The 72089-nt window shown below is 39.7% G+C and overlaps 1 protein-coding gene across 4 annotated transcripts; it reads left to right on the top strand.

Moving 5' to 3' along the window:
• Positions 1-34756: 34756 nt before the first annotated feature.
• Positions 34757-62143, top strand: CTH (cystathionine gamma-lyase). 4 transcript variants are annotated; one of them, XM_045368865.2, is made up of 12 exons: positions 34757-35049; positions 39422-39503; positions 41414-41509; positions 44227-44336; positions 46927-47058; positions 52157-52214; positions 52687-52764; positions 54453-54605; positions 56291-56412; positions 57589-57641; positions 61146-61284; positions 61568-62143. In XM_045368865.2, exons 1-12 carry the CDS (start codon positions 34882-34884, stop codon positions 61592-61594), a joined length of 1218 nt encoding a protein of 405 aa, XP_045224800.1. In that variant the 5' UTR covers positions 34757-34881; the 3' UTR covers positions 61595-62143. The 4 variants fall into 4 exon arrangements, 3 of the variants coding, with proteins under 3 accessions (XP_045224800.1, XP_045224806.1, XP_045224809.1); XM_045368871.3 differs by having other exon boundaries at positions 34757-35122; XM_045368874.2 differs by lacking the exon at positions 39422-39503.
• The last annotated feature ends 9946 nt before the right edge of the window (positions 62144-72089 follow it).

Below are 72089 nucleotides of genomic sequence, written 5' to 3'. Positions count from 1 at the left end.
TACCTTTACAGGGGCAGAAAAAGCCCTACTCTTCCTTATTGCCTCTTCAGAACCCTTTAGAAAGTATAAAATACTGCCTCCAACTTGCTGAAAAAGAGTATCTGTACATAAGCATCAGAGAAGTCCCTCAAGCAGTCAATAGGTGTGTTCTATTTAGAAAGTTTAAAGTTCTCTTAGCATCAGACAACTTGATTCCTAAGGTTTCCAATGTGTCACCAACAAAAGGTGCATTGATAGGGACCTTGTCTCTTCCTCCCTCTGATTAACTGCCCAGCATCATGGTTTACTAGATTACCAAGTGTTACATCATATTAAACAAAATGTAGCAGAACCATCTACATCAATATATTGCTGTTTAGATTTTTGCAGGAGAGTAGTTACTTAAAAGGATCTGGTCCTTGTATGATATAAATGGCCCACCCCAATTTTGTAACATGATGCAAGTGTCTGGCACTAAGGGAAGCAAGAGTAGGATTGTAGAAAGATCAAGCTGATGGGGAGGGACTTGTTTACGGAAATTTTCTTAGTTTTCCTTTTTCCTTTTTGAAGGAAAACATAAAAATCCCTTAGGAATTTGGTATTCATAGCTCAGAGAACTACAACACGAAAGTGCAGACTTATATTTGAGAATTAATGTCAACCCTTTGTGTCTAGTTTGAAGCTTCTTGTATTTGTCTAAAACTACAAGCCAGAATTTTCTCCTTTGATAAAAAGTGTGTATAATGTAAAGCAGTTTTGCATATTCTTGTGCTGCACATGGGCTGAATTAAAAAAAAAAAAAAACACTTGAAGCAGAACCCTGTAATTTGTGTAAATGACAAGTGTAAAATCCTACCATAAAATGCTAAAAATATGCACTGTTTTGAATACAACCAAGAAATGCCGCATTAAAAAAATAAATAAATAAAAGAAAAAACAAAAATGAAAACCACCTTCTAAAGAGAGAATCTGGAGACCACCCTTTCCAAGTTTGAATGGGAACATGGGCTAATTTTCTCATTCTTGCAGTTATTTTTATAATTGCCTTTCTATTGTCATTGATTTCCAGGCAGCAATTAGTTAGATTGAACTTTCTACATATTCTTCTTTCCTGGGCTAGGAGGTAGTCTAAAGCTAATCTATTCTGATAGATAGCATTCCTCATTTTTCTGGCTTGCTGGGCCAGTAAATCCAATGCATTTGCTGTTTCATTAGTGATGATTTTAAGTACTACCTGCAACTTTAGGATGGGGTTAAGCATGCAAATAGGAGTGCAGTATCTCCATGACTTATCTTGTGCCCAGGTAGCTGGCTTATAGTATTGAATTATTCTTTCAGGGGGCTAATTTGTGTATTTCCAACCTCTTATTTTTATCTTTCTTTACATCTAAATCTTTTTTGTTTCTTTTTCTAACTTCATCATAGACGGGATATCCTGAAGTTTCTCCTTGTTGCAGTGGGAGTAGGAAGAAAGACGGTCTAATTGTTCTAAGCACATAGGCCTCTGTCTATTTGGTGGGCAATTGTCAGTAGGCCTGTGGTCCGCAGATCCAATAGAGACCAGAGGATGCTTGCCAGGTATTTGGAGCTTTAAGCTGATACCAGGTGGGGTTTAGAGAAGAGAAATGGGAAAACGGATTTGGATAAGGTGATTTGGAGTCATCTCTGCCTTGCCACAAAGTTTTTTTTAGTGTTTCATTGTAACATTGCTGTCTCAAGCAAGTTAGTTCTCTTACTAGGTCTGTAAAGACTTTTCCCTAGTAAGCAACATAGTATCTCTTGATAACAGACGTTTTTAGGAGCCAGACCCTTGAATTTAGGTAGCTTCTGGGAAAGAGTCAGTCAGCATAAAATTACATTGTGGCATTAACTCTTTTGCTTCCTAAGGCTGTTGGTCTCTTATGTTAGCTCCTCTACAAACATAACATAAGGAAACTGCCTAGGCTGCTGGCAACGTTTTCAGCCAGCTGAGCAAACAGGTTTTCAGCTAAAGGAGGAGGCTCTGGTAACTTCTGGTCTACATGCTTATAGAATGACTTAAAGACTTGGAATTGTTGCTGGGCTGGACCGGTCCAGGTTCCTTTTTTGATAACATACAGGTAGGTTGCTGGGTATGTGTGTATGTAGACATGTATGGGGTAACCTGCAGTCTACATGAGTAAGTCTGGCTTTAGAATGGTGAAATTTACAGGATTACAGGTTTTTGTTTTATAATTTGGTTTTACCAGTATTTTGGTAAGCATAATTGACTTAGGGTGCCACGATATGCAATACTGACAATCTTTCTCTGGGGTCTCAGGGGAACAAGGTGGAGTTACTCTTGGCATGCATACATATTTGTGGTCATTTGTATAGTATCTTTTCAAAGGCAGGTGACTACAGACGGGTGAGTCTTGGTGTGCTGCCTGACAAGCATCAAAATATAGAGAAATAGGCCTTCAATAAAAAGGAGGGACCTTGGTTTGGTTTAAGAGGGGACCTTCTTTTGACCTTGCACAAATTTCAAACCATTTACCAGGTAAAACCTTGGGGTCATAACAGACATAAGGCTGGTTATTTGCTGGGTCACAAATTGAGTAGGTGCTCTGATTATAAGTACAAGTTCTTAAGCGAGTCCTTGTACACTCATACTACATGTAGTACAATAAAGTTCTAGTTATACTGTTCCTTGACTAAGTAGTATGTGTACAGTGGGGACACCCTTCTATAGGTGCTTTTTCTAGCATGGTTAAGTGTGGGTAACAACAGCAAAACAATGTACAGCATATTCATACCCAGCAAGGACAGAAAAGGTCCTTGCTTGGGGGAGGAGGTTGAGCACAACAACAGAACAATAATAAAACAGTTAGTATTGCAAGGAAAACTACTAGTGTTAAGATTTTTAACCACATTAGCTTGCTTGATGAGACTTTAAGCTTTGGCCATGCGTAGACTAGTCAGCTTTCGGAGTGTGACTGGAGCAGGGCTTGCTGTCTCTTCAAGCTTCAGCCGTGCATAGACTGGTCAGCTTCCAGAGTGACCAAAGCAGGGTTGTCATCCTCAGCAGCAACTGGGTCTTGTCGCAGGATCAGCCGGGTCAAATGGCCTGGATCTTGCTGGCTGGTTCACTTGGCTAGAGCTGCCAGTCTCAGCTGACTGTAGTGGATCCAAGGCACAACACCTGCAACTTTAACAACAGTGGGAGTGGACAAGGTTACATTATGGGGCCCATCCCACATGGGTCCTGGAGAAGTTGGGTTTTACTTTTTAACTTAACCAGAGTCTCTAGGTTTAAATGGGTGTCAGGCTTTCACGTACTTAACTATGAAGACTTTGCATGGCTATTTCTAAAGCCTGTATTTGCTTTCTTAAGGTTAATTCCTTTAGTTACTGGAGATCACCTTTAATTTGACTTATGACTTGGGGGTGGCCGACCAAACAAAATCTTGTAGGGTGAATACCCAATTTGTTTGGTGGTGGTGCACTGGACTCAGAGGAGGACCGTAGGCAAGACTTGATCTCATCTCAGATGAGTTTCTTGGCAATATTTCTTCAGTAGCTGCTTGAGTGTTGGGTTCATGCGTTCCACTTTTCTTGAACTTTGTGGTCAATAGACTGTGTGTAACTTCTATTTTATTTTTAACAGTCTTCTTAAATCTTGCACTGTATTAGCTACACATGCCAGCCTATCGTCTGACTTTAAAGTTAGAGGCAGTCCAAACCTGGGGATAATGTCGCTTCTTCTGTCCTGGTGGGGAAAGTCTCAATCCGTCCTGAAAAGTTGCAAATAAATGCTAGCATATACCGATAGCCTCTGGCCCAGGGCATTTCAGTAAAGTCTATAAGCAAGCTTTCACAAGGCATAGCTCCTTCTCCTGTTCAGTTTCCCAGAGGAGGGGTTCTTTTTCTCCTTCTTTGTAACTTCGTATAATGGCTTAGCCATCAGGGAGAAATTTGGAATCCAGATATGGCAGAATCTTGCTGCCTTCAACTTTTAATGTGACTATGGGCTCCTGGAGGCTTAATGAGAAGGAGCCTGGTCTGTGTTAGTCTTTATATCTTTCAGTCTTTGCTAGCTTGATTAGATCAGTATCCAGTTCTTCTAGGGTATGGCAGCTTTTAGCTGGTGACTTCTTTATACCACGGCTTTTACCACTCTCTTTATTACCTTCTGGACATTCATATTTTTAGTGTTTTTTTTTTCTTTTTGCATTGTGCACATGGATCTGTTTTTAGCTTTGTCTGGCTCTCAAATCTTTGCTTAACTTGACTTCTTTTACGTCTGCATCTATATCTTCTTACATTGGTAGTCTCTCTTTTTATGAGGGCTGCCGCTGACAGATTGGCTTTTTTTTTTTTTTAAGCTTTCAATCTGCTTCTTTTATGTTTCTTGAGTTCTCTTGCTCTTACGGTCGGCAGGGCCAGGCAATGGCACGGGCCTCGCCCTCGTGCACTGCAGTCTGTTTCTCCTGTTTCTTTCTGATTTCTTTTCTTTTACTTTTTTCTTTATTTTCTCACACTTACTCTTTTGGGCTGGGTAGGATCTGCACAGCTGTAGTTCACTCCTAGGTTGTCACTGGTCCAGAAGCTTGGCAGATGCCTCCCGCAAGTTGTAAGAATTATGCCTTTCTATCTCCTTTGCTCTTCTCCTGGCACTGGTCCCTGTCCCTTTCTTTTTCCAGATAGAGCCAGGCTGGGGAGAGGGACTTAACCTTTGGCGTTTCTAGTTGCCTGGTTCTGCACTTGTTGCTTTTGCTTTTTCTTGTTTTGCTTCCTGGTCACAGTTAACATACACTTTGGTGGCCACTTTTATAAGCTGGGTGGCATTCATGCCTGCGGCTTCTGCTTGATGTCACCCTGGGCTTGCCGTATAAATGCTGTGTTCATCATGCACTGATTTTCAGCAGCCTCAGGGTCAAATGGGGTGTAAAGCCAGAATGCTTTACAGAGTCTGAAAAAGTAGATACTATGTCAGAATCAAAATAGACTGATCAGACCCATTGGTGATATATGATAACCAAGCAGAAAGTAGATTTAGCAAGTAGTTAGTACTAGTGGTCATAAAAACTGCGTTGAAGGGGATTCATATAATATTCCAAAATACTATGTAACCAACTGTCCCAAATATAAGAATTAACTGAAAGGGTGATCTGGTAGATAAAAACCCTTAGAAGACCTTTAGATGACCCTATTTACTGAATTATAAGTGCGGTTCTGATATGGCCTCTAAAGTTTCCAGTATTTGTTTCAGACCAGATCCAGTGTATTACAATGTCATCTTACAGAGCAGAGTGGGTCAGTGGTTATATGAACAGGGAATTGTCGTTCACAACCAGTTGGGTTGTGCTCAAACTAACTTCTTTAGGCAAGTTATTTGACTTTTCTGTATCTCAGTTTCCTTATCTGTAAAATAAACATAGTAGTTTCCATTTCATATGGTTATTGTGAGGATTAAATGAGTGAATACATATGAAGCACTTACAATAATGCTTTGCACATCATATGTGTTAACTATTGTGATTTCTGGGAAAGACCCAGACATTTTACTGAAAACACTGAAATCCTGAAATCTGTATAACTGTGTATATTTACAGCTTCATTGAGAAGACTCATGAAGCTTTATTTTAAAAAGTGCACCATTTGAATTACTTACAACTCAAAAAAACTAAGGAAATGGCCGGGTGCAGTGGCTCACACCTGTAATCTCAACACTTCGGGAGGCTGAGGTGGGCGGATCATGAGGTCAGGAGTTCCAGACCAGCCTGACCAACATGGTGAAACCCTGTCTCTACTAAAAATACAAAATTAGCCAGGTGTGGTGGCAGGCACCTGTAATCCCAGCTACTCAGGAGGCTGAGGCATGAGAATCACTTGAACCCGGGAGGTGGAGGTTGCAGTGAGCTGAGATCGCACCACCGCACTTCAGCCTGGGCTACAGAGCCAGACTTTGTTTCAAAAAAAAAAAAAAAAAAAAAAAAAGCTTCTGTCTAATGACCATGCCTTGGATATGAGTTCCCTTGGACTATATAAGGCTCTATACTGACCAAGAACCAGAATCAGTGGACCTCAACTGATACGAGATTGCTGAAGGATGAAGCTTTTGGGAGTGCAGGGAGGGCAGAAGAATATGGTAAGTTTATTGCAACCTTAGAGAGTGTGAAAATACTATTTGGCAAACAAATGCCACACCTTATTGAACTGGTGTCAGGACTCACTCAGTGAATAGCAAACCACCTCTCCTAGCTCCAGTACTAGTGGCCAACTGAGAGGATAGGTGTAATTTTTTTCAGCTGTTGGCATGCCCTTCATCAGTTTCTCCTTCAGGGATCTTTCCCCACCTCGGACAACTTTCTCAGGAATTAGCTCCCCCACCGTCCAACCCTCTGCCTATCTTCCATCTTCTCTGCTTTCCACAGAAGGCACTCTCAGGAACTTCAGAGTACTTAGGTAATGGGTTGAGTTGATCTTTTACAGTAATTCTTTATCTGGGCAAAATGTGCTTGGTTGATCTTACCTGCAATCTTACAATACATAATTTCAGGAACTTAAAGGAAACAAAATGACAATGACACCCAAAGACACAAAGTAAAAAGATTGGACAATAGCAACCCTTAGCACACATCACAGGACCCTAAAAGTAGATAACTTTTCCTTAACTTGGGAATCTTCCTGGTTCTTTGTAGAAATAAAAGTATTACTCTCATTCAGTTATTGCCCAATCTTTACATACTGGATCTGGACTGTGGATTCTGTACTAAAAATACATTTAAGTTTTAACTAAGTCAATCTCCTGTAATTGTTCCCAGCCTGCCAATGAACCCTGCCTTCCACTTACAGTTGCTTCTGGGAATGCATCCATGATCTGTTTCCTTAAATACTTTCTCCTTCTTCTAGGTTTTTTTGTGGTGAATCTTTAACTTTAGATCAAATTCTCACTTCCTCCTTGTTTTTTTGCAGCCTGCTGTCATCCAGGACCTTGCAACTGAGGGCTGCTTTAGACTAGTTCCTGTGTCTTTCACTGGTCTGGTTAATTACTTCAAGTTTATGGCAACATTTATTGAGGTATTCCTACATAGGCTTTGCCTATATTAACTCATTTATTCCTTATAACAACCCTATGAGTTAGATACCATGATTACCCTCCTTTGAAGTTAAGTAAATTAGATTTCAATATTTAAAAAAAAAGGTATACACGGTAGAACCAGGTTTGGGTTGGGCAGGCTGGGTTCAGAGCAATGTGCTTATTATTGTCTTCACACTAGCAAGATACAGTCTATTCTGTTATAGCATATGTATGTAACAACAATTAGCTAATACACAATTGGCATATAGGACATCCTGTCAGTATAATTTGAAAGTTGAATAAATTCAGAGCAATTTTTTTGTAGGCAAAGGGAACTGTATAACAATAATAGAATGATAACCTAATGCAGGAGCGATAAAATACCCTCAGCTTGGATGCTGCACAGGTAGGAATCCTTTCAGCTCTATTTTAAGAAATAGAAAAATGAGTACTTGGTTTCATAGCTCCTCCCCAGAGGGGTGCACTTCTAGCCTTGCTGAGCTATCAGCTTGTAGAAGTTGTATTTTCTCCTCTGCATACCTTTACAGTTGCCCCTCCGTAGCTCAGTGTTCTTCCATCTACACTGTCTTCACACCTGCATGCCAGCATGCCAGCATTTGTACTCTATTGCTTTTTCGCATTTTTAGTATCCCCTGAAGCAGTTCGCAGATACACTGAGCTGCCTACTTGACCTTCTTAAAGTATCTCAGGGGAGGGGGGTGGGGGTGACCAATTGTTATTTCTTTCTTTCTTTATTTTTAATTGTAGTTTGGCTGTAGATTTGCATAGGTTTTGAGTGATCTTCCCCAATCCCGTTTTGTTATTTTTATAGAACAGCAGATTGTGAGGCTTGTCAGTGGTATATACATCATACACAGGTTATAGCATCAACTCAAACATCCTGAATTAATCATCATTCCAAACTTGTAATTATCATCCCAAGCTTAGCTTAGCATTTGCATCATAATAAATACATTTTTATGGGGTCAAGGCACTAAACTTATTGTTCATTTTATTACTAACAATATTATGAGGGGATTTTATCACTCCTGCAATAGGTTATAATTCTATTATTGTTATACATTTCCCTTTGCCTACAAAAGTGATACTAAATTTATTTAAAAGATGGTTTTTGCCAGTAAGATGCTTAAAATCTACTAAGAGAAAATATGTATATTAAAAAAGACAAATAGTAAGGTTGTTAGTGATAGACAAACATGACAGCTAAGCAAAATGTATGATACCTTTATGATATTGTAGGAGGGACACTAAACTTATAATCAGACAACTTGGATTTGAATCTAGACCCTATCACTTGCTTTGTGACCCTGGAAAAACACGTAAACTTTATAGGCACTAGTTTTCTTAGCTTTAAAACAGGAATAAGGCTAGGCACGGTGGCTTATGCCTGTAATCCCAGCATTTTGGGAGGCTGAGGAAGGCAGACTGCTTGAGGCCAGGAGTTCAAGACCAGTTTGACCAACATGGCAAAACCCCATCTCTACAAAATACAAAATAAAATTAGCCAGGTGTGGTGATGTTAGGCCTCTGGTCCCAGCTACTTGGGAGGCTGAGGCATGGGAATTTCTTGAACCCGGGAGCTAGAGTTGGCCGTAGACCCAGATCATGCCACTGCACTCCAGCCTGGGTGTCAGAGCAAGACTGTTTTAAGACAATAAAAATAATAATAAAATAAAAATAAATAAAACAGGAATAATTAGATGAAAAATAATTAAAAATTAAAAACAGGAATAATAATACCTGTTTTGCAGAATTTTGCAAGAATTAAATGAAAAATATATGTCAAAGTGCCTGACACTTTCAATGCAGGCACTGAATAAATGTTAATTTTCTTTCTTTCTCTCAAACAGTGCACAAACATCATCCAGGTGTCGCAGCATATGTTTCTAAGGGCTGTGAATAAATATAGCTGGGTCATTATTTTGTAGTAATTAAGAGTATGTTATAGATCTGTGCCTTCAGTGCTCAACAATGAAGTCACTGCAAAGTCAAGCAGGGTTTTTGATCACTGGGAAGTCAAAGTTGTGTCCTCCTGACTGTGTCCCATTCTTTTTGGTTTTTGTTCTTTGTTTTTAATTACAGCTTTATTGAGAAATAATTTACATACCATATAATTCACTCGTTTAAAGTATACATTCAATGTTTTTGCATATATTCATATAATTGAGAATCATCACCACAATCAACTTTAGAACTTTTTTTTTTTTTTTTTTAGATGGAGTTTTGCTATTGTCACCCAGGCTGGAGTGCAGTGGTGTGATCTTGACTCACTGAAACCTCCACCCCTTGAGTTCAGGTGATTCTCTTGTTTCAGGTGCCTGAGTAGCTGGGATTGCAGGCACCTGCCACCATACCCGGCTAATTTTTGTATTTTTAGTAGAGATGGGGTTTCACCGTGTTGGCCAGGCTAGTCTCAAACTCCTGACTTTAGATGATCTGCCTGCCTCAGCCTCCCAAAGTGCTGGGATTTACAGGCATGAGCCACGGTGCCTGGTCCCAGAATATTTTCATCACGACAAAAAGAAATACTGTATGCATTAGCAACTACTCACCATTTGCCCCCTGTATTAGTCCAATTTCACACATCTATAAAAAACTTCCTGAGACTGGGTATTTATAAGCAAAAGAGGTTTAATTGACTCACAGTTCTGCATGGCTGGAGAGGACTCAGGGAAGGTGAGGGGGAAGCAAGGCACTTCTTACATGGTGGCAGGAGAAGTGAGAGACCACAGAGAAAATTGCCACTTTTAAACCATCAGACCTCATGAGAAAAAGCCCTTATTATCACAAGGACAGGTTGGGGGAAACCACTCCCCTGAGCCAACCACCTCTTACCAACCTCTCCCTAGACACATGAGGATTACAATTGGAGATGAAATTTGGGTGAGGACACAGAGCCAAGCCATATCACCCCCAAACCCTTTATGACTAACTCTGTATAACCTAGAAAAAACCCTGAATGACTCACCATTTCCTCAGCTTAGTCTAAGGACCTGCCACATTTTGAAATGTGCTCTTTTCTTTCTAGCATGGTTTGGATAGATATGTATAGAATGGATGGAAACAAGGCAAAGATCTTATACCAGCCACTGGTCAATGGCTAAAGTGCTGAAGGTGATGAGAAGAGCAAATAGGGAGCATGGTCTGGTAGCTCTGTTTTCAGCCTAAGGCCAATTCCTAAGGACTCAACATGCAACCAGAAAGGAATCTGGTGAACAGCTATCCTGATGATCAATAAAATTGACTCACATGTGATATTCAATATGTATGTATAACTCTTTACTGACTCCTAAACAAATATCTACTTCCCACCTGTGTATCTAACCTGAAATACAGATGGGGAGTAGACATTTCTATCTACTTGTTTTTCTTACTCAATTCTTTACTTTTTCTGTAATTTTTATAGGTAGATCAAGTATTATGGACAAACGTTAACATTTGGAATCACAAGACCTGGGTTTGAGTTTGGACACCTTCATTTACTTATTGGTTGTATAAATTCAAGCAAGCTACTTAACTGCTTTGAGCTTCAGCTATCCGTCTGTATCATGAGATCATGATAACACTAATCTCAAAGGATTGGTGTGAATATTATATAACATAATGTGCATGAGAATTGTTTGAAAATTAAAAGTACCATACAAATGGCTAGGTTTTAAAAATTATTATTGCTGTCATCTGCACTTAAAAAAAGCTATGTATATCAATCTAGAACATCAGCACCAGTTTTTCCATGTTGATAACACAATTTTGTTTCAACTAAATTAACACCTCCTCTCTACTGTTTCATTTGACAAGAATAATTGAGTTCCACAATGAACCAAATTATTCCTCCTTTGTAAAATATGAAATTAACTACTGTATTTTCTTTTTTAAAAAATAATTTTTTAAAGTCTACATCGTTGGTATCTGATGCAGTATTGTATTCTCAGTTGGTAAGTATGAGAAAAAAGTAAGTTTATCTTTTTTGTCATTGACCCACACTAGTCTTTTGAGGTGAATGGGCCTGAGGCAGAACAAGTGAATGGTTTTAAATGAACTTGCCTTCTAACTGCAGCTCACTCTATGGTGACTTTTTCTTTAGACTAGAAAATTGATGAACATTTGAATTTTTTTTTTTTTTTTTTAGACAGAGTCTCGCTCTATTGCCCAGGCTGGAGTGCAGTGGCACAGTCTAGGCTCATTACAACCTCCGCCTCCTGGGTTCAAGTGATTCTCCTGACTCAGCCTCCCGAGTAGCTGGGATTACAGGCATGCACCACCATGCCCGGCTAATTTTTTGTATTTTTAGTAGAGATCAGCTTTCACCAGGCTGGCCAGGCTGGTCTCGAACTCCTGACCTGGTGATCCGCCCTTCTTGGCCTCCCAAAGTGCTGGGATTACAGGCGTGAGCCACCACACCTGGCCAAACATTTAAAATTTTATATGAACCAGGAAACAGGTCCTTAGCAGACACAGAATCTGCAGGCACCTTGATCTTGGCTCTCCCAGCTTCCGGCATTGTGAGAAATAAATTTCTGAGGTTCATAAGCTACTCAGTCCACGGTATCTTGTTACAGTAGCCTGAGCAGACATGGAGCGCGAGCAGACATGGAGCCCAAGCAGACTAAAATATAGGGTCATTGCTGAATGCCCCAGATGTTTGAGGTCTTTACACCCTGGTATGAACTCAAATGTCTCCCAGGATTATGAACTCTGGGAACTGCTCAGCTTTCAGCTACCTAGCAATTGTTCTTTACCTAGCCTTATGGAGTATCAGCAATGCATGTACAGCTTAGTTTTCAACCAAAGACACAAGGAATCTGCCTTCTACAGATTTCTAGAGCTCTTCCTCTGAATAATTTCTTCCCCTCTGGTACTCTGCCAGGCCCGTGGATTCTGATCTCTGCCTCCTCAACTAAAGGAGACCATCATGCTCTGCTCGGGATCCCTTTCCCGCACTGTGGTCTGGAAAGTTTCTCCGGGCAGAAAGCTAGGATGACAGTAGGGTTCATCCTGTTTGTTTCCCTTTTCTAAGCTGTCATAGTTCTACATGATCTGGTGTCCGAAAATAGATTTTAAAAGCCATATTTTGTCCAGTTTTCTAGTTGTTTACAGCAGGACAGGAAGTTAGATACCAGTTACTCTGTCATTGTTTGAAGCAAAAGCCCAATTCTCTTCTTTGGAAATGCATTTTCATTTGAATACCATAAACTATTTTCAAGTCCTTTTTGAAAGTTTGTGGGAGCATGCTGTTAGAAAAAATGAGGTCAGTCCTTAGGGGATCTTCTGGGTCTCCACTGTGTGTTTGCTCATTAAGAGCACAGTCAGTCTTTCTCTAGACCAGGGCCGTTCAATGGAACTTTCTGTGATGATGGGAATGTTCTCTCTCTGGGTCGTTCACTACAGTAATCACTACTCACATGTGGCTGTTGAGCTTTGGAATGTAGTTAATGCAATGAAGGAACCGAATTTTGACTTTTTTTTCATGTTAATTAATTAAAATTTGAATAACTGCACATAGCTAGTGGCTAGTGATTGCACATAGCTAGCGGACAGCACAGATCTAGAAAATTATTTCTGTGGTTTAGAACCCAGTTGTCACCCTAAGGCCTTTTTGTTACCAGCTGCAGCTGAATACACCTTCTAATTTTCTAGTTCTGAACTTTCCCCCAATCTCTTTAGTTAGAATACTGTCCCTACTCCTCTATATGTATTAAAATTCTACCTATCCCTGAGATTAGGATTTGTGAATTCCTTCTTTCCTTTGTTTTCTCTTCTCCCCTTCCTTCCTTCCTTCCTTCCTTCTTTCCTTCCTTCCTTTTTTCCTCTCTGCTTTATTTCCTCCCTCCTTCCCTCTCTTTCTGCCTTCCTTTCTTGTTTCCATCTTTCCATTAACAAGCAGTTATTGAGAACTTACTTTGTGCCAGGCCCTGCCAGACTGTGAAGATGAACAGATAAATAATATATAATCTATGACCTCCAGGATATATGAGTCCAATAAGAAAGGCAAATATACAGACAAGTAAATTATAATACAGTTTAGTAAGTGCAAAAACAGAAATAAATAAAATATTAACAAATAACATCTGTGTGTGTTTGTTGTAGTGGGTGCTTGCAAGGAGGATGGAATAAGGCATGGAGAGAGAAGGCTTGCAGGAGGATAACTTGATGTTGACTCTGCAGTTTGAAACAAAAATTGGAGGTTGCCAGGTGGAAAAATGAGGTAGAGCATTCTAGGTCGAAGGTGTGAACTCTGAAACATCTCTATCGGTTAAGGAGACTATTAGCAGTTTAATATTATTAGAGAGTAAAGTAAGTTTGAATATGAAGAAGATGGAGAGGAGTTTTTGATAAGTGCTAGATTATGAAATTTAAGAAATAGCAGTATTGACTACTTCTTTGATATTATCAAGGATCCCTGACTATATTGTGTCAGTGAAAGAGAATATTGAAGACTTTTAATCACAGGAGTGAGAGGGAAGCTAGAAGAAGGCTGTTGGAATAGCTTTGATAACAAATAGTAAGGGTTCTAATCCACATAGTGGCAGTATGAATGAAAAAGAGAAGACTCCTGGGAGAGATACAAATGGGAGAGAAGACTAATGAGAGGATGTCAAATTGGCAGGGTTTAGTTGGCTAATTGGGTGTGGGATGAAGAAGTGGGAAAAGCCCTGAGTGACTTAGATTTATGACTTTGGTGATTAGATTGGTAGTGATAATTCCAACCAAGATTAGAAAGAATTGCAGTTTTCAGGAAAGGATAATGACCTCTATTTTGGACATACTCAGTAATCACTTGGCTATATAGCTCCAGACTTTAAAAGACATGTCTGGACTGAAGGCAGATAACATTATATCTCTACTTCATTATATACAAAGTGAAGCATAGTGCCATGTATATATTAGATACATTATATACAAAGCCAAGCATAGTCCCCTGTATATAGGATGTACTAAGTAAATAAATTTTACTTGACTTGATTTTTAAAATCAGAATGAGCAAACAATTGAGACTTCTTGGTAGCATTTTGAATGGGCTTGTGCGCAATATTCTACCTCTTTGAGAGTGTGTTTTTGGGGAAAGAAATTTGCATTATTAAAATAGGTAACATTTATTTTGCATTTACTATATGCCAAGCACGGTTCTAAAAACTTTACTGTATTAATTCATTTAATACAACAACCAAATGTAGAATCAGAGGATTAAATGTGACATATCTCAATTGTTCATCAATTGTTTATCAAATGTGACATATCTCAAATGTATTCAAATGAACACATTTTGAAATTTATTTAAGGTTTTCATTTTATTCTACACTTACCATTCGATGTTAACAAAAGGAATTCCAAGGCTAGGAGCCGTGGCTCATGCCTGTAATCCTAGCACTTTGGGAGGCCGAGGCCGGCAGGTCACCTGAGGTCAGGAGTTCAAGACCAGCCTGGTCAACATGGTGAAACCCTGTCTCTACAAAAATACAAAAATTAGCAGAATGTGGTGGCATGTGCCTGTAGTCCCAGCTACTTGGGAGGCTGAGACAGGAGAATCACTTGAACACAGGAGACAGAGGTTGTAGTGAGTCAAGATCACACCAGTGCACTCCAGCCTGGGTGACAGAGTGAGACTCTGTCTCAAAAAAAAAAAAAAAAAAAAAAAAAAAAAGGGAATTCCTGTACTTGGCTTTTAAGATTGTAAGGCATCCTGGTGAACAACCATAAGTGAAAGGAATTTATAGAGATAAAGAAGAGATAATTTTTATTTTGACGCTGCAGAGGGCAGAGTTCTGAAAGATAAAACTAGTTTAAGTTATTGATTCTAACAAGGCAGTAAGTTGAGAGCATTTAAAAAAATACCAGTTTTCTCTTTTCTAGTATAGAGACATGAATGAAAATTTATACCTTCAACCATACCGTTCACTTTTCTGTTACTTTAAAAATATCCTTTTAGTATTGATAGAAAAATAAGTTATTAAAGATGCTTGAGCTTCAAAGTTTATGGCTTTATTAGGCAAATGTATCCTTTATTCTCTAAAGCATTTTTCTTGTTGAATTCCTGTTCCACTTGTTAATTGGTTGTCTTAAGTAATAATAATTAAATGAACATCTCTGATTTCTTTAGAAATAAATACTGGTCAGGTTGCTTTGTTTGTTTGTTTGTTGAGACGGAATCTCTCTGTCAGCCAGGCTGGAGTGCAGTGGTGCCATCTCACCTCACTGCAACCTCCAGCTCCCAGGCTCAAGTGATTGTCCTGTTTCAGCCTCCCGAGTAGCTGGGACTACAGGTGTGCGCCACCATGCCTGGCTAATTTTTCTATTTTTAGTAGAGATGGGGTCTTGCCATGTTGGCCAGGCTGGCCTCGAACTCCTGACCTTAAATGACCTGCGTGCCTCGGCCTCCCAAAGAGATGGGATTACAGGTGTGAGCCACTGCACACGGCGGGTTGCTTTTTTAGACAGAAAAACCTTAGAATGTATCCTTTTCTTTTTATGTATCCAAGTAAATTTATGGTTTAATAGATTCCTTGTTTCATTTTATTTTATTTACCTATTAAAAATTGTTTTTCTAATACAGAGTCCCTCTCTGTCACCCAGGCTGGAGGGCAATGACACAATCATAGCTCACTGCAACATCAAACTCCTAGGTTCAAGCTATCCTCCTGCCTCAGCCTCCCAAGTAAATGAGGTAGAGCTACAGGTATGAGCTACCATGCCCGGCTAATTTTTTAATTTTTTGTGTAGATAGAGTCTCATTGTGTTGTCCAGGCTGATCTTAAACTGCTGGGCTCAAGCAATTCTCCTGTCTTGGCCTCCCAAAGTGTTGGGATTACAGGCATGAGCCACCTTCCCCAGCCAGATTCATTATTTTAAATTGATGTGTGACAGTCTGTTGTAACACCTGTGGTGTACAGATCAGTAATAATTGTTCTTGTGTTTTGTAATTGGAAAGGATCAGTATCTTGCCCAACATCGCAGAACTAGTAAGGAGTAGAACTAAAATTTGAATCCAGGTGTGTTAATTCCAGACATCAGTAGCTCAATCACTATATATATATATTTTTTTTGAGATGGAGTTTCACTCTTTTTTTTTTTTTTTTTTGTGACGGAGTCTCGCCCTGTCCCCCAGGCTGGAGTGCAGTGGCGCGATCTCTGCTCACTGCAAGCTCCGCCTCCCGGGTTCACACCATTCTCCTGCCTCAGCCTCCCGAGTAGCTGGGACTACAGGCGCCCACCACCTCGCCCGGCTAATTTTTTTTTGTATTTTAGTAGAGACGGGGTTTCACCGTGTTAGCCAGGATAGTCTCGATCTCCTGACCTCGTGATCCGCCCGTCTTGGCCTCCCAAAGTGCTGGGATTACAGGCATGAGCCACCGCGCCCAGCCGAGATGGAGTTTCACTCTTGTTGCCCAGGCCACAGTGCAGTGGTGTGATCTCGGCTCACTGCAACCTCTGCCTCCCGGGTTCAAGCAATTCTCCTGCCTCAGACTCTGGAGTAGCTGGGATTACAGGCACACACCACCACACCTGGCTAATTTTTTGTATTTTTAGTAGAGATGGGGTTTCATCATGTTGGCCAGGTTGGTCTTGAACTCCTGACCTCAGATGATCCACCCACCTTGGCCTCCCATAGTGCTGGGATTACAGGTGCTCAATCACTATTCTATTCAGCCTCCCTAGAGCAAGACACATACCACCTCACCACAAACAGCCACACAGTGAATATAATTATTACGAGCTAGAAAACTGTCTGCATTTTATGAGCATCTCCAAAGCTTAGCTACTCTGACTTTGTGCTGCTATGGTATCTTGTACCTTCCTCTATTATGATAGTTAATCCAACAAAATGGAATTATGTGTTTATGTGTCTCCCCCACTTCTATATGAGTACCTCCAGGACAAGGACATGGTTCTATTCATCTTCTACTTACAGTGTCTGAATCATAGCTTATGTTCAATGAATTTGGCTGAGTCAATAAATGAATAAACACTAGCCTTCCTTTTGTCCAAGCAGGAGGTAGAGTTTTTAAAAAATATTTATTTACTAAGGAATATTTATTACACACCTACTATGTACCAGACATTGTTCTAGGTGCTGATATATATGAGGAAACAAAACCAAAAAAGGTATTGTCCCTATAGACATTAATTCTAGTGAGGAGACAGATAATACCTAATAAACACAATAAATAAGTAGTTTATAAATCTATAGCCTTCTAGGAAGTAATAAGCGCTATGAGGAAATTAGAGCAAAATAAGGGACATCAAGATTTGGGGAGGAGGCTGGATGTGGCAACTCATGCCTATAATCCCAGCACATTGGGAGGCCAAGATGGGAGGATTGCTGGAAGCCAGGAGTTTAAGACAATCATGGGCAACATAGTGAGACATCTCTATAAACATTAAAAAAAAAAAAAAAAGCTACATGGTGGCACATACCTGTAGTCCCATCTACTCAGGTGGCTAAGGTGGAGGATCGCTTGACCCCGGGAGGTTGAGGCTGCAGTGAGCTGAGATCACACTAATGCACTCTAGCCTGGGCAACAGAGTGAGACCCTGTTTCAAGAAAAGAAATTTACAAGAAAATGGGTTGAAATTTGAAATAGTATAGTCAGGGTAGTCTCACTGAGAAGGGGGTGACATTTGAGCTAAGATCTGGAGGTGGTGGGGGAATCAGCTGTGGGCTGTTTGGGGGAAAGGTGTTCCCACAGTAGCAGGAATGAGGGAGTAGTTTGTGCAAAGGCCCTGTGCAGGAGCATACCTGACTTGTTCAGGAAATGGCAAGGAGCCCACTTCGAATGGACAACAGAAGAGTAGGAGAAAACAGCAGAGAGGATATTGTAGGGCAATTTTAAAACTTTGGCTTTTACTCTGAGTGAGATGTAAAGACACTAGAGTTTTAAGGAGGAGTGACATGACTGGACATGTATTAAAAGGATCACTGGGGTTGCTATGTTAAGGGTGGACTGTGAGAAGGAAGAAATGAGATCAATTTGGCTGCTATGGTAGTAATCTAGGAAAGAGACAGACAAGGCCAGTGGAGGTGCTTGTGTCTCCGAGGGTTTAAATTAAGGAATCAAGCATAGTATCAGTTGGGTAATGTCATAATGATACTTTTAAAAAATGACTCTATAGGCCGGGCGTGTTGGCTCACACCTGTAATCCCAGCACTTTGGGATGCCAAGGTGGGTGGATCACGAGGTCAGGAACTCAAAACCAGCCCGGACAACATGGTGAAACCCCATCTCTACTAAAAATACAAAAATTAGCTGGGCGTGGTGGCGCATGCTTGTAGTCCCAGCTACTGGGGAGACTGAGTCAGGAGAATCGCTAGAACCCAGGAGGCGAAGGTTGCAGTGAGCTGAGATCGCGGCATTGCACTCCAGCCTGGGCGACATAGTGAGACTTCGTCCCCCGCAGAAAAAAGACTCTTTGTGTTAAAGTTGTTTGGTCTAACTCTCTCACTCTCCTGTAAACTCTTCAACACTAGGGACTAAGTTTGTCTTTGTGTGTGTGTGATACGGTCTCACTCTGTCACTCAGGCTGGAGTGCAGTGGCTCAAACTCAGTTCACGCAGCTTCCACCTTCCAGGCTCAAGCGATCCGGGTAGGGGGTGGGGGTAGGTTGCAGTGAATACAATAAATAAAATAAAATTTTTGAGTGAATGGCTGGATGGTGATATTATCCACCCTAATGCTTGTGACCCAAAACTTTGGATTAAGGGACTGTTTTAATAAGTGAACATTTAGCAAGAAACAGGGAAATGAACTTAGAATTTCTGCTTATGGAAACAATGCCTCAAGGGCTGTATCTAGTCACAAACAAATGTCCTGTAAAGATTAAAGACATTTTAAATAAATAAATATGAAGTTATAAATGGGAGAGCATGACTTCAGAACTATTTATAATAAAAACTATTCTACTAGAAACTCAACAATGCTCCAATATAACTGGATAAAATTATCCAGTAGCCTTTGTTAAATAATTTAAAAATTTTTCTTTGTAGAGACAGGGTCTGTCTCTGCCAGCCAGGCTTGAGTGCAGTGTTTCAATCATAGCTTACTGCACCCTCAAACTCCTGGGCTCAAGGGATCTTCCTGCGTCAGCCTCCCAAGTAGCTGGGACTACAGACAATGCCACCATGCCCAGCTAATTTTTGAAAAAGGTGTTTCAGAGATGTTGCCTCAACATGTTGCTCAGGCTGGCCTCAAATTCCTGGCCTCAAGCCATCCTCCTGCCTCAGTCTCCCAAGTAGCTGAGATTACAGGTGTGAGCCACTGAGTCCAAAGCTGAATACTTTGTTTTGTTGCTATTTAAATAAGGTGGTTATGTAGTAGGCAAACTCTTTTTGGCTTATGAGTGTTAATCTGAAGATATAAGACTTAGAAGCAGTAGTAGATATGCTTATTTTTTCTCAATTTTTTTCTTGAACTGCAACTAGAGGAGGACAAAATAAGTCTAGCTTACTTTTTCTCTTTTTTTTTTTTGAGATGGGGTCTCTCTCTGTCACCCAGGCTGGAGTGCAGTAGCACAATTTCAGCCTCACTGCAACCTCCTACTCCAAGGTTCAAGCAATTCTCCCACCTCAGCCTCCTGAGTAGCTGGGATTAAAGGTGCCTGCCACCATGCCCAGCTAATTTTTGTATTTTTAATAGAGAAGGATTTCACCATGTTGGCCAGGCTGGTATCGAACTCCTGACCTCAAGTGATCCTCCCACCACGGTCTCCCAAAGTGCTGGGATTACAGTCATGAGCCACAGCGCCCGGCCTCGCTTACTTTTTCTACTCTCCCATTTTCCCTGGCATCTTAACGACTATTCTTACATTTTCATATTCATTTTTTTTCTTTGGACAGATTTATACTTCAGAAAAACCACTCCAGTGGGCTTTAAGCAGCAGCAGCCTATCTATTTGTAGATTTCCTGCATACTCTGGTTTTTAATTCATTTTGGAACAAAGTTCCTTTATTGAAAAGTCGGCTTCATTTAAAGCAAATAACACAGTAAATAACTTGGTGATACTGATGTGTTCTGACTATTTATTTTTTAGACTGCTTAAGGGCAAAGATTAAGTCTTGGTATCCCCTTGATTGCCTAGCATTTATTCAGCCATTTAACAAATATTTATGGGGCATTTTCTATATGACAGACACAGAACTAGGTGCTGGTGACACTAAGATAAAATATTGCTCCGTTCCTTTCAGAAATGCATAACTTAGCAAAAGACGTTTAAACAGGCAATTACAATAAAACACAATAAGAATTATTATTGAACCCACATCTGTGGTAGGGAAACTAATGCTGGGTATAGTAGCTTCAGATACATTTTAACTAGAAAAGGAAAAGCTTAAGCTGAGATGTAGAGAATCAGATGAGTGTTAGTTAGTTCATCTGGAAAGGGAAAGGAAAATTCTAGGATAACAATATGTATAAAGACTCATAATCATGAAAGGATATTGGCATATTCAAGGAACTGAATGTAGCGTGGTGTGGTTGGAGAAGGGTAGGAAAGGCAAGATCATGATGGGTTTTGGATGGTAGGTGAAGGAATGCAAACTTTGTATTATGCAAATCACTGAACAGCTTTAAACCAGGGCATACTATGATCGGTTTTGCATTTTCGTTTTCAAAGTTCTTTCTGATAGAATGGAAGCAATATAGATAGTCTAGGACACATAATAAAAGATTTCAGCCAAGACAAACTATTATGCTTGCACATAATTGGCACTGAATAACAGCTGAATGAATACAGGAATGAAGAATGAATAGAGTTCAGTATTTGTATTCTTGACATATCACACACATATATACAGCTATAGAGACACAGTACAAATAGAAGTCCTTTCTTGAGAGGAGGGACTTGAGAGTATTGACATAATCAAAGCTGCACTTTAAACAAATTATTCAGGCTGTAATGTGCAAGGTGAACTAGTAAGGAAGGATACAGACTAGAGCACACAGTAGCACCTGATCAAGGATGCTGCAATGAAGGCTGGGTGTGGTGGCTCACGCCTGTAATCCCGGCACTCTGGGAGGCTGAGGCGGGCAGATCGCTTGAGCCCTGGAGTTTGAGACTAGCTTAGGCAACATCTCTTATATCCTGAGATACCATCTCTTAAAAAAAAAATACAAAAATTATCAGAGTGTGGTGGTATGTGCCTGTAGTCTGAGCTACTTGGGAGGCTGAGGCATGCATGATCGCTTAAGCCTGGGAGGTTGAGGCTGCAGTGAGCCATGATCTTGCCACTGTACTCCAGCCTGGGTGACAGAGTGAGACCCTGTCACCCCCGCCCCCACCACCAAAAAAAAAAAAGAAGAAGAAGAAGAAGAAGAATGCTGCAAGGGGATGAGGAAGAGAGAACACACTTAAAAGATACTGTGATTGGGCAGGCACGGTGGCTTATGCCTGTAATCCCAGCACTTTAGGAGGCCGAGGCCGGCGGATCACTTGGGGTCAGGAGTTTGAGACTAGCCTGGCCAACATGGAGAAACCCCATCTCTACTAAAAATACTAACCCCATCTCTACTAACATTAGCCGGGCGTGGTGGCACATGCCTGTAATCCCAGCTACTCTAGAGACTGAGGCTGGAGAATCTCTTGAACCCAGGAGGTGGAGGTTGCAGTGAGCCGAGATCACGCCATTGTACTCCAGCCTGGGTGACAAGAGTGAAAACTCCATCTCAAAAAAAAAAAAAAAAAAAGGTACCATGAAGAGATTAAGAGAGAATTGGAGCATTTACTGGAGAGGGATGAAATATGAAGAAGATTTTGTTTTTTAAAGGAGTGGCTTGAGCATGATTATGTACTGTGGGGAAGGAGTTGGAGAAGAAGTCGTGATAAAAATGTTGGAGAAGGTATGGGAGAGGATGGAATCTGGAGTTTAGATTCTCCATTCACTGGCTGTGTGGCTGGAGCGAGTAACATAAATTCTTTGAACTTCAATGTGCTCACTTGTAAAACTGAGATAATTTATGTCTTCTGGAATGATGTAGAACCCTAGAATAAATAGGCATTCAACAAAAAGTAGCTGCTTATCTATTACTATTAAGGTAAGGGCATAACTTTCAGGTAGGTGAGAAGACACTAAGTGCGTAGAAGAAGTTTAGCGGGGCAGAAAGGAAAACTAACAGAGTTCACACCTATTTTCTATAAATATGTCAAGAAGAGAATACAGAGGAGAGTCCTAGAGAAGGGGTTTAAAAGGGAGTGATGGGCCAGGCATGGTGGCTAAGGCCTGTAATCCCAACATTTTGGGGAGCTGAGGCAGGAAGATCGCTTGAGTCCAGGAGTTTAAGATCAGCCTGGGCAACCTAGGGAGACCCTGTCTCTATTTTTTTCTTTTTTTCAAAGAGAGATTGGGGAAAGCTTATAGTAGCTGTACTAATCATTCAGAGAATAAACTGACCAACTGCGGACATTTAAAGAAATGTTTAATTGGTTTTGAAAGATCAGAGGAGAGAATCAAAGTACTGCCCATTTCCTTCTCATAAAAAATAGCTAGTGGAGGAGTTTGGAATTACTATTTATCATTTTCTCAACCTATCTTTTCCTATACCAGGATTGTTTTATGCTTTTTTTTTTTTTTTCTGAGACAGAGTCTTGGTCTGTCGCGCAGGCTAGAGTGCAGTGGCACAATCATGCCTCACTGCAACCTGTGCCTACCATTATCAAGTGACTTTGCACCTCAGCTTCCAGAGTAACTGGGATTACAGGTGGTGTATTTTAAAACCTGTCCAGAGAAGCTCTTTTAAAATTGTTGTTGGCCAGATTTGGGAGCTCACACCTGTAATCCCAACACCTTGGAAGGCCCAGGTGGGAGGATCGCTTGAGGCTAGGAGTTTGAGAATAGCCTGGACAACATAGAGAGACCCTGTTTCTATAAAAGAATAACAATGAACTGGATGTGGTGGTCCACACCTGTAGTCCCAGCTACTCAGGAGTCTGAGATGGGAGGATAGCGTTAGCCCCAGAGTGGGAAGCTGCAATGAGCTATGACCTTGCCACTACACCCTAACCTGGGTGACAGAGTGACACCCTGTCTCAAAAAAATAAAAATAATAAATAAATAGATAAATTGTTGTTACGAGAAATGTATTACAATAGAAATAGGAGACAGGTGATAGAACAGGAGGAAGTTAATAGGTGTATGAAGAAAAGAGTCTTCTCTTTTGAGTTATTTCATACATAGGGGACAAAGAAGAACGTCCTCTTCACCCTCTGAAAATTCACTGAAAATCACTGACAAGAGGCAGATTAATGGGAGAAAAGGCATACAAATTTATTTGACCATAGTTTTACGTGACACGGGAGCCTTCAGAATGAAGATCCAAAGATGCAGGGGAAACAGTTCAATTGTATGTTTAGGTTCAAGAAAGTATGGACAGATGTTTTAAAACATGATTGGACAAAAAGATTGTGATCTAATTTTTTTTTTTTTGAGACAGAGTCTTGCTCTGTCCAGGCTGTAGTGCAGGGTGCGGTGGTGCAATTTTGGCTTACTGCAAAACCCACCTCCCAAGTTCAAGTGATTCTTGTGCTTCAGCTTCCTGAATAGCTGGGATTACAGGCATGCACCACCATGCCTGGCTAATTTTTGTATTTTTAGTAGAGATGGGATTTCGCCATGTTGGCCAGGATAGTCTCAAACCTCTGACCTCAAGTGATCCACCCACCTCGGCCTCCCAGAGTACTGGGATCATAGGCATTAGCCACTGTGCCTAGTCCATGATCAAATGTTAAGGGTCTGAGTTGTAAAACCCAGCAAGATCTGTCTATCTAGATTCCTCCTGACCTCTTGGAGCATGCATTTCTTCCTTCTGAGTATGGGGCAGGACCCCCTCTGGAATGGGGATCTTATGACCTATAGTAAAAAAAAAGTTAGATAATTTTGTTATGGCCAGTTTTTACACAGAAAGGCAGGAAGGAAGTTACAGTAATATTTTCAGGGTTTACGGCTGGCTTTGGGAAAAAGGGGACCCGGTTTCTATGACTGGCATTAAGGAAGAGGGATTCTAGTTTCTATGGCTATCCTCAAGGGAGAATGGAAGGCCAGAGACAGAAGGGCAGAAGGTCAGAGAGAGCTACTTCTGAGGCCTTCATTTTCGGGTATCATTTTTGAGACCCTGTACATACTTGGTTTCTTATTCTAAGGCTTCTGTGACCTTTTATCATCCTAAAGATAGGCATTATGAATCTAAAGATGGCTGATTAAATATATACCTTTACATAGAAAAATTGAGTCAAAAGACATGATATGGTGGGGAAAACAATAGTATTTATTGTGCAATGTAGGCTGTGTTAGATACATTGATTTCTTTTCCCAGAGTCTCCTGTTTTCACAACAAACATTCTCTCATCCCCGTGGTTACTATGGGAGCAGCCATTATTAGAGCTGCCTCATATTATTACATCTTATGAAGCCGATTGTTAGTATCTCTTTCAACTCCACATTCAGTGATATCACATTGGTAGCTTGAAACTAACCATAGTGAGAATATTTACACTTCATATTGGCAAGGGGCAAGAGGCAAATTGACACCTTCTCCCTCCCCACTCCAACAGCCAACTGTTACACATTGTCAGCACATCACTGCATTTAGTATTCGATAACTGTCCCTTTGGCTATAGACACTTACACAGAGATGGGCACCTGACTCCAGCTGAACCAACCAGACATTTTCCTGCAATTCATGAAACTAGAACTGAGAATAAAAGCCAAATACTCTCCAGTGGCAGACATAGTAATCAGTAAATAGGAGATGTTGGAGAGAAAAGGGGGAATGTATACGTCAATTAGGTCAGAGAGTTAACAACAACAGGCCTACAAAGAGAGAAATAAAAATACAATAGAAGTACAAAGGTATGCTGGGAGCAGTGGCTCACGCCTGTAATCCCAGAACTTTGGGAGGCCGAGGTGGGTGGATCACCTGAGGTCAGGAGTTCAAGACCAGCCTGACCAACATGGTGAAACCTGTCTCCACTAAAAATACAAAGATTAGCTGGGTGTGGCGGCAGGTGCCTGTAATCCCAGCTACCTGGCAAGGTGAAGCAGGAAAATCGCTTGAACCCAGGAGGTGGAGGTTGTAGTGAGCCAAAACGGCACCACTGTACTCCAGCCTGGGCCACAGAGCGAGACTCCATATTAAAAAAAAAAAAAAAAAAAAAAAGTAAGCAGAGATGAGAGATGGTGAGATAATTTAGGAATATTTAAGCTCCTCTTCTATTCCTGAAAAGCACCTGCATTTCTATCCATGGGTTCCACTAGACACTTCATTTTCATTATAACAAATTCTTCTTTGTGCTAATTTAATTCAAATAAGATTTCTGAACTTTATAAGCTAAAAGAGTCTTAATTCATATATGGGTCCTCAAATATCTGTTGTTTTAATCTGAAAGTCTCTCAAAGTCCCTCGTGTAGTGGTGCTGAAAATGGTTCCTCTTTGCTGTGGCAGGACTGGTGGCTATCAACTGAGAATTTGATTTCTGTGCTGTTTCTATAAATCAGACGGAACGAATCCTACCTGTCTGCAATTTGGTCTCTTATTGATCCTTTTACAAAATAACAAATTAATGTTCTCTAACTTTAAAAGTTTTCTGTAAATTTTAATTTTAAAATAAGTTTCTTCCTATACTTGAAGTTTTAATTTTCTGTATCATAAATATACCATCTGGATTATGAAACGAGGGATAATACTTATAACATTTTTGCTCATCTCAAAACTGCTGTTTACATAAAGCCATATTTACCCCAAGTTGAGACTGCAGGGTACAGTTGTGCAGGTTGTGTCCTGTACAAAGAGAAGACTTTGTGTCCTGTACAGGACTACCCTGCAGTCTTAGTACAGTTGTTCAGGCTGTGAGTGAGGGGAGGCTCATCATGGGGTTAAGGGCTCAAGCTCTCCAACTTTGGCATGCTTTGGCATGGGCCTACCAATCTAGCTGACACTACCCAATAGTGAACTTGCTCTCCTATAAATTCTTATAAATTAGCTACCATCCTTTATAGCACATTCATTTGCTAACTTTCATTTCCCCTTTATTATATGGTGAAATATTTTGAGGATGGGAAATTACATTTTATTATTCCTCCAGGTGCCTAGAACTGAGACATTTGATTTGGCCAATGAATACCTGATAAATGAAATAATGTGTTTATAAGTGAGCCGTTGTACATCAAAGTAGCAGAAACCTTTAGGTGTGTTATATTTTGTTTATTATGTAAACATCACTTTCACTACAACGGAAGAACTCTATATTATAGCAGTATCTATGGGCCAAAACTCTGAGCTAAATAGGCCATGAAAAATGGTGTAAGAAAATATCCAACTTACAAAAGAGTAAGGCAGGCACAACTTAATCTCAAACTGAGACCAAAATATAACTAGTTATTTATTGAAACATAAAGCACTTTGCCTCATTGAATTTATACATGCCAGGTAAGGGAAATAAGCATTCTAATCAAATTGCAATGCAGGATTGGAGCAAGTCAAAGGGAAGACCAATCATCTGCAAATAGAGGAAATTAATTCCATTAAGTATGGAATTAAGTATGCCACAAAAATTCTGGTGTTGAAAAATTAAAAAAATTTAACTCTGTGAACTTGAAAGATATTTAGAACCATTGCTCTAAATAGACATATTTTACTCAGTTCTCTATGTGGGCTCTACTGATAGGCCATTCTCCCTGAGTTCTTATGCTAAGATTCTGATCAGTAAGTATCAAGAAGCAGGAACAACTCCAATCTATGGTTACATTCAAAGCAGAATGTGTTGATTTAACTCCAAAGGTTGGACTACTGGGAGCTGTATAATCAATAACCTCCAGTGATCATATTTCAGTATCTCTGCCAACTTAATTAATGTCCTTGGGCACGGGCTTCTGTGTACAATATGTGCATACTGGAGCATCAATCACTCTAGATAGACCTGAATGCTTGATCTTGATTTTAGATTCCTAGGATATAATATCAGGATATCTTGGGCAATAGAGAGTCACTAAGATAAAAATTATTTAGATAGAAGCTTCTTCTCCTGCTCTCCCTTGGCCACAATTTTCATGTTGACTAACTGCAATATATTGATGGTTAGAATCTTACCTGAGTGTCAGTGAACTTTATTTCTGCTGGGAAGATTGCCTAGAAAATGGGCTCCAGATTTTCAGATAATTTTATTTTAATTCCACAGTTTAGGCCCAAGAATTAGCTTGAACCCAGGTGCACAGAGCTAAATTACCTAGTTCGTATCGCTGAAGTAATTCATTGAGAATCAAAGTCTCTGAAGGCGAACAATATCAATTTCATTATACGTAAAGGCAAATAAGCACATCAAATCAACTATTTTCTAAGCAAAAATGTCAAATTTCCTGCAGGAACCACAGCTGGGCCCTGGACTCAATTCCTTGGTACATGTCAGTCTGCCACAAGGAGTAATCAATGGCCCATGGAGTCCTGTCCTACCTATGAAAGAAACAGGTGAAATTTCTCTATTATTCCTTCCTTCTGACTATCATCTTCTGTCACTGCCCACTCCTCTTTAGAGATCTCCATTTCCCAATTGCTTGCATTTTGATACTTGATACTGTGAAGAACATAGAGTAAATCAACAGTGAGGACTGTTTGAAGGGAAGGGTATTTTCTTCTCTTTGTTTATCTGTCTTTCCTAAATTTTTGTGGAGTTGATTTGAATTACTAATTCAATTTGAATATCTAATAACAAAAATAAATATGTGTTTTTTAAAGAAAAAAGACATTAATAACTAAAACATATTATCTCCCTCTCACATCCCTAATTCCTTTTTTTTTTTTTTGAGAGGGAGTCTTGCTCAGTTGCCCAAGTTTGAGTACAATGGTGAGATCTCAGCTCACTGCAACTCCGCCTCCTGGGTTCAAGCAATTCTCCTGCCTCAGCTTCCCAAGAAGCTGGGATTACAGGCGCATGCCACCACACCTGGCTAATTTTTGTATTTTTAGTATGGACATTTAGTATTCACCACGTTGGCCAGGCTGATCTTGAACTCCTGACCTCAAGTGACCTCCCACCTCGGCCTCCCAAAGGGTTGGGATTACAGGCGTGAGCCACTGCGCCTGGCAACACAGATGATAATTTAACCCCTCCCCCATGCCACATCCTTCCCAGGATTTCTGTTTCCCAAGATTTACCCTCTTATGGGCACTTTACTCTCCAATCTTTAGTACCAAGCAAATCTCAAATCACCCCCTACAGTTCTTCCTCTTAACTCCACAGGAACCCAAGTGTGGAATGAATTCAGTCACTTTTCCTTGTTTTTTGTTAAAAAACATTTCTATATTGCAGACTTTAGTGGAGGTTCTGGGGAATGCATAAGGTTTATGTCAATGCTTCATGAATAATCTAAAATTGCTACTAGGCTTACTTGTTTTTAAAAATATACCCTCAGCATGTCTGCTGACTTGGGTGCAGTCTCTAGCCGTGCGGCTCGTCTGGTGTGCTTTTCCTTCTGTCATTCCTGCTTGACTGTCATCGGCAGTTCCTCCCTCTCATGGCCTCCCTGTAGGCTCTCCCTGTAGCCTCTACCCTGCCTGAGACCTCGCTTTTCACAGCCCAAGGCTCATCCTTCCCTATGCTCTGCTTCCCCATGGGCATGATCTCTCCTCCACTCACCTCTGCAAGGAAAAGGGACCAATGTGGAGATTATTTCTCTGCTGATATGAAGTTCGCTGCCCCTCTCCCGTGAGGTACGCTGCCCCTCTCCTGGAGTTAGTTTCAGTTTCATGTCACATTTTTTTTTTGTAATGTTGGTCATTGTTAAGACAGTACAGGTTTGGCTCCCCCGAACTAATTTTCCTAACCCACTACCCCTAACTTCCTATCTCCACCCTATTCTCATCAAGGTAAAGTGTCTCTCTTTTTGCAAGATACCAAGAATACACGTTTTAGAAACCTCTTCTCTCCTAGAAGACTACATAATCCTCAAATAAAGAAACCAAATCTTATTTGTATATTTAATGCCTCATTTCCTGACAACATCCCTTTGATAATTATGTGCATAATAAATGTGTTTTAAATTTTCATACCTTAGAAAAATTTGCATGTCCAGAGGGCGATCTTTAATGTCTTTTTAACCCTTGGAACTCCTAATTATTCATCGAGATTTAGCTTAATTTTCTGTCTTTCATGAAACTTTCTCTGAGTCCCTATGATACTTTATTCCCACCTTTATTATAACAATACAATCTTTTCTTTTTTTGGGGCCCAGGGGGACACAGTTTTGCTCTTGTTTCCCAGGCTGCAGTACAATGGTGCAATCTTGGCTCGCTGCATCCTCTGCCTCCTTGGTTCAAGCGATTCTCCTGCCTCAGCCTCTGGAGTAGCTGCGATTATAGGTGCCCGCCATCACACCCAGCTAATTTTTAGTAGAGACGGGGTTTTACTATTCTGGCCAGGCTAGTCTCAAACTCCTGACCTCAAGTGATTGACCAGCCTCGGCCTCCCAAAGTGTTGGGATTACAGGCATGAGCCACTGTACGGCCAAAATTATTTTTCTTTAATGACCAGGTTGCCAAATGAATGAATTTAGAAATTTTATTGACCTTCACAATTTGGTATAAGAGCCTGTTCAAACACAGCTGCACTAAGCTAAATTACACAATCTAAATCATTAAAGTAGTTGGATAAGTGTCAAAATTTCTGGAGGGATTCCATATTGACATCATTTTACTCAAAGCACATTTCAAACAGAACAGGCATTGGTTACAAATATCTCTACTAGAACTGAATAGCAATACCGCCAAGGTATGCCTTTCACTAGCATTTCTGGCCACAGAGCCGTTTGTTCATTACAAACTTTTCTAGGGGCACACTTTGGGGTGGTTTGGTCTATTAAATATGTCTCATATGGCCGGTTTTCTTTTTCCTAGACACCCCAATCTTCAGTGTAAGTTCATTTTCTTCCAGATTTCTCTACATGTCTTCATTGTCAATCCATTCTTTTTGTTGGTAAGCTTAAATTCAGAGCAACTCCATTAGTTCCTTTTTCATTGTTCTCAACTGGAGTTGTTGTTTTGTGATCAGAAATATGTGGGGATGTGCAACTAGCCGCCAGGGAAGTTAAATGCCCTGCAATTAGCCAAACAGTCCCGCAACATGGAGAATTGCTCCCCCTAAAATGTTTTGTCTCTGATATAAAGTTATAAGCAAGAAAAATCAAGAGCTTTTCAATTGCTGCATTACTAGTTGAACAAGATATCTGCATGTCTGGATAGTGCAAATTACCTATCTTTTTTTTTCTTTTTTAAATCTCTGTGCCAGTTATGAACATTACAAAAGATATTGCTTACTTTCTGTATTGGACCACATGACCTCTGCATGGTATTCCTCTTCGAAGGTACTGCAAATATCAGTTTTGATAGACAAATATCAAAAGTAGCTCTCTGACCTCAGTGCTTCCCAGTTATTCTACTTGCCTTATACCCTTTTCCTGGCCTGCCAGAAGCTTTTAAGAATCTATTTTTGAGCACTGCCAAGTATTATTTTACCCATTTTATGGAAGAAAGTAAGACTTACAAAGATTAAGTCAATTGCTCCCTCAAGGTCACAGAGACAGTACGTTCTAGAGGTGAGCTTCAAACCCAAGCATTCTGATTCCAAACTTCAGGTACTTAACTGCTTATGTCTGAGTTGTTTTTCAGTCATATTTGACTCCTTTTACATCATTGTGGAATGCATCCAAATGATTTTGGGATTACTTCTTCATCTTAAATATCTGAAACTGTACTCAATTCTCAGCCGAGGTGCTTGCTATATTAGTATGAGTATGTCGCTTATCTTCTTTGTATCTATCACTAAAAGAAAGCAGTTGTGCTGGAAATTTGCTCTCCAGTGTCTCTTGATATTAACATTAATAATTCCATCAACAATATCCAGACCGTTTTGTTCTCAAGACATATAATTTTCAATTATGCCATATGAAAACATAATTGATATGATTGCAAAATATCTTTTTGTTACTATTTTTAAAAATCGTTTACACCAGTAAGTGAAGGTAGGTGTCACAAGTACTATCTGGCTTGGTGCAGTGGCTCATGCCTCTAATCCTAGCACTTTGGGAGGCCAAGGCAGGTAGATCTCTTGAGCTAAGGAGTTCGAGACCAGCCTGGGCAACATGGCAAAATTTCATCTCTACAAAAAAAAAAAAAAAAAAAAGGCCACAAAGATTAGCCTGGCATGATGGTGCATGCCTGTAGTCTCAGCTACTTGGGGGGCTGAGGTGGGAGGATCACTTGAACCCAGGAGGCAAAGGTTTCAGTGAGAGCTGAAATGGCGCCACTGCATTCCAGCCTGGGGGAGACTGAAACCTTGCCCCCCCCCCAAAAAAAAAGGGGCTATCTGACAGGCTTTGGCCCATTGTAGTAATCTACAAGTCTACCAAATTTAGATCTTATATTGTAATATCTGTTTTCCCCGATCCCCAAATTCCCTTCATAATTCTCATTATTTCATTGACAAAAGTCCAAGGATGAACACATTGTTTTCCTCTGAGGTAAAACAAAATAGATCTAATAATTGCACATGTTTATGCTTGATAATAATAATGATAATATATTATATGAACATCCCTCCCAAGTTCCGATTGTACTGTTTTGATATTCAGTCATGGTATCTTTATTCATAGCCTGCCTTTAATGAGAATAGTAGAGGTCTTCGTGCATATACACAAGAAGTACATTGCTATTTTCATAGTGTTTAAGAAGTACTTATTATAAAATAATGCACTCTGTGTTTTATAAAAGGATCAAACAGTAAAGAAATATAAAAAATGAGAAGTCTCCCGTTTCCTCTAAAATATCTGCTTTTGCTGAATCTCCTTCCCAAGAAGAATTACTAATTCTTCAGTAAGTGTTATGATAATGTTATTTTGTTGTGTGCAACCTAATCTGTATGAAAAATTAGCACACACCCCAAACTATATACCATTTATTGGATTTAAAGTGGCTATCATTTAATCATTTAAAAAGCTTATTTTCTAAATAAACTTGTCTTTCTAAAATGCTTACATTAGGGTTTTTGATAGTATCATTATTGTTGAAAAGGTAATACGTACCCATAATGTAAAACTTGAACAAAAAAGAGAACAAAATGTAAAGAAAATCACCTTTCCACTGCAGATCCATAGTCTCTATGACCAGAAGGATTTTTTTACATATTAATCATAAATATCTGTCTAAAAATAATGCAACATAGCATATGTTCTTTTGAAAAAGTGGAAGCATAATGTATACATTACTTTGCTTTCCTGTCTTAGAAATTAGAGATCAATAGGCCAGGCATGATGGCTCATGCCTGTAATACCAGCACTTGGGGAGGCCAAGGCTGGTGGCTGACTTGAAGAAAGGAGTCCGAGACCAGCCTGGACAACATAGTGAAACCCCATCTTTACTAAAAATACAAAAATTAGCCGGGCATGGTGGCCGCATCTGTGGTCCCAGCTACTCGGAAGGGTGAGGCAGAAGAATCTCTTGAAACCCGGAGGTGGAGGTTGCAGTGATCTGAGATGGCACCACTGCACTCCAGCCTGGGTGACAGAGTGAGACTCTGATATACCAGCACATCTTAATCTCGTCCTACTTCTTGACCATACTGTAGCCATTACAGAGTAGTATCATAACTAGTTAAACAGTCTTTTAAGAATGAATAATTAAGCTAGTTTTCACTCTTTGGCTATTAAAAATGGTAAGGTAGGGTTAAAAAGCATCCTTGCTCATCTCTGTACACATGCTAACAATATATCTAAAGGATAAATTCCTGCAAGTAAAATTTTCTACAAAAGAAATTGTCGAGTCATAGATAGGGGATATTTTAAATCCTTGATACATACTAAGCTGCCATCCAATAAAGTTTTCTCAGTTTATGAGAGTAAAACAGGCCTGATTTATAGCATTTGTATTGGGTGCTTTTTTTTTGAGACAGAGTCTTGTTCTGTGGCCCAGGCTGGAGTGCAGTGGTGTGATCTCGGCTGACTGCAACCTCTCTCCCAGGTTCAAGCGATTCTCCTGTCTCAGGTTCCCCAGGAGCTGGAATTACAGGTGTGCACCACCATGCCCAGCTAATTTTTATATTTTTAGTAGAGACAGGGTTTCACCATGTTGGCCAGGCTGGTCTCGAACTCTTGACCTTGGGTGATCTGCCCACCTCAGCCTCCCAAAGTGCTGGAATTACAGGCATTAGCGAACCCTCCTGGCCTGGTGCTATCTTCTGAATAATTCTTCATTACAGTACACTAAATAAAATGTCTGCATTTATGCAACTCAGGGTTTGTCAGCAAATACTAGGAGGTAAAAGTAAATGGAACTATTTTAGACCTTTTGGCCCCTAAATGCCATACCATATCACACAAAAATACCCATCTATAGTTGTATATAAATATTGAGGTGAGTTGCAGTTGATGTTATATTTTTAAAAGAAAAATATTAATTCAATATGTATTAATATACACCCTTAGTGTTTTGAAGTCTATCAATTTTTTTTTCCCCAGCCATACAAGTTTGGTAGGCTTCTAAAAGCTTGTAGGCCCTCAAGCACCACTCCTCTAGTGCTGAATGGGTTAAGTGTCCCTGAATCTAATTTGAAAAGCAAATTGCCTCATTCTTTCTCTTCACATCTTTCTTTCAAACTGTACATTTTAAGAGCTGTTTATTCCTTATTCTCCTTGTTCTTAATTTGTTTAATAAAGTTTTAGATCTTTAGCGAATATTTTGCAAGAACAGAAATATCCCCAAATTTCCTGGTGCTAGAAAACAGCCACGATAGTAAGTAGGTCAAGTCTGTATTGTTTAGGGAACAAGGAGATTTTTGTTTGTTTTAAACGAGTGATTCTTCTGCGAGTAGGACTCTGGGTGCAGGTGAGCGGTAAACATTCCTTTTTCCTGCAGGGATGTTGCTGTCAGTTGTGAAAAGCAAAAGCATTTTGTGTAAGGATGTTAGACTCCAGTAAGTTTTTCAAAGCCACATTATCTTTCTCATTAGGGGGAGTTTCTGCTTGTACTTGAAATGAAGATAATGATGCTTGAAGAAGCTCAAGATTGACTAAATTTTAGGAAGCTGCCAGAGTTCCTCACTACAGTAGCTTCGTTATGTCTTAAGAACCATTTAACCTTCACTTGTAGTCATCGTTTCAGTCATCGTAAGCACTGGGTCATTACAGAGTTCAGTGTACGTAAAACGCAAGCTGACTGTGACTGATGAGAATCCAAACTGCAAACTGGGCGGCTTGGGCAATTGTTTTCTTAACCAATCTCCACGTTGTGGCTTACGTCTTTTAGCACCGCCCTCAGGGCAAAGGGTGGTGGTCAGAGGCAAGTGCCGCAATAAGAGGGGGCTATTTATGTGGTCTATTTACAGTTACCAGGTTTCAACACTAAGCCAGGTTTCTGCCACGTCTCGGGCGAACCTCCAGCCTGAGGTCACACAGACGCCCGGGTGGCTCTCAGGAGCCAGCATGGCAGCCTCCTCAGGACTGGTACTCAGGAATTTCGCCCGCAGGGACCAACACCACTTGGACCCAGGGACTCCAGCTTCCCTCCACTTTCTGCACTGGGAGGGGCGGTCGCGGTGACGTTTCAGGCAACGCCTCTGCTGTCAGCCAATAAGGAGCGGGAGACGCGTCGGGCTTTTGCTTAATGGGCCGCGCGGGTCCCGCCCCGCTGTGGTCGTGAGATTTTATCTGCCGGCCGGCTAATAAAATCCACCCCACAATCGCCGTGTCCCGCTTTAGTGCTTCGCTGTCGGCTCTTTCTGCGCGCTTTAGCTCCTTCTTGGCCGATCCTTCTGTCTCTCCCTACCCCGGACACCCGGTTTCCCGGTTCTTTTCCTCTCTGCTTTCGCGGTTCAGCATGCAGGAAAAAGACGCCTCCTCACAAGGTTTCCTGCCTCACTTCCAGCATTTCGCCACGCAGGCCATCCATGTGGGCCAGGAACCAGAGCAATGGACCTCCAGGGCTGTGGTGCCCCTCATCTCACTGTCCACTACGTTCAAGCAAGCGGCGCCTGGCCAGCACTCGGTGAGCTGAGTCTGTCTGGGGCTGTCCACAGTTGGGCGGGAAAAGAAAGATGGCTTATGAATTTGAAAGGCATGTAAGTAATTTATAATATTACTTATAAATTAGGAAGGCAACCGAAAGATGTTTCTACGCTGTAATTCTTGCAGTATAGCTTTGTGTCGGATGGTCCAGTGACCGTGTTTCTTTTGATAAGCAGGAATGGAAGAAGCCGTTTGTCCAACTTGCCATATAGATTTGGCCTGAAATTCACGTGATTTTGACAAATTTGCAATTAAAAACCGAAGGTCCTAACTTTTTTGAGTTACCTTTAGCAGCATAAATTTTAAAGATGTAGTTCGGAGTCAGCTTAAAAAATATTAAGGGTCTGATAACTTGACGAGAATTAAGATTGTTCCCAGTAGCTGTATTAATAGTTATTGAGTATCTACTATGTGCCAAATACATACTTGTATATAGCATGTGTACTACACGTATTGTCTCATCTAATCCTAACAACAACCCTAGTCTGAACCGAATCCTCATTTTTTCTCAATAAAACAGCTGAGATTTAGGGAGTTAAGTAGCCTTAGACCAGTAAGTATTGGAGCTGGGATTCAAACTTTAGAAACTTGAGGTTGCTTTAGGAACCAACTCTTAGGCACTCAGCTACACTATGCTATCTCTAATAATGCTAGTAACAATTTAGCCTATTGCATCATTTAATCATTGTGGCTTAGTGATTAAGAACACAAGTCATGACTGGGTGCAGTGGCTTACGCCTGTAATCCCAGCACTTTGGGAGGCTGAGGTGGATGGATCACCTGAGGTTAGAAGTTTGAGACCAGCCTGGTCAACATGGTGAAACCTCGTCTCTACCAAAAATAAATAAATTAGCTGGGCATGGTGGCAGGTAGCTGTAATCTCAGCTACTCGGGAAGCTGAGGCAGGAGGATCGCTTGAACCCAGGAGGCGGAGCTTGCAGTGAGCCAAGATCTCATCATTACACTCCAGCCTGGGCGACAAGAGCGAAACTCCAACTCAAACAACAAAAAGAGGACATAAGTCTTATAGTCAAAAGCTAGTTTTGTATTCTGACACCACTTCTTCTGAGCCGGGGTGTCTTGGGCAAGTTATTTAACCTATTAAAGCCTCTGATTGATCCTGTATAAATTTGGATAACAATAGTACCTACCGCATAAGTTGTTGAGATGTATTTAAGACTGTATGGTACATAATAATTACTCGATGGTAATTTGTTTTTTCATGATGTTCATATTTACACTATTTCCATTTGATCCTCACAACAGCCAAGTCAGAGGGCAGGACAGGTATTATGTACTTTTTATAGAAAAGGAACTGATCCAGAGTCATACATGAATGATCTGTAAAGCCTATGAAAGAGCCCTCTTTGCTAATCACATAGCTTTTTTTCCCCTTTTGGTGGCATATTTGATGGGTCTTGGGAATTTAAAAGTTACAAGATTTGTAAGAATTAGTTAAAGTCTGTAAGTCCAAGGCCTTGATTATGCTTTGGAAACCACTTCAGTGTGTTATATAAGTTGAGGAAAATCCTTATAGACAGTCCTTTGTTTTGTGAGATAGAGTTCTAAGGCCATTTCTACAACTGATTTAGAATACTCCTTACTGTATTTTAGAATCAAAAGATGTACACAACCTCTCTTTCATCCTCTTTTTTTTTTTTTCAGACAGAGTCTCACTCTGTCGCCCAGGCTGGAGTGCAGTGGTGCGATCGTGGCTCACTGCAACCTCCACCTCCCGGGTTCACGCGATTCTCTGGCCTCAGCCTCCCAAGTAGCTGGAATTACAGGCACCTGCCACTGTGCCTGATTCATTTTTGTATTTTTTTTTTTTAGTAGAGACGGGGTTTCACAATGTTGGCCAGGCTGGTCTTGAACTCCGGATCTCGTAACCCACCCGCCTTGGCCTCCCAACGTGCTGGGATTACAGGTGTGAGTCACTGCGTCTAGCTCACAGCCTCTCTTTCAAATATGCAGTTCATTTCTCGTGTAGGGTTTAATGAATGTGTAGCTGCCCAAGCTTTGGAACTCAGTGCAAAAGTTAACCATTCGGGTGTAATATTAATAATTAAATGTTTCCAGGAAGCCAGCAGGGATGGTTAAATCCACAAAAACTCTGCTTAGTATCTTTTTTTTGTTTTTGTTTTTGTTTTTTGAGACAGAGTCTTGCTCTGTTGCCCAGGCTGGAGTGCAGTGGTGCCACCTTGGCTCACTGCATCCCCCGCCTCCTGGGTTCAAGCAATTCTCCTACCTCAGCTTCCCGAGTAACTGAGATTACAGCTACCCGCCACCATGCCCAGCTAATTTATTTATTTTTAGTAGAGACAGGGTTTCACCATCAGACTGGTCTTGAACTCCTGACCTTAGGTGATCCACCTCTGAAAGTGCTGGGATTACAGGCATGAGCCACTGCGCCCGGCCCTTTTTAAAAATTAGCTAAGACCACTAAAGGGAATTTGAAGAGTTGAATGAGAAATGTAAGGTACTTTTCTGTGGCAGACGCCACATGAATCCAAGCATTTTTTTTTTTTTTAATCTGCTGGGTGCAGCTGCAGGTCATGGTAAGAAGGTGATGGTGGGGAGTGGTAAGGATATCCTAGAACCCTGTAAAATGTATCTGCTCAGGCTGGGCGTGGTGGCTTACGCCTGTAATCCTAGCACTTTGGGAGGCTGAGGCAGGCAGATCATGAGGTCAGGAGATTGAGACCATCCTCCCTAATGTGGTGAAACCCTATCTCTACTAAAAAAATACAAAAATTAGCTGGGTGTGGTGGCATGCCTGTAGTCCCTACTCGGGAGGCTGAGGCAGGAGAATCGCTTGAACCCAGGAGGTGGAGTTTGCACCACTGCACTCCAGCCTGGAAACAGAACAAGACTCCCATTCAAAAAAAAAAAAGTCTGCTCAACTTGTCATAAACAAGGGCACATAGCAACAAAACTTTTAAAAGTTATTATTATTAATACTGCGAGCTTCTGAATCAGAAATAAAGGTGAAAGAGTGTTGTGTTTTGTTATGTGTGATGTGAAGCTGAGGGAGAAAATTACAGGACTTCTAATTAATGTTGAAATCCTTGGTTTGCAATCTGGTTTTGACACTCTCTAGGTACTACTACATTTGGCTTCACTTTCTCAGTCATAAGGATTAATAGAATGACTGGATGAATATAGCTAGCAGGGTGCCGTATATGTAAGAGCAGAATAATGCAATTTTTTTTTTTTTTTTTTTTTTTTTTTTTTTTTTTTGGAGACAGACTCTGTCGGCCAGGCTGGAGTGCAGTGGCACGATCTCGGCTCAGTGCAACCTCCACCTCCTGGGCTCAAGCAATTCTCCTGCCTCAGCCTCCCGAGTAGCTGGGATTACAGGAATGCACATTTCTAAAAAGTATTGTGTGGAGTTGTTTTGCCAGGAATTGCTCCCTATGTTTTGAGCCGCTTTTGTAGAGCCAAGATGTGAATGAATGCTGAGTATTTGTAGGATCCGATCATAACTTCCTGTTGTATGCCAAATAGAACTTGAATCAGCCTGACAGGTGGCTCACACCTATCATCTCAGCACTTTGGGAGGCCAATGTGGGAGGATTGCTTGAGGTCAGAAGTTCAAGACCAGCCTGGGCAACATAGCTAGACTGCCTCTACAAAAAATAAAATTAAAATATTAGTTAGGCATGGCGATGTGCACCTGTAGTCCTGGCTACTCAGGAGGCTGAGATGGGAGGATTGTTTAGCCCAGGAGTTTGAGGCTGCAGTGAGCTGTGATTGCCCCACTGTACTCTAGCCTGGGCAATAGAGGGAGGTCCTATCCTTAAAACAAAAGAAACTTGTATCATTTAATCACTTATTTCTTAGGAAATGAAACACAGGTTAGAATTAGGTTTATTCTGTTGGCTTATGCAAGTCCCTTTTCCTAATGTTTCCAGATTAATGAAAAAAGGTGAGTCTAATATAATAAAAATACTAATAATAAAAACTGCCATTTATTAGTGATTAGCATGTGCCAGGAAACATGTAGTGAATTTGTGCATTATCTCATTTTATTTTCACAACGATTTAATGAATTAGACATCTGTATTTCATTCCCATTTTACAGATACTGAGATTGACTTTTAGAAATGTGAAGTAACTTACCTAGTGTCGTGCACCTCAGAAGTGGCAGATACAGAATTCACATAGAGTTTATTTGACTTCAGAGCCTCTTGACTATAGCCACAGCACTCTTCTGCTTCTGTATTAAAGCAAGACATATCATGACTAAAGAATAGAAACTCATATGGTAGGGTGAAACTGTAGTTGTCTATGTTAGGACTCTGATAATAAACTTAAATCTCTTAGGATGAACTCAAACTTGTTTTCTTCAGGGTTTTGAATATAGCCGTTCTGGAAATCCCACTAGGAATTGCCTTGAAAAAGCAGTGGCAGCACTGGATGGGGCTAAGTACTGTAAGTAATTTCCATTTCACAGTCTAGAATCTATTTTTAAATGTATAGAGAAAGCCATAGAGGCACAGAATGTGGAACTGAAAACAAACAGATTCGGTAGTCCAAAATTCCTGTTCTACTGACTTTGAATTCTTTGCCCAAGGTCCCTCAGTTGGTAAAATATGCATATGTGTAATCATCAGGTAAAAATACATATGAATAGAGGACAAATGAATAAAGGAAAAAATTCACATGAATACTACATTTATTAATACTACATTTATTATGTACTATTTGTGTGAAAACAATCTTCATCTGAAACTGTCAGTATAAATAAATACATGGAAATTAAATTTAATAACACCACCAATTAGAACATAAAATCTTTTTTTGAGACAGGGTTTCTTACTTTGTTGCCCAGGCTGGAGTGCAGTGGCACGATCTCTGCTCACTGCAACCTCATTCAAGCGATTCTCCTGCCTCAGCCTCCTGAGTGGCTGGGATTACAGGTGCGCACCACCACACCCGGCTAATATTTTTTTTTTTGTTTTTTTTTGGTTTTTTTTTTGAGACAGAGCCTTGCTCTTGTTGCCCAGGCTGGAGTGCAATGGTAGGATCTCGGCTCACTGCAACCTCCTCCTCCTGGATTCAAGCGATTCTCCTCGTTCAGTCTCCCAAGTAGCTGGGATTACAGGTGCCTGCCACCACGCCCAGCTAAATTTTTGTATTTTTAGTAGAGATGGGGTTTCGCCATGTTGACCAGGCTGGTCTCGATCTCCTGACCTCATGATCCTCTCGCCTTGGACTCCCAAAGTGCTGGGATTACAGGAGTAGGCCACCACGCCCAGCCTTTTTTTTGTATCTTTAGTAGAGATCGAGTTTTGCTATTTTGGCCAGGCTGGTCTCGAACTCCTGGGCTCAAGTGATCTGCCCACCTCGGCCTCCCAAAGTGCTGGGATTACAGATGTGAACCACCGCACTTGGCCTAAACTTTCTTATCCTCTAGCTTATTCACCTAATAATTTGTGCTTAAGAATAGCACTAAAGTTTATTTTCAGTGGTCAATAACTCCTGATAATGTACTGTCAGAGATTAGAGATTAACTCCCTAAACTTTTTCTTTTTTTCATGGAGAGTCTTGTGTATTCATTGTGATTACACTTATCAGACAAATCTCAGGTCTGATGCGAGTTTTGTTAAAATATTTACTGAATTGCATATTCATATAATGAATGTCTGAATCATATCTTTGCTGTATTCTTTATGTTTGAAATTTTTTTTCTTTTTTTTTTCTTTTGATATGGAGTCTCCCTCTGTCGCCCAAGCTGGAGTGCAGTGGTGCATTCTCGGCTCACTGCAACCTCCACTTCCTGGGTTCAAGCGATTCTCCTGCCTCGGTCTCCCTTGCAGCTGGGATTACAGCCATGTGCCGCCATGCCTGGCTAGTTTTTGTATTTTTAGTAGACACAGAGTTTCACCCTGTTGACCAGGCTAGTCACGAAATCCTGACCTCAAATGATCTACCTGCCTTGGCCTCCCAAGGTGCTGGGATTATAGGCATAAGCCACCATGCCCGCCCTGAAATTCCTTTAGTTTGCTATTTTCAAACTGTAATTTAACTGGTAATAGACCTTTTATCTCAGATATTTGTAAAGAATTATTTTCTTGAAGTGTTTCAGAGAAATGTTATTACCAAGGCAAAATTGACTTAACACAAAAGTATCTGTCCACATTATGTATTTTTTATTTTAAAGATATCTTATTCTTGAAATAGAAAAGGAGATTTTGTAATGGTATTAATCAGGGGCCTCTAGCAACTCAGCAGTGATGGCTGCCCTATCTGCATTGAAGTATGTCAGATAAATACTTGGAGGTGTGTTTTAACCTATAGGCCTGACTTTTCAGCTTACTCTAACTTGATTTTTATTTTAGGTTTGGCCTTTGCTTCAGGTTTAGCAGCCACTGTAACTATTACCCACCTTTTAAAAGCAGGAGACCAAATTATTTGTATGGATGATGTGTATGGAGGTAGGTGACCCCTCTCGTTTATGTTGTGTAAACTTGTATTTTACAGATAAGAAAGTGAGCCCTGAATTAATATTAACAATATTGCCAGTATTTTTGGTTATTTATTATATTTTACAGGTGTGACGGGCACCTCTATGCTCTCTCAGACTTGGCAAAAGAGGAGCATAAACACTTAGGGTCCGTTTTCTGGAACTGCTTATAAGAGAGATTATTTATTTATTTTTTTGTTTATTTTAAGACGGGATCTTGCTCTGTCACCCAGGCTGGAGTGGAGTGGTGCAATCTCGGCTCACTGCAATCTCCACCTCCTGGGTTCAAATGGTTCTCATGCCCCAGTCTCCTGAACAGCTGGGACCACAGGCATGTGCCATCACACCTGTCTAATTTTTGTATTTTTTGTAGAGACGGGGTTTCGTCATGTTGGTCAGGCTGGTCTGGAACTCCTGAGCTCAAGTGATCCTCCCTCTCCAGCCTCCCAAAGTTTTGGAATTACAGGCATGAGCCACCTCACCTGGCCAGAGATTATTTAATAAGAATAGTATTTAAGGCACTAGAATGAATACGTAGCACTTGATCAACTTGCAGACATGTTCTGCTCTAGAGAAGATAAGGTTTAGAAAGACAATGTTCTCCTGTAACTTAATTTTTACCTGTAATAAAGGTGAACTACCACTCAGGTTACTCTCAAGAGCTCAACCCCACATATCCCCTTTTGCTTTTTATTTTTTGTTTGGTACCAGGGAAACTTTCGAAAATTTGTTGAGAGATATGGGCCTCTTTTCCCAAAAAACGTTCTTAAGACTACACTCAGTGATTAGCATTTTAATTTTAGGGGATCTCACGATTGAACCCCTGAAGCCCATCTATGGCTCTATATTTAAGAACTTACATTCCAAAGAGATTAAATGTTAACTATTTAAAGTGGTGAATGTGGAGAAGACAGGCTTGCCCTTGCCTTTAAGCCCACTGATTTTTGTGTTTAAAACAAAAGCAAGGAATTTTGTGAATATACATATACATATATTCCAGATGCTTCCAAATAATTAAAATGTGATTTCTAGAATATTATCATTTTATGTATTTCCTATCGGAACAAAAAGTTAAATCACTAAGTCCTTTAAAACAGCAGTCCCCAACCTTTTTGGCACCAGGGACCGGATTTTTTTTGAGGTGGAGTCTTGCCATGTTGCCAGGCTAGAGTACAGTGGTACACTCTTGGCTCACTGCAACCTCTGCCTCCTGGGTTCAAGAGATTCTCTTGCCTCAGCCTCCTGAGTAGCTGGGATTACAGGCATGTGCTACCATGCCTGGTTAACTTTGTATTTTTAGTAGAGCCAGGATTTCTCCATGTTGGTCAGGCTGGTCTCAAACTCCCGACCTTAGGTGATCCACCCGCCTCGGCCTCCCAAAGTGCTGGGATTACAGGTGTGAGTCACCCGTGCCCGGCCTCAGGGACCGGTTTTGTAGAATACAGTTTTTCCATTGACAGGAGGATGGTTTCAGGATGAAACTGTTCCACCTCAGATCATCAGGTGCTATTTAGATTCTCATAAGGAGCATGCAATCTAGATCCCTCGAAAGTTAGATTCTCGTAAGGAGTACACAACCTAAATCCTTCGCATGAGCAGTTCTCAGTAGGTTTCCTCCCGTGAGAATCTGATGCTGCCGCTGATCTGACAGGAGACTGAGCTCAGGAAGTTATAATGCTCATCCGCTGCTCACCTCCTGCTGTGCAGCTGGATTCCTAACAAGCCACAAACCTGTACATGTCTGTGGCCTGTGGGTTGGGGACTCCTGCTTTAAAGGAAGGGACTCACTCTTAGTAATCATTTTATCCCTCAGAAATTTGCACAATGTTTTGTATTTTATCTTAGTTTCTTATATTAACTTGTTGAATTGAAATTATAGAAATCTCAAACCTTCAGATACTTTTATAATGCATTATAAAAGTCTCATGACAAACATAGGTGTAAAATCCTGAAAATTGTTGATTTTAAAGAACTTTTTACGTTATTTTCCAATTTTATATTACCTAGGGTCAGTCTACATACCATCACAAGTCTAGTTTCTCGTTAATGACAGAATATTCTTTTGTTGTTGTTGTTGTTATTGAGTATCAATAGCAATTTTTCCTTTAAGTTTTTATGTGTAAAAATAAATCCAGGTGTATTTATAAAAGAAATTATTTTAAGTCAAATGATTTATCTTCTTTCACTGTAAAAATCTGGTAGTTTGATTTATATTGTCTCATTTTATCGATTAAAACTTTCAGAACATAACAAAAAGATGGAAAAAGTACAAAGAATAGTAACCAATTCTTTTCTATTACAAAGTATTTTGAAATTTATTTCAAACATTTCATTGACATTGGTTCATTTAGTTTACAGTTGAGAACTAGGTAGAAATTGTTTAAAAAGATAGGATGTTTCAGGAAGCATGTCACTTAGTGGAGACTGGATGTTTTGAGAAACATTATTTGCTTCAGGCTATTTTTGGATCTCAAGTGTGTTTTATTTGACTCTTGAGCCTTTAAAGAACAAATCTTATTATTCTTTACTATTTCAGATAGACAAACTATTTGACCAAACTAGAAGTGCTTTTAGTTGCATTTTTCTTGGTGACTGAGAGTTCTATATATTTTGTGTTTATACGCAGAAGGAATGAATGTTTCTTAATGCAATGTTCTTTCCATTTTTTCTGATTCTCTTCTGTCTCAGGTACAAACAGGTACTTCAGGCAGGTGGCATCTGAATTTGGATTAAAGATTTCTTTTGTTGATTGTTCCAAAATCAAATTACTAGAGGCGGCGATTACGCCAGAAACCAAGGTAACTCAGCTCGTTTTCAGTTTTGCCTGTTTTTCCTTTGATGTTTTGTTTTCATCATTTCTGTTTACTAGATGATATAATTTAATGTGAATAACAAATTTTATTATATCCCATTGGAAACATCGACAAAATTAAGATAGACTGTCATCTCCAGGGTATTATAGCATGATGATGGTACATGGTTTCTGGAGTGGAGTTCAAATTTTAATTCTGTATCTTAGTTGGTGTATTATCTTGGGCAAATTATTTAACCAAAGTCTCAGTTTCTTCATTTGCAAAATGGAGATAATTATACTGGTTTTATAGAAAGGGGAGTGTGAGAATCAAATGAGATAATGCATATGAAATGCTTAGTATAGTTCCTGGATACATGGTAATTGTTAAAAAAAAATTGCTATGCAGGAGCACCTAATTCTTAACTGCATAGCCAAAACAGTATTGGTAACAGAAGTCATCACAGAGATTGGATTATAGAAAAAGAAACCTGCCAAACCCCCGAACCCTAAGCACAGTGGCTTTGCTGGGCTGTAAGGGATGCTGCCCAGATACTAGTAGATTTAGAGAATGGGCCACAAACAATCTTTAGCTTCCATCCGGGGAAGTTTGTATGCCACCGGAAGGTGTTTTGTGTCTGAGTGAATGGCATATGTGATATTCTTTCTTGCGAACTCATTTAAATTCTGTGTGGATAAAAGAAGGACCAGTGTCTTTTATAAGTCAGCTGTTTACAACTTTTTGCTAATGATTTAAAGGTTAGAATTGTACCAAAGATTATGTTGCAATGAATGCTAAAAAATGCATGTCTTTTCATGTACAAATAATTACTTTGCACATTAACATGGTTGAGCTTTTGGTAATTAAGATTTGTTTTCAGAAGAACTTGTTTTTTATCTTGCTTGGGAGAAAAGCCACATTAAAATAGCTGGTCTGAGTCTTTCTTTCTTTTTTTTTTTTTGAGACGGAGTCTCGCCCTGTCACCCAGGCTGGAGTGCAATGGCGTGATCCCGGCTCACTGCAAGCTCCGCCTCCTGGGTTCAAACGCTTCTCCTACCTCAGCCTACCGAGTAGCTGGTATTATAGGCACCCACCACCATGCTCAGCTAATTTTTGTATTTTTAGTAGAGACGGGGGTTTCACCATGTTGGCCAGGCTGGTCTCGAACTCCTGACCTTGTGATCCACCTGCCTCAGCCTCCCAAAGTGCTGTGATTACAGGCATGAGCCACCACGCCCGGCCCTGGTCTGAATCATTCTAAGGGAGGAAAGCAAATTGTGAATATAGTAAGTCTTGTCAACAGAACTTTATATAGTGACTCTACGAACTTGGATTAATACATTTTCCTTCCTGAAATATCAGGTTTTTCACTTGAAGTAGAATGTCTAAGTCCATGTAAAACCTACTTTTTATTTATTTATTTTTTCTTATTAGTAGGAATAATAAATTCTTATCAGGAATAATTTTTATAGATTCTTTAAATAATTCAAAATTTTTGTAGAATATGTATTATTTTAGCCATCTTATCTTTTCCAGAGTAAAACTCTAAAGTCAGAAGTGTATTAAACCAGATCCCTAGCCTATTTAAATAATAGGTAATAAAAAAAGAATCAGCTGGGCACAGTGGCTCATGCCTGTAATACCAGCACTTTGGGAGGCTGAGGTAGGAGAATCGCTTGAGCCAGCAGTTTGAGACATATAGCGAGACCCTTTCTCTGCAAAAAAAAAAAAAAAAAAAAAAAATTGGCCGGACATGGCCACATGCTTGTAGTTCCAACTACTGGGGAGGCTGAGGTAGGAGGATCACTTGAGCTTGAGAGGTTGAAGCTGCAGTTAGCTGTGATCATGCCACTGCACTCTAGCCTGGGCAACAATGTGAGACCCTGCCTCTTAAAAAAAAAAAAAAAAAAAAAAGTAATTCAATACAATGGCATTTTGTTCAACAAATAGAATTATTTTCTTTGGTCTTTTTGATAACAATCAAGCATCTACTATGTGTCTGAATTGTGGTAGGTTTTGAGATAAAAAGGTCATTGTTACTTTTTAAGTAGGCAGTAACCAGTTTTTCTGTTGTGGGTGTCACTTTTCTTCTTTAGTCTAAAGCCCATGCTCTTCAAGTCTTAGGTGCTTATTCTGTAGTTTCCAGGGTTTCTGGCATTAAGTTCATATTAAATATATTTTTGGCATCATAGGGATAATTCTCTTTCATTAAAATTCTAGGATGTATTCTTACACAATCTATGTTATTTATCTTTGAGAACAGACACCGAGCTATGTCTTTGGAATACACTCCCTTTTTTTAAGAAAAATACAATAATTAACTTCAGTACTTTTCTGTTTACATGTACATTATCTCACTTGATCTTTACAAAAATTCTGTAAGATAGGTATTACCAACCCAATTATACAGATCAATAGGATACATTACATACCAATGGCCTCAGAAATTTGTAGGTAAGGCTAGGATTCAGATTTGAACCTCCCAACATCATCATCCACGTGTTTCCATTATATATAACATAGCTTCCCAGATTGTTACAATATATGAGATGTATGTTTGTAAAGTATATTTTTACAAACTATTGAATTATTTTAGCTTGTTTGGATTGAAACCCCCACGAACCCCGTCCTGAAGATGATTGACATTGAAGCCTGCGCACATATTGTCCATAAGCGTGGAGACATTATTTTGGTCGTGGATAACACCTTTATGTCGCCGTATTTCCAGGTAAATGAAAATAATTTTTTTTGGCACAATTAGTAAATCACATATATCCATAATTAGGAAAGAAAGGACTTGCTTAAATTAAAATCATGATCAAATTCATGAAATCTAATCATCATTCATTATTTATTGGACAGAGAATTAAATTTGGACCTCTTCTACCATTAGTTAGTATCTTTTCAAACATATGTTAATATCCTCTATGGTACTTTGTGTTTTTTATTTATTAAAGCTTACCAGTTCTCTTAAGATGTGTAAACTCTGAAGAAATGGCCTTATTATGTGATTGTATCTGCTAATTCCTTATACATAGTAAGAACTTGAACGTTTATGCATTGGTTACAAATCAGTCATATTTTTCAGTCATCTTCAATATTTTTATATATATTATAAAAGAAAAGTGATGCTCAATGATTTCAGTGTATGTTATACATATTATTTCTCTTCTAGTTTTTATTCCTTCAGCACTCCATATACTATGCCTAGATCTCTTTAACTTATTATTATTTTGAACTTTTACTTTATTTATTTTACATTATAGCTGTAAGTATTTATAGTGCTCTTGTGTTAGTCTCTTTGGGCTGCCATAACAAATTACCATAAACTGGGTGGCTTATAAATGGCAATTTATTTCTCACAGTTCTGAAGGCTGGGAAGTCCTCAATCAAAGTGCCAGCAGATTCAGTGACTGGTGAGGGCCCGCTTTCTGGTCCATAGACAGAGCCTTCTCACTATGTCCTCACATGGTAGAAGAGACGCAGTTCTCTGGGGCCTCTTTTATCAGGGCATTGTATTAGTCCCTTCTCACACTGCTATAAAGAAATAACCTGAGACTGGGTAATTTATAAAGAAAAGAAGCTTAATTGGCTCACGGTTCTGCAAACTGTACAGAAAGCATGATGCTGGCATCTGCTTGGCTTCTGGGGAGGCCTCAGAAAACTTACAATAATGGTGGAAGGCAAAGGGGGGAGCAGGCACGTCACATGACCAGAGTAGGAGCAAGAGAGAGAACGAGGGGGAAGGTGCTACACACTTTTAAACAACCAAATCTCACAAGAACTCACAATTGTGAGGACAGTCCCAAGAGGAGATGGTGCTAAACCATTCATGATATATCCACCCTCATATATCCCTCCAGGCTGCACTCCAACATTTGGGGATTACAATTCAACATGAGATTTGGTGGGGACACAGATCCAAATCATATCAGGCACAGATCACCCTAATCACCTCCCAAAGGCCCACCTCCTAATCACACTAGTGATTAGATTTCAACCTATGAATTTTGGAGTACACAGTGTTCAAACCGTAGCAACTCTCTTTAATGATTTCTTTCCCTACCTAGCCCTCTGCATTTGTTTCCTCCCCAGACCACCCCTCCCATACATCCTCTATCCTTTCCTTTTTTCTCTGTCTTGTGTCTAGTTTCATCCTCTTTTCTGTTTTGCTTTCTTTTGTAGATCACTTTGGGATCTCTTTATAATTAACTTGTTTCCTGCCTTTTCCCCACAGGTTCTCCCTCTCTTTCCTCTGAGTAACCCAACTCTTTCCTTTCTTTGTTAGGAGTTACCTTCTTCCTGCTCTTTTCTTCCTGCCTGTACCTTGTCATACTTAGTACACTTCCTGTAGTTCATCTTTATTCTGCAGAGTTCCTGAAACCCAGCTCATTTTCTCTGGCTCTTCAATTGGGCAGATGTTTACAGGTTTTATTGTTTACATTTCCCCCCTTTTCTGTTCTGGGTCCCTGAAGTTGATCCAGGTTGCTGCTTCCATGTGACTGGCCGACTCCCTGGGCAGTTTCTATAAACCTGCTCTTCACCTTCCCCCATTTTATTTGAAGGCATTGTCATAGTTTATTTTCCTTTCCTGAAGCACATTTCCTGCCTACATTGCATTCAGACAGCTTCATGGGCCATCTGCCTTTGGCTCATAATGTATCCTTGATTACTGATTTTATCAGGTAAAGCAATCTGTTTCCAAGTGAAAAATCTGGCATTGTCTATTTGGCATCGTCTATTTGTCCCAAGTGATTTTCAGTGTAATATTCCTTATCACAACTCCTTAGCCCATATGCCGCTTACATTAGGCCAGTTAATACAGCATAGTATAGCTTTAGCTGAGTCACAGTGAGTCCTGTATATTCCCCAAAAATTGCATACGTTTTCTAGCCTGGCCCTGCCCAGGTTACTCATCAAACCTGGCCCTCCTTCTCCTATTACCGTCACTAACATAGGTCTAGTTTTTCTGCATTTTTGAAGCCCACATCACATTCCTCATGCCAATGATTGGAATTTGCTTCATTTCAATTTGGATTTATTCCAGTTGAATTACTCAGAATCACATCATCCCTAAGTAGCTACATGTGTTGTTTCCATAAAGCAAATCTTCCTGAAAAAAATCCTCTCATTGTCTTACCTTCATGAAAACGGAATATATTCTCTTTCTTCCCAGTCTTTTGTCCTCTGGATCTTCTGTAAGTCTCACGAAAGGCAAAATAGACCTACCAGCATGAAGTTTCAGATTAGCACCTCTGGAGTCAGGCAGTCTGGGTGTGAGTCCTGGCTCTACCAGCTTTTTAATCTGAGGGATCTATCTCATTTTTCTTAGTACCCTTTCCTCACCTGTATGATGAGAGCCATAAAGGTACTGATTTTATTGAGTTAGGTAAAGTATTTTGTACAGTGCTTCCCTGGGTTATATAAAGTATGTAGCATGATTCTCAGAAGATAATGAGATCAGCAGGTGTTAGTGATTTGGTTTTTATTTTTCCTTCTCTTTTGGCTGTAGAGTTTACAAATGTTAGCACTAGAAAAGACCTTAGGCCTCATCTACTTTGACTCCATCCCTTTAGAGATGTGCAAACACATATGCAGAGAGTGCTTTGGGCAATACTTTACCTAAAGCATCCTATTTTTGAAATACCCTAAGTGAAAAGTCCCCATAGCCACCTGTACTAATATCTTCCAAAGACTAAACAGCTCTAGTAAGGATGGAATAAACACATATGGTTCTATGTTTAGGAAAATGTAAAGGGAAAGATGTTGATAATGTATTTTTGTTTGTTTGTTTGTTTGTTTGTTTTGAAATGGAGTCTTGCTGTGTTGCCCAGGCTGGAGTGCAGTGGTGCAATCTCAGCTCACTGCAACCTCTGCCTCCCCGGTTCAAGCAATTCTCCTGTCTCAGCCTCCCAAGTAGCTGGGATTACAGGTGTCCACCACCATCCCTGGCTAATTTTTGAATTTTTAGTAGAGACAGGGTCAGGGTTTCACCATGTTGGCCAGGCTGGTCTCGAACTCCTGACCTCAAGTGATCCACCCACCTAGGCCTCCCAAAGTGCTGGGATTACAGATATGAACCACCATGCCCTGCCTGACAATGTATTGTTAAGTGGAAAGTCTACACCTTTCACTCTCATTGTAAACAAATACATTTTAAGACTATAGGATTAACCTAGAGGACATTATGTTAAGTGAAATAAGCCAGGCATGGACAGACATATATGGCATGATCTCATTCATGCGTGGAATGTAAAAAATGTTGATCTCATAGAAGTAGTGAATAGAACAGTGGTGACCAGAGTCTAGGGAGGGGAGGGTGGAGGTGGGCAGGACAGAGGATGATCAATGGGTACAAAGTTACAATTAGAAGGAGGAATAAGTGTTGGTGTTCTACTGTACAAAATGATGACCAGAGTTAACAATAATATACTGTATATATCAAAATAGGAGAGAGAATTTTAAATGTTTCTACTACAAAGAAATGATAAATATTTGAGATGATGGACATGCTAATTACCCTGCTTTTGATCATTACACAATTACACATGTATTGAACATCACATTATACTCCATGACTTAAAGGATTGATTTACAGGAAAATTAGGTGAAAGAAAACACTTTAAAAAATTCCTTCTCTTTTTTGTTTTTCTTAATTCTCCCAATTTCAGACAAATTTATTTATTTATTTATTTATTTGAGACAGAATCTTGCTCTGTCGCAGAGCAGGCTGAAGTGCAGTGGTGTCATCTCAGCTCACTGCAACCTCTGCCTCCTGGTCCTGCCTCAGCCTCCTGAGTAGCTGGGATTACATGCATGTACCACCATGCTCAGCTAATTTTTTTTTATTATTTTTAGTAGAGACAGTGTTTCACCATGTTGGCCAGGCTGGGCTTGAACTCATGGCCTCAAGTGATCCACCCACCTCAGCCTCCCAAAGTCTGGGATTACAGGTGTGAGCCCCCACCCCAGTAAATTTATTTCTTTGTTGTTGTTTTTAAGAGAAAGTCTTGCTCTGTCACTCAGGCTGAAGTGCAGTGGCTTGATCATGGTCCACTGCAGCCTGAAAATCCTGGTCTCAAGCGATCCTTCTGCCTCAGCCCCTAAATTGCTGGGATTACAGGTGTGAGCCATTCCCCAACTCCCGGCCATCTAGATTTCTTGTAATACCTAATACAATGTACCCGCTTTATTAGTAGTTGTTAACACTACATTGTTTAGGAACTAATGACAAGAAAAAGTCTGTACGTGTTTAATGCAGACACAACCATTCTTTTTTTTAACCATTCATTTTTTTTTCCATTTTTTTTTATCCACAGTTGGTTGAATCCATTAAGAATCAAGGTCATGACAAACCCCAAATGTGAATAATCACAGCATACGTCATGAAGTTTTAATCAATAAAAATCTCAGCAGATGAGTTTATACTTACTCTAATAAAAATTGCTGAATGTTCATGTCAACTATTTTACATGTTTAATGAGTCATAAAATACCAGTGTCTCTACTGTAGGTAATAAATTTAGAGTCCTGTCAGAAACTGCTATAAAAAACAGGTTCAAGAGACCGGTTGACCTGGGCTTATTTTCTATTTCCAAGAAACTTTTGCCTTCAGATTAAAGACTGGATTCAATACTTTACATTTTTCTTTGGTGGGAGGGAGGCAAAGGAGAAATAATATCAGAGATCCTGGAAAATTTTAAGATGCACATATTTTTGCAAAGTTAATATTGATTATAATAAGAATGAAATTTACAATTGCAGATAGGCAGGTAATGAAGCATATTTTCAAATGGTTTCTCTAAGTAAAAAACTTGTTTCTTTCAGCGCCCTTTGGCTCTGGGAGCTGATATTTGTATGTGTTCTGCAACAAAATACATGAATGGTAAGATGCGTACAGCGTACACTTTAAATATCTTTTCCATGGATAGGTGAAAATAGCATAGGGCTTGACTTTTGATCCCTTTTCTTTGATTATTTTGTAGATTTTTTTTCTGTGACTCATGTAGAAAGTAAAAAAAAAAAAAAATCCTTTGATTAAATGTAGGATTTCGTTTATAGTACACAAAACTATGCTCATGATTTATGAGAAGAGGATTAAAGTTGACCGTAAAAAGTTATGCTTTTATCTTGCTGACACCTTAAAGAAACATTTTGTTCTTGTATAATTTTATTTTATTGTTTTAGACATAGCTTTTGCTGCTGTCCAATTGAATAACGTTTATTTAAACTTATTTTATAGAGCTTCTTCCCTGAGAGTTTTTTCAAGTGAAAATCACATTTTGGAAGTTGTAAAATAAAGAGTAAATATAAATTGTTTCTAATTGAAACTTTTTTTGTTTGTATTTTGTTTTTAGGCCACAGTGATGTTGTAATGGGCCTGGTGTCTGTTAATTGTGAAAGACTTCATAATAGACTTCGTTTCTTGCAAAATTGTAAGTATTAAAAAGTCCAGATTCTCTATGATTCTCTCAGTGACTACATTTGATATTTATATTTCCACTAAGTGTTGTGAAGTGATGGCACTCTAATAATTTATGAAGAAATGAAAAATAGAGGAGAAAAATTCTGACTTTATTATTTATTTGTTTATTTTTTTGAGATGGAGTTTCACTCTGTCACTCAGGCTGGAGCGCAGTGGCGTGATCTCGGCTCGTGACCACTCTGCCTCCAGGATTCAAGCAATTCTCCTGCCTCAGCCTCCTGAATAGCTGAGATTACAGGTGCCCACCACCATGCCCAGCTAATTTTTTATATTTTTGGTAGAGACGGGTTTCACCATGTTGGCCAGGCTGGTCTCAAACTCCTGACCTCAGGTGATCCACCTGTCTTGGCCTCCCAAAGTACTGGGATTACAGGCGTGAGCCACTGCGCCCAGCCAAAAAAATTTTTTCTGATTTTAGAGGAAAGTGTTATAAAAATAGTTATAGTAGGCTGGGCACGGTGGCTCATGCCTGTAACCCCAGCACACTGGGAGGCTGAGGCAGGTGGATCACTTGAGCTCAGGAGTTTGAGACCAGTCTGAGCAGCATGGCGAAACCCTGTCTCTACCAAAAATACAAAAAAATTAGCCAGGTGCAGTGGCACATGCCTGTGGTCCCAGATACTTGGTGACTGAGACAGGAGAATTGCCTGAGCCTGGGAGGTGAAGGTTGCAGTGAGCTGACATCGTGCCACTGCAATCCAGCCTAGGCAACAGAGTGAGATACTGTCAAAAAAAAAAAAAAAAAAAAAAAAAATGGTTATAGCATAGCAAGGCTTTATGACATAAGAAATGATTTTTTTTTATTTTCATGTCCATCTTAATTATAATCATAATTTGATAAAGCCCTAGTGAATTTTTAGTTTTAAGACTTGATGGGTTTTTTTTTTCTTTTTTAAAATTACATTTGAAATGAGGGCTTTCATATACTATACCTTTTATATCAGGAATGATGGTTAATTTTAAATAGCACTTATAGTATCAACTTAAATTTTTCAACAGATGTCTAAACACCATTTCCTATTTACATTGCTTAGTTTATCTCCAGTACAGTTAAGGATTAAACCATTGTGATTTGACAGGTAAGATATAAACATAATTAGGAATAAAAATGTCCTCCAGGAGGGAAACTGAAACTTATTGCTTGGTAAGTATCCTTTCGTTTATAAAAAGTAGAAATGAAGTATATATCCCGGAGGTATGTGAAATCATTGGCTGCTTTGCACAAAGGCTAAATAGAATATTAGTAGAATATTCAGTAATAATAGGACTTGAACTGCTATTTTTCTCTGTATGTTAAAATAAGTTTTCAAAGAAATACAAGGTTAGGCTATGCACAATTTATGATTTTATTAAAATCATGGAAAGGACTATTTATTTTCATATTCGAGAAGTTTATATCATTGTGCTTTTACTTAGTTTTCAGCATATTTGCTTCTCCTCATTTTAAAGTAAATTTCTCTAAGCATATTCTATGCTTTGTTCTCGTGCTTCTGATTTGATATATTATTTTCCTCCCAGAACTCAAACACTGAGCTTTACACCTAGCTTCTGAGAGTCACTATAATGAAAAAGAGAAGCCAGATAATTTCTTGGCCATATCCTGCCTTCAAACTAATCCAGGATGTTTTCTTTTTGCAGCTCTTGGAGCAGTTCCATCTCCTCTTGATTGTTACCTCTGCAATCGAGGTCTGAAGACTCTACATGTCCGAATGGAAAAGCATTTCAAAAATGGAATGGCAGTTGCCCAGTTCTTGGAATCTAATCCTGGAGTAGAAAAGGTTATTTATCCTGGTATGTTATTTATCCTGGTATGTTAGTTTGATTTCTAAGCAGATACGCTTATACTAGGATTTCAGCAGTTATCCTGAGCATCGTGTTTATGTAACATTTATTTCTAAGTTAAGTGCTTTCACGTATTGTTTATGTTCATTTATTATTGAGCACTGCCATGTGTCAGGCTCTGTGGTGGGTCTGGTGGAAAGAAGATAGACATGGTCTCTACCCTTGTATTGCCTCTAGTCTAGTGGATGCTTGGATATTAGAAAATTATTTTTATGCATTTGATGTTCCTGTGGTGGTGTCTAGTGGATGCTTGGATATTAGAAAATTAGTTTTATGCATTAGATGTTCCTGTGGTGGTGTCTAGTGGATGCTTGGATATTAGAAAATTAGTTTTATGCATTAGATGTTCCTGTGGTGGTCTGTGATTTGAAGGCTTGTGTGTATCTATTCAAAGATGTTAACATTGGACTTTTCAGTTGATTTGCTTATAATCTTGTCAGTCTGCCATTCAGCATTAACTCTCACTTTAATCTGATAGAGGTTTGTTCCAGTTGAGACTTGATATTAGGTGCCAAAATTCCCCTGAAGTTCTCTTTTTTTCTCTTTTTTTTTTTTTTTGGAGATGGAGTTTCACTCTTGCCCAGGCTGGAGTGCAATGGTGTAATTTTGGCTCACTGCAACTTCTGCCTCCTGGGTTCAAGTGATTCTCTTGCCTCAGCCTCCCAAGTAGCTGGGATTACAGGTGCCTACCACCATGCCTGGCTATTTTTTGTATTTTTAGTAGAGACGAGGTTTCACCATGTTGGCCAGGCTGGTCTCGAATTCCTGACTTCAGGTGATCTGCCCGCCTTGGCCTCCCAAAGTGCTGGGATTATAGGTGTGAGCCACTGTGCCCAGCCCCCTAAGGTTCTCTTCTGTATTTGTATTCCTTCACCTCTTCCAGCATCCAGAAATGCTCCTGTGGAGTTAGCTGAATTTATTTTTACCAGTCTCTTAAGCTGTGGTAGTCCTAAAGTAGTTCTTTTATTTTTAGGTCCTTTTGAAGGATTTAGCGTCTAGAATATATAGAAAAATTAAGACTGGTCCCTCTACACAAGGAATTTAGAGAAACCAAAGCGAAATACATGTGAAACTAAATGCCCTAAATGTACTTTAGGTAAAGGGCTGTTGATTGATATATATTCTGTGCCATGAAGAGTGGGCAGCATTGGTTAAAAAGGCATAGACAAAGTATTGGAGATTTATTCAAGAAATGTTTATTAATTGCCAGCTATGAGCCAGGCTTTGCGCTAGGAACTGGGATCCAATTAGTAACAAAAGAAACGGATTTGCCCTCATGGAGCAATTCTGGTGGCTAAGACAGGTACTAAACGAGAAATTACAGGATATAATTAACAAGGGAAGTCCAGGTTGAAGGGACAGCATGGGCAAAGGTCCTGAGATGAAAGGGAGTGCAGTGATACTGGTGTAAAGAAAGCTGAAGAGGGTAGAAAAGATGAGGCAACATAAAGCTGGAGAGATAGGGGCCCGAGCAAGTAGCCAGATGTGAGCATGGCATAATCCTCATCTTAGACTTATTTGCAGTTTACTTAAGTAGACAGTGAAAAATTCTCCCCCCACCAAAAACAACAACAACAAAAAAAATTACATGTTTGACTCTAAAATAAGACTTTTCTGATACCTTATGATTACAGGGCTGCCCTCTCATCCACAGCATGAGTTGGCGAAGCGTCAGTGTACAGGTTGTACAGGGATGATCACCTTTTATATTAAGGGCACTCTTCAGCATGCTGAAATTTTCCTCAAGAACCTAAAGGTAAACTTACAAAATAGGTTTAAAATTGTAAGAGGTAAGGCCTCCTTACAGCAGTTCACTATCTCTCACTTCCACTCAAGTCAGATAAAGTTTTTGTGTCTGCAGGTTACACTCATAAACCTCTTTATCATGAAATGCATTGGGTTGAAAATGACTTAAACAAAAGTGTCACAGTAGCAGACATCTAAATATGTTCATCTACTTAACTCTCTACATACTACAATCAATTTGAGAGACACAATGCTTTTATTTAAAAGTGAACCCCTTTTTTTCAGATGAAATAGGTAAAACCTTGAAGTAGTGTGCAGTTAGTGCACTGCACAAGGCTTATTCTAAAAATCCATCCTATGAATGGCTTTCCAAACCCTTTGCCTCCTAGGCTGCATCTGACTAGGGGAGGCCTTTGTCTAATTTTCAAAAACCCAGGAGGCTCTCAGGGGCCACGAGCAAGAGACCTGTCCAACTCCATACACTGGGCTTAACCTTGAGCTCATGCAGTTTGAATACTACAGAATAGATTAATAGAAAGCTGCCAGATTAGTCAAAGTGTTCCTGGTGTCACCTTAATTTCATACAGTTACCAAAGTAACTTTTAAAACATTTGTAAAGTTTTATGACACTATCACACTCAAAATAAAAAGTGGTTTTTTTTTTTTTTGTTTGTTTTTTCCTGTTCCAGTAGGGAGTTAAAGGATGTATTTCATAAGTGATATGTATTAACAAGGAAGTATGTATAACTTGGGAGGCATTTAGAGATTTTTTTATTTATGTGGTAACCACAGAGCAAAGTCTCAAATGCAACCATTTTTTCTTGTTTTTTTGAGGCAGAGTTTCACTCACTTCCCCAGGCTGGAGTTCAGTGGCATGACCTTGGCTCACTGCAACCTCCACCTCCTGGGTTCAAGTGATACTCCTGCCTCAGCCTCCCAAGTAGCTGGGATTACAGGTGCACACCACCATGCCAGCTAATTTTTGTATTTTTAGTAGAGACGGGGTTTCACTATGTTGGCCAGGCTGGTCTTGAACTCCTGACCTTAGGTGATCCGCCTGCCTTGGCCTCCCAAAGTGCTGGGATCACAGGCATGAACCACTGTGCCTGGCCTAAAAACATTTATTTTTAGATTTTAGTATTTTTAGTTTACTAGAAAGTCTAAATTCATGTTTTCTTTGCCATAGCTATTTACTCTGGCTGAGAGTTTGGGAGGATTCGAAAGTCTTGTTGAGCTTCCGTAAGTATAGTTCTGTTTTTCTCAGTACTTTAAATTTGATGTCAGCTTTAATGATTGGGAAAGAAATGTGACAAGGTCAGGGATAATTCAAGATATTTAACAATAAGAATAGCATGACATTAATCAGAATGGACTCTTACCCTGTCAAGATGGAGACCCTGATAAATCTCATGGCGGGCTACTTGTTAGTGAGTCGTGTCCTCCCAAATGTTGCTTCCTTCCCTGCTCTGTCAAAAAGAGATTCCAGCAGTAATTGTATTCTAGGATCTCTGACCTCTGACCTCTAACCTAGGGCCACATGTTCTACCCTACTTAGCCTTAGAGGGGACTGGAGACTTTGTACTAGAAAAGCTTCTTTCAAAGCTCTTTGGGAAACAGAGAATTTGTCTCTGATGAAACTCCTCCATGCCCTTGATTATTGGAGAAGAGCCCTACTAGATACTGTCAAATCTTTTGCTTTCTGTTCTCTGTGGGATAAACCTTTAATATCTTTATGTTGTGTACAAAATAAATCCAAACCCTAACTTGGTACCAGGCCCTTCAGTATCTAACCCAATCAATTCATCTAATTTTATCAAAGCATCAGAGGATATTGGTACAAGAAGCAGCCTAAGATCATACAGTCCAACAGCTTATTTTACAGGCAAGGAAACAAAGATCCAGAAGGTTGAGCTGATTGATTCAAGTGTCACATAGGAACATGTTAGCAACTTCACTCTTGGATTTGCATCAGAAACAGTGAGGGGAGGTAAAAGGTGCCTGGATCTGGATTTGAGATCTGCTTCCACCAATTAGTTAACCTTTAAACTTCCATTTTTTAACCCATAAAATGAGATTAATAATTAATGATTTTTGGCCTGGTGCAATGTATTATGCCTGCAATTACAACACTTTGGGAGGCTGAGGTGGGTGGATCACTTGAGGTCAGGAGTTCAAGACCAGCCTGGCCAACATGGTGAAATCTTATCTCTACTGGAAAAAAAAAAGGAAAAAAGTATCTGGGCGTGGTGGTGCACGCCTATAATCCCAGTTACTTGGGTGGCTGAGGTATGAGAATTGCTTGAACCCAAGTGATGGAGGTTGTGGCAAGCCGAGGTTGCCGCAAACCGAGATCACACCACTGCACGCCAGCCTGGGTGACGCAGTGAGACTCTGTCTCAAAAAAACCAAAACAACAACAAAAAATTAATGATTATTCATTTATTGATTACCTGTACCACCAAGCATTCCTGATATATATATTACCTTTATTATATGCTACTATGGCCATATGTTGTAATTATTGCAGGGTTAAGTCAACATCATAACCTAACTATTTTTAACTATACTAAATATATACGGTGTATTTCTGTGTCTTCATTTTCATAAACATTTGTGGAATAACTTGTTATGCAAGCATTGTGTGGAGAAATGTCAGGGCCCACCAAAGTTTAGGCCTCTTTTCTGTCTTTGTTTAGGAGTTTACAGTTAGACAGAAAGTCAGGCAGTCTCACAAAGTTTAAAAAAAAAAAAAAAAGATGTCCAAATAATGACTTGAAATAATTCATTGAACACAGCTTTTTGTTAGTCTTTCCAGAAGATGCCTGCTAGTAAGTTTGGATGCACAAGAGGGCACACTCAGCATGGGAAATGGGTTTATTTTTCATAGTAATGAAATGTGTATTACCTTGAGACTCTCTTGTCTTAAATCTCTCCTGATTTACGTAGGGATTTTTGTTTAAAGTTGCTTGGCCCCCAGACACCCTGGTTTAGGCTATAACCGCGATGCCAGAGGATGGGTGGATTTAGGTCAGGGCTTGTCTGTTCTATGACCCTTCATTCTGTGTCTCCCAACTCTGCTGCTACTAGTAGAGCATTGCAATACGGGAGGGAGGAAGTGAAGATAATGTTTATTAGCTTAGTCTCCCAGCCTCACAACACATATAACTCTGTGACCTTGGAAAAGTTACTCATCCTCCCTAAATCTCAATTTCCTTGATTTTAAAATGTGGGCAACACTCTACATAGCTTTTAGGTTTTTTGTGAGAACATGGGAAAAAATCTCCCTAAGCGAATGCCTTGGTTCATACTAAGTACCACGTAAATGTTAGCACCTACTATGAACTATTATCTTTTATTAGGCATCTCTACTACATTCCAAGTGCTTCGAAGTGCTTTATCCATGTTCCTTCAAATTAATGCCTGTGACAAACTTTGAAGACAGGTGTCATATCCAATTTTTATTCATTAAAAAAATGAATTAATGCACGCAAACCAGCTAGTAGAGTATCTGCCTCATAGTAAGCATACAGTAGGTGCATCTGTTATTATTTCAAATAAGGAAATAGGCACTGAGGATGAGTAACTTTTATAAGGCCACACAGCCAGTATGTGGAGGGGCTAAGATTCATATCCAAGTTTGTTGGTCTCTGAGACCTGAGTTCTTATTTCTACATGTACACATTCTTTTAAGGAATTATGAGTCTCCCAGGGCAGAACATTTTAAGATGGATGTTTCTATCTAAACACTTTAGTAGTGTGATAAAGGAAGATATCCATCACTCAGACCACAACTGAGATGTTTTTTTTTCCCCCATGGCTCTCATGTAAGAAAGGAGAAAGCAGCTTAGGTATTGATTTTGCGGGTGGCATGCAGGGAAACGAAGAGTGTTGGCTGTAGTATACATATTGGGGCTAAGGGAGATGCTAAGCCTCTCCTCCATTATTCTTCACAGAAATTTCTCCTTCCTTGAAACTTTGGCAGTGTTTTTGTCTATACCTGTTTGGCATTGTTTATATAGACTATTTTGTTTTGTGAATTGTCATAGTTTTTAGCTCCTGCTTTGTTATTTAGGGTAAAGAAAACATCTCATTCTTCTTGGTTTCCCAATTTTTACTGCAGTGCTTGACATATGGGTGCTTTTCCTTTACATCTGTTGATGATGGTAATGAGCTGCTAGATAGTTTGAAAAATCCTTCTAGGCCTCTATGCCAGGAGTTATATTGTAGAATTCTGAATGCATAGTGGTTGCTACTAGTGATTCTTGGTGGTCTTTCTCCGATGTGCCTCAGAAGGTCCAGCTCTGAATTGATCCAGAGGAAACTGATTATGACAGGCTTTTGGTCCAAGAGATCTCTTGTAAGTAACAGTCCAGTAGGTTGGTCACAGAGTACACGATTTCTGGCCAAAGCCTCATGTAGGCAGGTATTGAAATCTACACCCTGGGGAGGCTATGCCTTACCCTACTGCACGGGGGTACTTGACATACACTTTCAGTGTTTGGATTGAGCATATCTTGCCGAAGGTATAAAGAAGATTAAAAAAAATCTTGCTTTTCACTTAAAATCATAGCTCGAAGAAATAAGTTTCATAATTTTCTCTTTTTTTGCCTGTGAATTATAGGGGTATGCAAAATTTGATATTTGGAGCAGAAAAATTTTGAGGGTAATTGCAGTTTATGAGACAGAAACATGCCTCCACTGACACCATATAGTGATAAAAAATTTGCTCATGTCTTCTTTCAGGGCAATCATGACTCATGCATCAGTTCCTAAGAATGACAGAGATGTCCTTGGAATTAGTGACACACTGATTCGACTCTCTGTGGGCTTAGAGGATGAGAAAGACCTACTGGAAGATCTAGATCAAGCTTTGAAGGCAGCAGTAAGTCTTATTATTGTGTGTGTGTGTGTGTGTGTGTGTGGGTGTATGTGTATGTGTGTCTGCTTTATCCTGAGCATGGGGGTCACTATATTTACAAAGAGTGGTCTCATGTGAACTCTAAAGCTTTTCTGTCCCTATAATAGACCAGGGGTATAAATAAAGGTACAGGGAGCTCAGTCAAAGTGCTTAAAGGATGGTAGTATTCAGTAAAAGGACTTCTTGAGGAGTTGAAGCTATGGCCTATATGTTTAATAACATATTTTCTTGTACACTGTTATTATAGCACCCTCCAAGTGGAAGTCACAACTAGTATTCCAGAGCTGCTATTAGAAGCTGCTTCCTGTGAAGATCAAATCTTCCTGAGTAATTAAATGGACCAACAATGAGCCTTTGCAAATTTTTCAAGTGGAAATTTTAAGGCACCTCATTATCTTTCATAACTGTAATCTTCTTAGGGATCATCTCTGTTAAAAAGTTTTCTGTATGTCATATTATAATTACAGGTCAATTCTGTTAATATCTTTTTGTTAATTTTGCTCTATGTTTGCCTCTGAAGGAGGTGAGATTTTTGCTGCTTTGGGGGATCATGTTCTTTTTTCATGTCTAAGATTTATTTTGATCATGTTTACAATATAATGGTCATTCATTTTTTATGTTTTGTGAAGAACTTAAATTTAAGCGAATGTTCTTAAATCAAGTGTGATTTTTTTTGCATATCATTGAAAAGAACATTAAAAGCAATGGTTTACACTTAGTTACCATAAGCCAAAAATCAAATACTTGAAAAGTTTACTGTGAAATTCTACTGATTTAAGATTGTACTTAATATTAAAAAAAATAAATCTAATTATCAAATGCATCCCATTGTGGTATTCCTACATTATGTGACATTAACCTATATTCCTGGGTCCTTTTAATTCCCAACTACTGCTCTTAGAGGTCTTAGCCTTTTGTGTTAATTTTTATAAATGTAATTAAATAACTATTATTCCCAAATCTTAGTGTTTGCAGATTAGTTATAAATCCTATATATGGCAGGTTAAAGGCCACCTTTTTACAGAGAAATAATACTTTTTATATTTTTATCTGAAATAGTACAGTTGTTGAGAATAAAGGAAGATACGTTTAAAAATAGAATCTTTTGGGCCTGGTGGTACATGCTTGTAGTCCTAGCTACTTGGGCAGCTGAGGTGGAGGATCTCCTTGAGCCTAGGAGTTCCAGACTGCAGTGAGCTATGAATGCGCCACTGCACTCCAGCCTGGGCAACAGAAGGAGACCCTGTCTCTAAAAAAAATAATGAAATAGACAATTTTATAGTTGAGTGTATAGTTAGCAAGTTGTCAGTGAGCCATAAGTCAAAAATTAAATCTTAAAAATTGTTTTTATACTAAAGGTTTCTCATCTTATAATAAATCTTGATATTGCCATTTGTTTTGGTTAAAATAATATCATACAGCCTGATGAATAACAGTGATGTGTAGGAGGAGAATACATAAAAATACACATTCTTCTGTATTGTCCACACTCTTGAATTATGCCTATTGAGTCTGGAAATTCTGTCTCTAGAGGCAGTAGCATTTTGAGGCAGGTCCTGTCTCACTGTGGTTTCTGCCAGAACTGATTTCTTGCCATCTCAAGGCCTTAGGGCTGTGGAAATTAATGAAGATCAACCAAATGAGAAAAGGAAAGGCTATTCTTAGCTTACTATAGCAAGGGAGTTAGCCACCATCACCTGGGTTTTGGCAGAAAGTCAAAGGCAGGCAGATGGGTGGAAAAGTTTTATAGTGGAGGAAAGGGAAGCCTTCAGGTATGTCCTAGGTGAAGACTGTTGGCATGGGGAAACTGGAAGCAGGTTGACTGGAGTCAAGTGTTTCACAGTGGGCAGGTCTGTGTAACTCTACACCAAAGTCTAAGGAAGTTGAGAGGCCAAAGAGGCATCCGGTTTCTTAGAAAGAAACATTTAATAGGGACTTAGGAACAGAAGCCATGACTGTATCTTGGGCAGTGATGGGGCAAGTTGGTGAATCCCAGCATAATTACCCACCAGACCCAGGACTTACATGCCATAGGGAGAGGAGTGGTTGAGAAGGAATTTGTAAGACAACTGAAGTATGCTAACATCAAGGCTGTTTGACCTAAGGACAGGATTTACTGTATGTATGAGTTTATCAAGGGTGACTTACTCTAAGGACAGGATTTACAATAAGTACCTGCTCTTAAACAAGGTACAATAGATAAACTGGAATGAGGGTTAATCGGAAGCCAACACGGCAGATTAGCATCCAAGATGGAGTTGCTTTGGCCTCTAGATGGGGCATCCTGTGTGATTTGCTAAGGGTGCATATTTGGCTTTCTCTGAAATTCCTAAGTTGGAAGCAGGGGCAAAATTAGAGAAACTGTCAGTCATTCATTTCCCGGCCATTCTGGGCCAATTGTTATACAAGTTATTGTTTAGCTTCCTGGATTGTCACTAAAGAAAGCAATCTGGCTTCCTGCAACTCTGACTTGCAGCAGGCTGATCTCATGGGTTGTTTATTGTTGATGGGGGTGTTGGTTTCTTGGGCAGCTTGCTGCAGGTTGTGGGTCGAATTTCTAATTTTACATATAGCATGGCCACTGTCCATTCCTATATTCAGTCTCTTAGGACTTCTGGTGAGCAGTAAGTAACTACCATCATGTTAGTCAAGGTTCTCCAGACTAACAGAGCTAGTAGGGCCTCTGTGTGTGTGTGTGTGTGTGTGTGTGTATGTGTGTGTGTGTGTGTGTGTGTGTGTGTGTAGAGAAAGAGAGATAGACAGAGATTTATTTTAAGAAATGGCTTATGTGATTGTGAGGCTGGCAAGTCTACAGTCTATTGTAGTCTTGAGTTTGAAATTTGCAGGGCAGACCATTCAGCTGAAAATACAGGCAGAGATTCTATGATGCAGTTATGAGGCAGAATTGCTTTCTTTAGGGAAACCTTTGTCTTTGCTCTTAAGGCCTTCAACTGATTGCATGAAACTCACTCACATTATGGAGATTAATCTCTTTTGCTCAAAGTCTATTTAAATGTTAATCACATCTAAAACATACCATTACAGCAACATCTAGACTGGTGTTTGACCAAACAATTGGGCATCATAGTTGACACATAAAATTAACCATCACGACCATGTTCTAGGCACTGTTCCTCACTGCCTGAGAAGACACCATTATGTTTATTAGGGTTTTTGAGGTTTATCCACAGCTTTTGGTTATCTGCAACCATGTCTCCCACTATCAACATAGTTCACACTAAGATGATGATTCTATGTTTAACGCTTGGCCCCACTTTCTTCACAGTCCATCTGGTTTTGCAGAGGGAACGTAACTGGACATTCTGGTCAGGTTAGGTGAGGTCAGGCCTTCAGGACGCTATTTTCACTGAGTTGCTTTATAAGGTATATTATGCAAAATTCCATCAGCTCTTCTGTTCACTATATTCACTGTCGAAATTCTGAGTGAGATTGCCATCTCACACCAAAGCCAGTGGGTACAATCTTCAGTAGGCACACAGCATCATGCTTGTATTTGATCCAGCTAGATGACATTTAAGAGAAAACTTTATTGTGGACTCTGTGAAGTATGACATTTCTTTGTGACTCAATTTACTCATGCATTTGTACCTGGGAGTTCATTACATAGCTAACTTCCAGCTGCTTTCAATTTACATGATAAAAGAAATGGGTCATATTCTTCTCAGTGTCCTTGTAGTGCATTTTCCTTTAGTTTTTCATTGAATTCTGTTGTAAGTAAAATGGATAAGATTGTTCACTATTTTGGATTATTTTGCTGAAGATGACCAGCTCGGAGATGTGAGGAGTAAATAAGAAAGTAACAGTAAAATCTGGACTATCTTTTAAATTAAGACATCATTTTTAACAACAGAGTAGCCTTAAATGACCTGATTCCACAGAGGAGCCAGGAAACAGTATGAAACTACAAATCTATTTTGTAGAAATATGGAAATCTTAATACTATTAAGATACAAATCTTAACAGTATTTTTATAAAGTGAAAACAATATGATCACTTAATTACTCAGGTGGATCTGAAGAAAATTTCAGAGAAGAAAAATAAAGCTTGGGGCCGGGCGCGGTGGCTCACGCCTGTAATCCCAGCACTTTGGGAGGCCGAGGCGGGCGGATCACAAGGTCAGGAGATCGAGACCATCCTGGCTAACACTGTGAAACCCCGTCTCTACTAAAAATGCAAAAAAATTAGCCGGGCGAGGCGGCGGGCGCCTGTAGTCCCAGCTACTCGGGAGGCTGAGGCAGGAGAATGGCGTGAACCCGGGAGGCGGAGCTTGCAGTGAGCCGAGATCGCGCCACTGCACTCCAGCCTGGGCGACTAAGCGAGACTCTGTCTCAAAAAAAAAAAAAAAAAAAAAAAAAGAAAAATAAAGCTTGGAATGCACTTTAGAAAAACACAAAAGGGAACACAAATGCTTCATAACAAATCTCTTAGGAGGCCAATATTGAAAGAAATACAAAAGATGGTAAACATGATTAAACAAAATGTCATCAAGGAGTAACAAAAGTATTACTCAAAATAAAACTTCTCTTAGGAATTATCCAAAGACAAATAATTATTTAAAAAAGAATTTCCTCTTCTATACAACAAAAGAAACCCTGATTTCATTTACTTCACAATACAACACAAATTTACTTACAAAAAAATGAGTGCAATAGAAAATGAAATTGCTTTTAAATTGAAGATTGAAGAAAAGGTTGCTATATGTCTTCTTTTAAACAAACACGTTGGATTCAATTTTGACTTACTGCTCACAAAATAAATTTCTATTTGTTCCAGCGAGAACTGTCAGATATTGCAAACTTCTTTGTCTGTTGAATAGTGTGCCTTTAATAGAACACATATAGCATAGCTCTAGGGAGTAGAGACTTCTGACTTGATACTATTTTTACAGTAATTTATATCTTGGTTTCTTCAAGTAGAAAAAAAAATTGGGCCCAATTTTTTTCCTTTCATTTATTAGCTCTGCTGTTCTCACACCTACATGCTGAATTAGAAGGGACAAGTATAATACATCTTCTTACAGTGAAGGAAAGGAAGGTTCAGAGTGAACATCATTTGACTAGCAAAAATAAGTGGCAGAGGCAGGGCTAGAATGTTGGACTTCAGACCTCTTACTTCTTTGCGCTAGTGCACCATTCTTAGTCCAGCACAGTCAGTTCTCAAACAGATTAGCAAACCACCCTCTTGAAATTGCAAGAGTTGTTACCATGTGATCAAGGCATCATAATTAATGCAAATCCTAGTTTCTAGTCGGGACAGAGATTAAGGTGGAGACTTTGTAATAAAAGATGGGCATATATTTTACTCACATAGCTTATTTTATTTTGAATGAAAGAGCCAAGCAAAGTCTAGCCTTAGCCCGTTCGTGAAGGAGTGATTGCTGAAATAAAGGTGCTTTAGAGTTGAGGACCCAGGGGCTGGCCTTTTATATCCCTGTATTATTCAACCATTAATTATGAGCTGGAGATGGGGAGGGACAGGGAAGTTGAAGAGGGAGGCTTGGGAAACCTTACTGGTGAAGTGGCTCCAGTAAGCTGAGGGCAGTTCTCTGGTGGAGGGTAGACCGGTGCTGTGGCCTGGTAAGGGGAACCTTATTGGTGTATTACAGCATCCACTACAGGTAGTAACTTATGTCTCACCCATTTTATCTAACAATCTCCATAAGATAGCCTAAACAAAGTAACCGTGGCTATAATGTTGTGGTTATTGGTCTATAATGAAATTGCTTACCCATTCTTTCCTTCTTTCCCTCCTTCTATAACAATGTTTTTCTATTTTGCAGAAGTAATTTTTTTTTTTTTTTTTTTTTTTTTTTTTGGTGATGGGGTCTTGCTTTATCACCCAGGCTGGAGCACAGTGGTGCAATTGTGGTTTGCTGCAGCCTCAACCTCCCGGGCTCCAGTGAACTTCCTGCCTCAGCCTCCTGAGTAGCTGACTGTAGGCATGTGCCACCACACCTGGCTAATTTTTTGTAGAGATGAAGTCCTACTATGTTGGCCAAACTAAAAGTAATTTTTTTTTTTTTTCTGGAGAGTTTAGAGATTTAGAAGGAAAAGGTGGTCTTTAATAGGTTTTCTTTTTTTTAGAGGGGGGCCAGAGTCTTCCTCTGTCACCCAGGTTGGAGTGCAGTGGTGCGATCTCCAGGCACTGCAACCTCTGCCTCCCAGGTTCAAGCTATTCTCCTGCCTCAACCTTGCAAGTAGCTAGGATTACAGGTGCCTGCCATCATGCCCGGATAATTTTTATATTTTTAGTAAAAATGGGGTTTTACCATGTTGGCCAGGCTGGTCTCGAACTCCTGACCTCAGGTGATCCACAGGCCTCGGCCTCCCAAAGTGCTGGGATTACAGGTGTGAGCCACGGCGCCTGGCCTTTAATAGGCTTTCTTAACAGAAAAGTAGACATCAGACTTTCTAAGTTCAAAACCCAGCTCGGGTGCTTACCTGCAAGCTGACTTTATTTTCAGCAACTTAAACTATCTAAACTTGAATGTTCTTCCTCATAGGAAAAATGGGGCTAATAACGTTTGCTCACAATGAATGTAAGGCATGGATGCATTAGGTGCTCAATAATTGTTATCTATCCCTTTGGCTTAGTAAAAACCATTGTCAAAGTTTTTGTGTATATGACTTTAAGTTTTCTCTAAATTATATGGACAGTGTTTTGAATATTGAAATCATGGCAAACAAAACTGTCCATCCAACTCTTGTTGTGGTTTAGATTTAGAATATTCTGTTATTGTTACTAAGTAACAGACTGGTTATCCTGGGTTGGAGGGTGGTTCTCATTTTAGCCTAGCTACAAGCTGTTTTAACCAACTGGTGTGATAATTTTTTGGCTTTTTGTAAAAAATTGAATATTGGAGAAAGAAATACCAGAGGATCCGACTGGCATTTCTAGATGCCATGACCTAGAGAATCTGATACATAAAATTACATATACGTACATATGTGTGGCTAATACAAACGATAGTAGATCACTTCGAAAATATAAAGCAAACTTAAAGCTTAATCATCACCAAATAGCAACGATGATAATTGTAATATTATGGAAAGGTTTGAAATTGTTCCTGTCATAAAACGGCTAAGGAAGGGAATTTCCTGTTATACATTTTCCATGTTGCGTGAGTTTTTAGCATGGAATATTTAAAAAATATTTAATGCCAGGTATCTTCTTGTGCTTTTGGTTCTCAAAAATCAAATACCCTTTGTAGAAGGCAAAATAACATAAATTGCAAAGAGTGATTTTGTTAACTAATTAGAGTGGTTATCTCTTGTTCTTGTCTGACTAGCATCCATTTAACCTTCTTCAGGCAACATATACCCAGTGGAAAGTTACTCCGTCCTCATTTTCAATTACTAGTTTGCTGGGGAGTCCCAGTATTGAGCACAGATTATCCAAGACCAATCCACATATCTAGTCTGGTCACAGTGATGCTTCTGAATGAACATTTGTTCTAGGTCAGTCCATTAAGAATGAGTCTCTCACGCCTGTAATCCCAGCACTTCGGGAGGCCGAGGCGGGCGGATCTCGAGATCAGGAAATCGAGATCATCCTGGTTAACACGCTGAAACTTCATCTCTACTAAAAACACAAAAAACTAGCCGGGCGAGGTGGCGGGTGCCTGTAGTCCCAGCTACTCGGGAGGCTGAGGCAGGAGAATGGCGTAAACCCGGGAGGCGGAGCTTGCAGTGAGCCGAGATCCGGCCACTGCACTCCAGCCTGGGCGACAGAGCCAGACTCCGTCTCAAAAAACAAAACAAAACAAAACAAAAACAAAAGAGTAAGTCTCATAACTTTCATGGGAATTATCAGAAAAGATGCATTCTCATTCACTGTGACTTGAGCCTGAAAATGTGTAATGTGGAGCTGCTACATCTATCTCACCACCACAAGAAGAACTACTATCTGAGAATGAAACCCCATGGAGAGGGCATCTCTGAGAGGTGGACAGAAACTGGAACCTGGTGATATTTTTTGAAATGTGCATCTAATTATCCCGGAAGTTAGATATATGCCAGCACATGTCAGTCACATGAGCCAATGCATTTCTTCTCCTTCTCTCTTCTTTTCCTCTTCTTCTTTCTCCTTTTTTGTTCTTATATTGAGCCTGTTTTTCTTTTGTTGTTTTTGTTGTTGCTGCTCTTAATAACTGAAGGAGTCTCATTTGATATTGAAATTAAAGGAATAATTACTTATAATAGATAATAGGAATCTACATATCTTCCAATTTTCATTTTTACAAGTTGTACCTAATAATATCATCATATTTACAGGTATTGTATATTAGTCAGGATTCTTCAGAGAAACAGAATCACTGGGATGTATGTGTGTGCACACATGTGTGTACAGAATTGGCTCATGCAATTATGGAAGCTGGCAAGTCCAAAATCTGCAAGCAGGCTAGAGACCCAGATAACTGCTAATGTTATAGTTCAAGTGAAGGCCATTTGCTGGAGAATTCCTTCTTGCTCAGAGAAGCTGATTTTTGTTCTATTTAGACCTTCAACTGATTGGATGAGGCCCACTAGATTATGGAGGGCAAACTACTTCACTCAAAGCCCACCAAATGTTAAACTCACCCAAAAACACCCTCACAGAAACATCTAGAATAATTGCTTGACCAAATATCTGCTCATCATGACTTAGAGAAATTTATACATAAAACTAGCCATTGCAGGTATCTAGTAATAATAATGGCCAATTTTTCTGTTTTAGCTCTCACTATTTGGTAAATACCTGGATAAACATTTTATTTCCTTATTTTTTATTTTTATTTTTTCCCAAGATGGAGTCTTGCTCTGTTGCCCAGCTGGGGTGTAGTGGCATGATCTCAGCCCACTGCAATCTCTGCTTCCCAGGTTCAAATGATTCTCCTGCCTCAGCCTCCTGAGTAACTGGGATTATAGGTGCCCACCACCACACCCAGCTGATTTTTGTATTTTTAGTAGAGATGGGGTTTCACCATCTTGGCCAGGCTGGTCTTGAACTCCTGACCTCAGGTGATCCACCCACCTCGGTCTCCCAAAGTGCTGGGATTACAGGCGTGAGCCACCGCTCCTGGCCTCACGTAAACATTTTATAAGCATCATTTCAGTGAATTCTCATGCAATCCTTTTCAGCAGGTGCTATTATTACAACTGAGGAACTAACACTAGAAAGAAACTTGTTTAAGGCCATATAATTAATAATTGGTAGAGGCATGGCGTGAATCTGGTTTGTATGATTCCAAAATCCATGTCCTTAGCAAACAAGCTATACTGCCACTCCAGGGCTGAAAATCTGTTTGCCATGCTTTGGTCACTTTTAGGAGAATACTCTAACAGCATAGGGGAAATATACTCAGGAGACAGAGTGTTTTTATTTTTTGAGTTATAGGAAGTTATAGCTCAAAAAATATATTATTTTATTGAGTTATAGCTCAACAAACATTCAATGTTTGTTGAATTGAATGAATGAATGTTTGTTGAGCTCTAACTGCTAATTATTTTTTCATTCAGTGTTTCTTGAGCTATAACTACTGGGATGTGTTAAGGTAAAAAAATACCATGTTGAGTAAGACAAAGTCCTTGCCCTCAAAATCCAGTAGGGAGTTCAGAGAAATAGGCAGTGTGCTAAAGCATGCATGAAAGCTTTGAGACCACATAGTACGAACACCTAGTCCTGGAGAGTCAGGAAGAACTTATAGGAGGAAAAGACATCCAAGTTGAATTATGAGGGCAGAATAGATATTAGCCAAATGAATAGGGTTAGAAGAACTTTTTATAGCATAACTAGGACCCAATTTTCTCACTGGTAAAATGAGTGTTAGAACTGAAAAAATGTCTTGAAAATCTCTTCTGTATTTGTTTTCTGTTGTACCATAACAAATTACCACAAACTTATCTTGAATAACATAAGTTTATTATCTTGTAGTTCTGTAGATTGAAAGTCTTACACAGGTCCCACTGCACTAAAATCAGCAAAACTGTGTTTCTCTCTGGAGTCTCTAAGGGAGAGTCTATTTCTTTGCTTATTTATTTATTTATTTATTTTCATTTTTTTGAGACGAAGTCTCACTCTTGTACCCCAGGCTGGAGTGCAGTGGCACGATCTCGGCTCACTGCAACCTCCACCTCCCGGGTTCAAGCAATTCTCCTGTCTCAGCCTCTTGAGTAACTGAGATTATAGGCACCTGCCACCACTCTTGGCTATTTTTTGTATTTTTAGTAGGGACGGGGTTTCACCATGTTGGCCAGGCTTGTCTCAAACTCCTGACCTCAGGTGATCTGCTGCCTCGGCCCCCCAAAGTGCTGGGATTACAGGCATAAGCCGGCTGCCTTGCTTATTTAGATTGATAGGAGAATTGAGTTCCTTGCGATTGTAGGACTGGAGATCTCCATGACCTTGCTGGCTGTTATCAGAGAGCTGTTCCGAGCTTCTAAAGGCCATCATGTTCCTTATCTTCTGGCTCCTTCCTCCATCTTCAAAGCCAGCAACGAGTCAACTTCCTCTTATGCTTTGAATCTTTCCTCCTTTAGCCTTCTCTCTGATCCAGCTGGAAAGATTCTTCACTTTTAAGAACTCAAGTGGTTAGATTGAGCCTGTTTAGATAATCCAAGATGATCTTCATCTCAAGATCCTTAACCATGATCACATCTGCAATATTCCTTTTGTCACGTAAGGTCACATAGCAATGGGCTCTGATTACAGGCATGAGCCACCGTGCCCGGCCTGATTCTTGGTTTTACTTGTTATATAACTTTAGATTA

The sequence above is a fragment of the Macaca fascicularis genome, chromosome 1 (assembly GCF_037993035.2).
Source record: "Macaca fascicularis isolate 582-1 chromosome 1, T2T-MFA8v1.1".
Taxonomy (NCBI): Eukaryota; Metazoa; Chordata; class Mammalia; order Primates; family Cercopithecidae; genus Macaca; species Macaca fascicularis.
The sequence above is the reverse complement of the archived record's forward strand: the minus strand, read 5'-3'. Positions and strand labels throughout refer to the sequence as shown.

Bases quoted from the DNA above. Each gene is read 5' to 3' on its own strand.
- CTH (XM_045368865.2), top strand. From the start codon at position 34,882: ATGCAGGAAAAAGACGCCTCCTCACAAGGTTTCCTGCCTCACTTCCAG. The intron at 47,059-52,156 runs GTAAATGAAAAT...TGTTTCTTTCAG, and splicing joins TTATGTCGCCGTATTTCCAG to CGCCCTTTGGCTCTGGGAGC. The intron at 52,765-54,452 runs GTAAGTATTAAA...TTCTTTTTGCAG, and splicing joins ACTTCGTTTCTTGCAAAATT to CTCTTGGAGCAGTTCCATCT.